Here is a 64,891-nt window from a genome sequence, read left to right as displayed (position 1 = left end):
TATTCGACATAGTATTGGAAGTTCTGGCCAGGGCAGTTAGGCAAAATAAAGTAATAAAATATATTCAAATAGGAAGAGGGGATGTCAAATTGTCTCTGTTTGCAGACAACATGATTCTTTATTTAGAAAACCCATCATCGCAGTTCAAAACTCCTTAAACTGATAAGCAACTTCAGGAGTCTCAGGATACAAAAGCAATGTGAAAAAATCACAAGCATTCCTATACAGCAACAACAGACAAGCAAAGAGCCAAATCATAAATGAACTCCCATTCACAATTTCTGCAGAGAATAAAACACCTAGCAACACAGCTAACAAGGGATGTGAAGGACTTCTTCAGTGAGAACTACAAACCACTGCTCAAGGAAATAAGAGAGGACACAAATGAATGGAAAAACATTCCATCCTCATGGATAGGAAAAAACAATATCATAAAAATGGCCATACTGCCCTAAGTAATTTATAGATTCAATGCTATTCCCATCAAACTACCACTGACATTCTTCACAGAAGTAGAAAAACTACTTTAAATTTCATATGGAACCAAAGAAGAGCCTGTATAGCCAAGACAATCCTAAGCCAAAAGAACAAAGCCAGAGGCATTACATGACCTGACTTCAAAATAAACTACAAGGCTACAGTAACAAAAACAGCATGGTCCTTGTAAGGAAACAGATATATAGACCAATGCAACAGAACAGAGACCTCAGAAATAACACCACACATCTACAAGCATCTAATCTTCAACAAGCCTGACAAAAACAAGCAGTGTTGAAAGGATTTCCTATTCACTAAATGGTGCTGGGAAAACTGGCTAGCCATATGCAGAAAACAGAAACTGGATTCCTTCCTTATACCTTATTCAAAAATTAACTCAAGATCAATTAAAGACTTAAAGGGAAAAACCAGAATCATAAAAACTCTAGAAGAAAACCTAGGCAATACCATTTAGGACATAGGCATGGGCAAAGACTTCATGATGAAAATGCCAAAAGCAATTGCAACAAAAGCCAGAATTGACAAATGGGATCTAATTAAAGAGCTTCTGCACAGCAAAAGAAACTATCATCAGAGTGAACAGGCAACCTACAGAATGGGAGAGGATTTTTGTAATCTACCCATCTGACAAAGGTCTAATGTCCAGAATCTGCAAGGACTTAAACAAATTTACAAGAAAAAAACAACTCCATTGAAAACTTAGCAAAGGATATCAAAAGACGCTTTTCAAAAGAAGATATTTATGCAGCCAACAAACATATGAAAAAAAGCTCAACATCACTGGTCATTAGAGAAAAGCAAATCAAAACCACAATGAGATACCATCTCATGCTAGTCAGAATGGCGACTGTGGAGATAATTAAAAAGTCAGGAAAACAATAGATGCTGGAGAGGCTGTGGAGAAATAGGAACACTTTTATACTGTTTGTGGGAATGTAGATTAGTTCAACCATTGTGAAAGACAGTGTGACAATTCTTCAAGGATCTACAACCAGAAATACCATTTGACCCAGCAATACCGCTACTGAGTATATTTCCAAAAGAATATAAATCGTTCTACCAAAAAAGATACATGCACATATGTGATTATTGCAGCACTGTTCACAATAGCAAAGACATGAAACCAACCCAAATGCCCATCAATGATAGACTGAACAAAGAAAATGTGGTACATATACACCATGAATTACTATGCAGCCATAAAAAGGAATGAGATCATGTCCTTTGCAGGGACATGGATGAAGCTGGAAGCCATCATCCTCAGCAAACTAACACTGGAACAGAAAGCCAAACACCATATGTCCTTAGAGATTAAGTCCCCCTTTGTCTTTGTATTCTACTTTTTTATTTATGCCATATCAATTCAGCACCAGGCTTTATTTCCTTCAGAGAATCAAGCATTACTCTCACAGATTGGCAATCAAGATAAAGAATTAAGTTAGCATTTTTGTAGAAAATACCACAGAATCTATTGTTCACTATAACCTAGGCAATCTGCTAGTACAAACCCCAAAATTGCCTGCATACTCTGAATTGAGAGAATAGAAAGAGGAGTTGCAAAGAGAAGTTTTCACAGACAGCAGAGAACTTGGTGGGTTTCTAAAGTTTGTTAAGTTTTAAACTTTTTTTAAAAATGTTTATTGAGATGTAATTCAAGTATCATGTAATTTATCAATTGAAAGTATACAATTAAATGATTTTCTGTGTATTCAAAGACATATGCAACCATCAGCACAGTAAGGCATAAAAAATTTTCATTACTTCCAAAAAAAAAAAAAACCTCTTTGATCTTGCAGAAATCACCCCCTAATCCTCCCATCCTTCCATATGCTCAGCCTTAAGTAACCATGGTTAGTAAAACACCAACCATGTTTTAGTGCTTTACCTTCTTATTGCTGAATAATATTCCAATGTATGGACATACCACATTCATTTATCCTTTCATTTGTTGATGAACATGTGCATTATTTTCACTTTTTGGCTCTTAAGAATGATGCTTACATAAACATCAATGTCCAGGTTTTTGTGTGGACACATGCTTTTATCTCTCTTGAGTATATATCTACAAGTGAAATTCTGGGTTATGAGGTAATTCTGTTTAACTACTTGGGGAACTTTCATTAACTACTTGGGGAACTTTCAAACTGTTTTTCAAAGTGGTTGTACCAATTTATGTTCCCACATTCTCATACATGTATGAAGGTTTTTATTTCTCCACATCTTTGCCAACACTTGCTTTTAACCAGACTTGGTCATTCTAGCCATCCTGGTAGGTGTAAAGTGGTAACTCATTGTGATTTTGATTTATATTTCTATGATAACCAATGATATTGATAATTTTTCATGTGCTTATTGGCCATTTATATAACGTTTTTGCTAAAGTACCTATTCATAGCCTATGCCCATTTTAAAATTGGATAATTTGCCTTTTATTCTCAAGTTGTAAGAATTCTTTATATATTATAGATATAAATCTCTTATATGTAATTTTTGAAATTTTTTTCCCATTCTGTGGGTTATCTTTTTACTTTCTTGATAGTGTCCTGATCTTGCTCCTGATCTTAGGGGAAAAGCATCCAGTCTTTCACCATTAAGTATGATGCTAGCTGTGGGTTTCTCTAGACACCCTTTATTTGGTTGAGGAAGTTCCTTTATTTGCCTAGTTTGTTTTTTATCATTAGAGGGTATTAGATTTTGTCATATACTTTTATGCATCTATTGGAAAAAATCTTGCAGTTTTAATTTTTTATTCCATTTATATTTTATTGATATGCCATATTACATTACTTGATTTTCAGATGTTAATTAAACCTTGAATTCCTGGAATAAATTCCACTAGGTCATGATATACTTTTTATTATATACTGCTGGATTTAGTTTACAATAGTGTTGAGAATTTTTATGCAAAATTTCTCAACAAAATTGTAAACTAAATTTTTGCATATAGACCAATAAGAAATAGTGGTCTATAGTTTTCTTTTCTTGCCTGGCTTTGGCATCAGGGTTATACTTTCCTTAACAAAAAAAGTTATGAAGCGTTTTCTTTTCATCTATTTTTTGAAGAGTTTGTAAAGAATTGTTATTAATGCATGGTTAAATGTTTGGCAGAACTTACCGGTAAAGCCCTCTGGGCCTGGAGTTCTGTTGTGTGAATAGCTTTTTATTATAAATTCAATCTCTTTACTTGTTATAGATGTATTCAGAATGCGTAATTCTTCTTGAGTTCATTTTGGTAGTCTGTGCTTTTCTAGGAACTTGTCCATTTTATCTAAGTTATCTAATTTATTGTTATACAATTATTCACAGTATTCATTATTTTTATTTCTGCAAATTTACTTTTAATTTCTCTTTTTTCCATTTCTGATTCTAGTAATTTGAAAGATTATTATTGTATAATTTTTAGTTGGTCAATCTAGTTAAAGGTTTGTCAATTTTTGTGGATTTTCCTTGTTTGTTTTATTACTTTTCTCTATTTTTAATTCTCTATGTTATTTATTTTCATGCTAATCTTTAGTTTTCCCTTCCTTCTTCTTGCTTTAGATTTAATTTTCTCTTATTTTTCTAATATCTTAGGGTTGTTTGAAGATTAGGTTATTATATTAAAATATATATTTTAATATAGATATTTATATCTGTAGGTGTTTCTCTAAGAACGTATTCAGCTAAATTCTATGTGGTTGGTATGTTGTATTTTCATTGTTACTCATCTTAAAATATTTTCTAATTTCTCTTTGATTTTTTTCTTTAACCCATTGTTTGTTGAGAAGCATATTGTTTAATTTCTACATATTTGTTAGAAATTAAATTTCCAAAATTTCTGTTATTGATTCCTAAATTCATTCCATTGTGGTCAGAGACTATACCTTGATTTCAGCCCTTTAAAATGTAGCAAGATTTGCTTTATGGCCTAGTGTATGTTTTCTTCTGAAGAATGTTTCATTTGTATGTTAGAGGAATACATACCCTGCCTGATGGTGGAGTGTTTTATAGAGAGATGTCTGTTATGTCTTGTTAGTTTGTAGTGTTATTGAAGTTTTCCATTCCCTTGTTGATCCCCTACCTATGTGTTCTATCTATTATTGAAAGTGGAATATGGAAATCTCCAACTATTCTTGCTGTGGTATTTAATTTTTAATTTGGAAGAAAAGTTCAAGCTTTCATTTAGGCTACTTTTCGCTTTCAAAGCATATTTGTAACTCTAACCATCATGATAAAGTAAACAATACAAGGCTTATTGTAACCATTTGGATAGAATTCATGCATATAAGCAGGAGTTCTTTCTCATAGAAAGATCATTTTCATTAGAAATATAAGAAGCATCTTTACCAAGAAAAATAGTTAAGTGGATCAGAAAATGATCCTCACTGAGGGTGACAATAGATATATCATCTCTTTGATATTGAAATAATGATCACCCAAAAAGAAAACTTCAGTCAATGAAATTTATAAAATTTGAAAATACTGATTACCCTATTTCTCTCCTGCCTCTTATTAGCAGGAGCAAAGTATAACAGAAGCCAATGTCTATATTGTGTTTTGAGTTAGAGCATTTTTTTCCCCTTCTGTTATTTTTTTAACAGGGACAAGTCAGAGTATTTTAGTTCCTCTCTTTTAATTAGTAAGATTAGTTTGTACCTAAGTGTGTGTCTAGGGACACTCATATTCCTAATCCTTTGAAGACATTTTCCCTGTTTCTTAAGAAAGAGACGTTTGGAGTTAGAGAATGGGAGTTAAATATGAAATGAATCTATCACCTTTTGACTTCATGTAAGGAAGCTCGTTGTTGTTTTAGGCCATAGAATTAATAGAATTGATTATCTTCTTGAGTTTTAAAAATGTAGATGTTTAAAAACTTAAGAAATTCTTATAGTAGATGAGATGTGAATATAAAAAATAAACATAAAAGTATAACCAGATTTCTGGATTCAAATGAACATCATGTTTCCTAAACAGTAACCTTGACACATGGTGCAATGCTACAGTTGCTAAGTTCTGGAATTCCTGTTTTAGTAGTGTTTTCTGAACTAAATTGCTGGAGAAATCACTCATATTCTGAAGATTACGCCTTGCTCTTGAACCCAAACCAAATCACTCAGGTTAATTCATTCATTAGACCTAAGTCTGAAGAATTTTGGATATTTCCAAAACAAAATACATGTCCTATGTCCGCATCAGATTAAAGATGTATTAATTATCCTTTATCATAGTTTATACTGAATTAATATACTAAGCCTGAATGAATGAAGGTTCATTTCAATATCCAAGGAGCAATTGCAAGCAGGGGCATATGCAGAGTTGAATCATTACACAGAATATTTAAAACAATACTCTTTCCAACTACATTTATTATGAAAGTTTGGTATGGAAGCTACACTGGACATCATAGACTGGCACTGAAACCTAACCACCATTCACAGTACTGTTTCTGTTGCAATTTGTATCCAAGTTCAAAATACCAGTCTACATAGTTTTAAAACACAATTAGCTCAAATGCTTGAGGCTGCTTGGACTTTGAGTTCCTGCCAGATTAAATGTTTAACTTTTCTGGCCCCAAATATCATAAAACAACAAGGCTTTCTTGAAGCCCTTTCATACTTGCTATTACCATGTATACAATGTATTTTCAAAACAGTTCAGTTGTTAGAGATGAAGTGAATAGCACCACAGAGAAGGAGAATTCATGTTATGATAGCAAACAAATATTAGTATATTTTAATCATGTGATGCCGTGGGCTTCTCAGACTGCAGCTAGTATTTGATGTCCTATTACTTTATGCTGTTCCTTGGGGATACCAAAGATTGGGGCAGAGTTTCTCTCCCAAGGATTAAAGCTGGGCGAACTATTTTGGGAGCTAATACTTTGATAAAAAAGTAGACGTCATACTGACTGGTAAGTGATTATTGCATTCAGCATAGGCTATAGATTTAGATTATGACAGTTAACATTTTATCAACAATAAAACTCATTTATATTTTATGTCCAATTTATGGGGCTTTTATAATCATAGCAACCCTTAGACAGACAGGGTTGGGCATAAAGTACCTGAAAGGGGTTGTGGGAGAAGGCAGCAGTGACATGTACAGTGTATTCTACTAGCATAGACTTCCTTGTCTGGCTCTGCCTCCCAGTCTGTTCTTGTTATATTATCTTTATGTTTCCAGGATCTCCTTGGTGATAGCAAGCATGGCTGGATGTGAATTGAGGGGGAAGTAGGATTTTTTTTTTTTTTTTTTTGCTCTAACCTTTGTAAGGTATAGCTGAGTGACAGAGGCAGAGGAAATTTGTTCTCTGGAAGGAGGTAGGTGGTTGGAAATATGTGGGATGGGTGTTAACAACATCTAGTTTCTTTCCTGCCAGCTGCCCCACCTCTTTCTCATAAGCTTTTCTAAGACATTGCTGTGCTTCTATTAATAAATTTTCCATTTTTGAGCATTAAGGGAACTTAAAAATCAGCTAAACTGTGCAAACAAAAGTTAGCTCTATGATCAAGTCCTAAAGACAGAGCTGTAAGGAGAACCCAGGTATCCACCATCCAACCTGTCCTTCCAGTAGCCCCTGGTAGCCCAATTCGTCCCACTTTTCTGGCATCTACACTCTGTTTTGTAAGGCTAGGAGGTTCCATGATGATTAAAAATATGTTCTGAGAGATTCTCCTTTTTTTATTTTAAACGCACACACAATTTTGTTAGCCACTGAAATGCTTTTTTTTTCTCTGAGACTCATATTTTCTGGCCTCCTTCTGACTTTTTGAATGTCTTCCCTCAAATTCTCCTTTTCTTGATGCCATGGCCTTTCTCCCTTTCAGCTGGATTCCAACCTCTCATCCGTAATACATATTAGACAGTGCTGTGTAAGTGGGACGATGAATTCAGGTGACATGGAACCTAATTTTGTAGATTTCATATTTTTGCTTGGGAGCTACTTTAGTTACACTCTGTGGTTTGTCCACAGAAAAAGTCAGTGCCAAGAGACATGTGATGTATAGTCCTGTTGCACATTGAATAGCTTCCTGGAGTCCTCACACCTGTCTGCATTGAAGCTGACAGCCCCAGGAATATGGTTTCTCCTGGAAAGTCAGAGAAAAAGTAGTGTGTTTCCCAGATCTTGTCCACTCACCCCTTAACTTTCAGTGGACATCTAGGCTTGTTGTAATCTTACCCACTTGAAATATTGATCACTGGAAATTCCTAACTTGATGTCGTGCATTACTCTGTTTAACGATCCAAGTAAACATCATTTTAAGACACATTATTGTTGAGAATGAACCTTATCTTGACAAAGTTAGAGCAACTGTTAAGAGGGTTGATAATCACAATGACGTTTTCAGTTCTCCCCGTAAGGCCAACAGCTGATAAAAAAACAAAAAGTAGCTAGTTTCTGTGACTAATTTTTGTCTGGAATGCTTTCAGATAAGGCAGAAAAAGAAAATTTAGGAATTAAACATAATTTACAAGCAATAAGAAAATTCCTACTGATAATCTCCCTAGACATACTCAGGGAGCCCAGGTAAACAGAAAAAAGGTTTTTAAAAGTTAATTTCAAAAGGATTTAATCAGAGTGAAGTCCCAGAATGGCATAGCAAGGGAGAAGGATGTTATATAAAAGAATAATATTCTTTTTAAAAGGGTCTTAGAGAATATAAGAATAGGTAGCAATAAGGCTCTGATAGGCTTAAAGAAGTTATGTGGCTTTTAGTTTTATCCTGTTAGTTTACGCTGACCTCTGCTAGGAGACTGAATCACTGAAGTCAGGTGAGGCCTATGTTGCCCAATATGGTAGCCACTTGTCACAAGTGGCTATTAGAGTACTTGCTGTGTCGCTAGTCTAAATTGAGATGTACTGTAAGTATGAAACGGTCATTGTATTTTAATATGAAAATTTAATGTGAAAAAAGATTTAATATAAGAAAGAGTGCAACAAACATAATTTAAAAAAATGGACTACATTTTGGAACAATAATATTTTGAACATATTAGGTGAATTAAAATATATTATTGAAGTTAATTTCACTTATTTCTTTCTCACTTTTTTAACTAGAAAATTAAAAATTATACACATGGTTTGCACTGTGGCCCCATTATTTTTTTATTGATTGGTGCTGATTTGGGCACTGCAGTGCTGGGTCTTTTTGGGAAGATTAGTTAGCTGTCTGGGCTTCAGCCTGCATGCCTCTCAAAGGTAGGAGATAAAGGTGATGACCTGCACCTGCTTTTTGTAGATTTGGATTTTGTTTTCTTAATTTCCGAATCTAAGTCTTTTTATTATTATGAACAGCTATTTAGGTTTCCACAATAATAGCCAATTTGCAAATAATCTCTAAGTATAGCTCCTTCCTTATGACGAGTAAATAGAAAAATGTACCTGAATATTTTGGGAAACCTACTGGTGGAGAGTACAGGACAGCAGTCAAAGAGTGAGTGAGGGCCAGGGCTGGCATTAGCGTCTCTGTGACTCATGGTTGCATTCTAACCACTAGTTGATTTTCGTCTTGAGAAATACTGAGGGTGGTGGCCCTTTCACACCAGGAAATACGGAAAATTGCTGAATCAGTGTTTGGCAAGCTGACAATTTGACTGTTAAAAGCTAGGTGGGTGCAGGGAAATGGATGGGTTCTAGCCTGTAGCATTGTGCTATCTGTGTGTGAGCTACCATAGGGCTACATCACGGGTTTGACTCAAGAAAGAGCATAAGGGGAACCTGCTGATATTCCTTTTTTAGTGAAACTTGAAGGAAATCCCACTGCAGAAGTGAAAATGTTACTTCTTGCTTTTACCAATAATTTCAAATATAAACATTTAATTTAGAGAAATACTAAGAACAAGCCTATGATAACTTCTACAAGGCTGAAGCCTAGGACAATTGGGTGAAAGTTAGTAGAATTTGCATAGATTCACTGGCATGCCAGAGGGTATTTGTGCAGGTGTGTTGTCACCTGACCAAGGTGTCCACACCTGTGCTGTAGGCATATTTAAGATTTTGAAGATTGTATTTGACAGGATTTAGCTTGTTCTCATAATTCTTTATACATGATTTTCTTGTGGTGATGACCACAGGATTTTACAGTTGTGTTTCAACATTTGTGTCTCCACAGATGTTGACTCTGAACTTCTCAAGATAAAGGACTGCATGTTTTTCCTTCTGTTTCTCCGATACTGAGCAGCATCTGCTACATAGACAGTGGTTAATAAAGGTTTGATGAATTGAGTAGGTCCCTTTCATTTAGGCATATGAGACAGAAAGAGGAAAAGAGAACTCGTGATGCACAGGAGCTTCTCCTTAAAGGGACTAGTGAATAGGGAATCTAACTTCACAATCTGTCATTTCAAAATATCTGCCTATTCTTTGAGCTCAAAAAAGTGGAAAGGAGGAGGCCTTTAAACTTTTGGATATAGAAACCTCAGTGTGGAATAAAGCTTGAGGTGGATGGCTGAGAACTAAAATGCTATGGATAAGACATTAACAGGATTGAAGTGTGACAGGCTGCGGCTAGGAACCAGAAGAAAGCAACCAGAGAGGCGGAAGAGGTGTTATGTGGCTGAGGAGCGGGGAACAAACCAGCGAGAAGTTATTCATGGCAGGAAATGGCTAGTACTTTTTCAAACAGTGAGTCTAAGGTTTTAAGTTTTTGTATTGCTTCTATTATAATCTTAAAAAAAATTCCTTCAAAGTGCTTGAATTTCCAGTTGAGAAAGGAGCCTGTGTGTGTGTGTGCACGCGCGTGTGTGTGCGTGCACGTGTGTGTGCATTGTGCGCGTGAGCACGTGTGCGTGTATGTGTGTGTGCACTTGTGCGTGTGTGTGTGTGCATGCATATGTGCCTGTTGTGGGGTAGCAGGTAAGGGTGGAAAACAAGAAGTGATTTTTATCCCACAAATTACTCTTTTTTATTAGGAAAAAGGAATAAAGAATGAGTTTTCCTTTGGGTTATATCTAAGAACTGGATAAAGCTCTGAGGCTTTTCTAAGGAATCATTTCTTGTGTAATTTTTCAAAAAAAGCTAGCTTTTCATTTTAACTGGTGTGCTGATTTTTTGGGGGAACAACAGTACAGTTCACAATTTGATGCCTGTGTATCTATAGGGGAGTCCTGTGCTCTTGATCTCGAGGTTTAACCCATATTCACATCGTGCTCCACATAAGCTGGCTCTCCATTCAGGGCCGCCACCCCACTGACCAGTCATGGAGGACAGAGGTTCTGCTGGTATCAGAAACTCTTATCTCCAGAGAATGACCTACTGGAGATTAAGGATGTTGACCTAATTGGAATGAACAAAAGCAAACTAGTTGTCATTGAAATAAGAAGTGGTGCTAGACAATACATAATTATGCACAGGTTTCAAAAGTTAGGGTTCTTCAAAAATGTCTCACTCTGCAACTGCATGTTTCTTTATAGATAATTGTGGGATTTAAAAAAATTCTTGTTTTCTTATTTAATCTCTTTCCAAAGAAAACTAAGTTATTTCAGACAAAGATAATTATGTTTTATTTTAAATATAATGATGACAATTATATGGATGTGTTTCTATCTTCCTTCACTCTCTGTTTATTTAGAATTAGGTTTACATTAGGAATTACATAAAACTCAACTACCAGTGGCTTACATAATAGGAATTTATTTGCGTTATAAACACACACACACACACACACACACACACACACACACACACACACACACACACAGAGAAATCTTGGGGCAGGTAATTCAGGGATGCCATTAGAGACTCAGGGTGATTCTGTCTTTCTATTCCCATCTTCAAAATGTAAGATTTGGACCTCTTGTTTGCCACCTCATGGTCACAGCTAGCTGCTGCACCCCCAGACTCCTGTACATGATTGGGGCATTTGAAAATGGATAAAGTATAAAGGGCCAAAGAGGAATGCCACTTAAATCTCTATCCTAAAAGACTTCTCCTAAATCTCCTCTTAGCAACGTCTGTTAATAATTCATTATTAGGTCTTAAATGCCAATCTTTAGCACATGCATATTGTTGACTCAAATAAAACTAGGCCTCTCTTACCAAGGAATAAGGAGACTTTTCGTTGGTCACCAGCAGCGTTTGCTATTATTCCATGCTTCCTCCTCAAACATCAAATATTTATAGATCAGTAGGATATTTATAGTTATAAAAACCTTAGAGATAACACTGACTAACACCGCCTTCTCATTTTACAAATAAAGGCAGTGAAGACCAGAAATATTAGTTGAATTTTCCACTTAAAGAAGAGAGGAATGGAAAGCTCAATTCTTACATCACTCATCATGGGTATTAAATTTACTGGTTTATTGTATATGCTAGAGTGTAAATTACTTGAATTACTTAAATGTATATTGCATTTATTTCTTGAATGTATTACATTTTGCATTTTTAAATTTTGTGTCTTGTATTTCTCACTTGAATTTATTGTATATTGTATTTGTGTATTTACTTATTTATTATGCTTATTGTTTTGTATTTCTTTATTATAAATTTTATAGCTTGTATTTCTTACTTGAATTTATTGTGTATTGTGTTTGTGTATTCACTCATTTATTATGCTTATTGTTTTGTATTTCTTTATTATATATGTATTGTATTATTTATTACAATTGTATTTACTGCTTAAGTTGGTTGCATTTTATACAAATAGTATGTACTTTTCATTTATTGTATATTAATAAATACTTTTTACTTGAATTTACTGTATAATGTTTTATTTTATATGTTAGAGTGTAAAGAACCGCCAAATTTATATTTGTTTCTCCCTCAGTAAATACCAAAAAAATCCACTGTAAAGAGCTCTGTAAATATTATTTGAATTTGTTATATCATAAATATTATCAAATAAAGAAGGAAGAAAACTTAAAGATAAAAGGAATCAATTTGAAATGTAGAAAAAGCACTGTAATGCCCAAAACAGTAAGAAATCAGAAAACACATTTTGATGTATAGGAGTGTATCAATGATGGAAACAAACTTTAACTTATATCACACAGTGCTTCATAAAAACTGTGATGAATGGAGGGCAGAATGAAGAGGAGTGATGTGACATGTGAATTCTTCTGCGATGTCTTTGTTGCTGGAGACTGCTGGTTGGGTGGCACCATGGTGGTAGATGTGTATGTTGAACCAACTTCTTCAAGGCTTTATATGCTGTTTATTCTCCAAATGTTCTTAATCCTATTAGTGGGCCATTGCTGTAGGGAGTCCCAGAGTTTTGTTTCTTTTCTCTATAACTTTCACAGTAAGGGGGATGACTAGAAATTCCCCACACAGCAAGAGTTGTTCTAGCTTTCCTTTCAGAAAATAAGTTTGAAAAGGTCTGATTAGGCGGAGTTTGCCCTACTCTTTACTCTCTGTGTCTATTTTCCTAGGAGTACTTCTGACATGCATCATGGGAACTAAGGTTCATAGCTTAGACCCCCTAAAAAGATCTCTTTCTTTGACTTTCCAATTTTTCTACAACTCATTTTGCACAGGCTCAGGGGTCACACATTCTAAATATTTCTTAGAACACAGTTTTTGAATACGTATTTTAGATTTTTAGCATTCATTTCATGCTACCTGCACCTAAGGCTTCCTATCTAGACCAAGGTGTGCCTTTTAATCGTTTAATTATGTCACATTGAAAGGCATCTTCCAATGAAATAATGAAATTTCCTTCTTCCTTTAGGGGAAGAGAATATGTCTCTCTTAACACATTACCAAATATTTTACTATCTCAACATTACAGAAATAAGAGTTTGGTAAACTACTTCCTTGAAAATTGCTAAAAGCTGAGTTACCTAAAGAGAACCTGGGGAAATTGACAGTTACCACCCTGGCTCAAGCTGGGCTTAATTAACTTGGTTTAGGTGATGTCGATTGCCTCTAATTCTTGAGTGAGCTGCATTGGAAATCACCAGTAGTGGAAAAAAGAGACAGCCTAAAAGAGAAGGTAGTCTTCAAAACAGGAAGAGACTTGGTGAGTAGACAGATTTTGGGCAGGGTGGCATCTGCTACTAAGGGTAAATGGCAGTAGGCAAAATAACTTTCCCAGTCAACATCTGCTCTGGTACTTGTCTCAGGAAATAAGCATGACAAGGTACTCCAGGGGTCCAGCAATAGTGATCTTCAAGGGAGAGAAAAGGGGTAATTCTATGGTATTCACAGTTCAGAAACAGGATTTGCAGAGGGCAAAGTAGTTCAGAGTTAGTAATGATGGTCTTGGTGGTTAAATTAGGAAACAGAATTAAGGAGGCATTGAGGCCCCAACTGGACCCTGAAAAATGACTTTCTTCAGTTTACAGACCAATTAGATTTCATACTGGGTCTCTTATTGTATCCCTGTACTTTATTCTCTCCCTCCTCTTCTGCTACACACTTCATTTATTATGAAGATTTCCTTTAGAATCTTAATTCAGAAGAAATCAAGATGTATATATATTGGGGATGATAACTGGAGAAGGTTGCATGGGCTTATGTTTATGAATTTAAGTTTGGAAATGGAGGTGGAGAACTGTCAGTGGACGAGAAAGAAAAGTAATGCAAGAGCATAAAGCAACTGGAAATACAGGAAAAAGAGATAATTATGAGTTTCAAAAAATTACATTCCATTGTTAAACAACTCTGATGGTGAGAATGATTCTCAGGTTGTCTTCACTCATTAAGTTTTGCCTCCAGGAGTAATAAAAATCAATCAAATTATCTCCAGCAGAACAACTTCAGAAACTCAAAGCTAAGATTCTATTTGTCAGAATTCTAAGGGAACAAATAATGTGTTCCCAATACAAATAAATACATAGTAAAAATTATTGATGATAGTAAGCATACACTTAATAGTTTTGTTAATCAAATCACATACTGTAAACATTTCCAAGCAATGCCTTTTAAATAATTTTAGCATTAAGTAATTAGCAACAGTACATTCACAAACAGTTGTTAGTCCTGCTGAATGTCTTTTTTTCTGGTTTTGAAACTCAAAGGATGAAGCAGGTTGAAACGGAAGCCTCTGCAATTCTAAGTGCTAGAGTCTCTTGGACCTGTATCTAACTTCAAGAATTTAGCCTTATTTCAGGCATCCTCTTCTAAGAAGATCTCTTCTACTGTAGAGTGGAGTGGAGGTTGGAAGTTAAACTCAACCAATACGGGAACAAATCAACAAACCACAATAAACCTCAAAAGAAAATATTTACCTCTGAGTAGTGAGAACACACACACAGCATGCACACATGTACACACCCACGATTGCTCTGACTTCACTCCCTAGTAGCAAGAAGACCTTACATATGTACTTCTGTAGGCTCTGCTCCTTGGGCTAAGGCAGAAATCTCTGAGCTTTCACCTTACCTTCCTTCATGTCTGCCAAATGAATGAAGAGGAAAGTTAAGTTACTTTGAAAATAATTCTTGTTAAAAACTGATTATTAAAATTGTATTCTTCCAGATCTAGCTATGATGCAGGTAGTTTGATTTTAAATATTGCATCCTGGAACAATGTGACATTATATAATTTCTAGTTAGCTTGTGCTTTGACTCTTAAAACTGTCAGGTGCCCTAATGGAGAATTTACACCCCCGAGGTGGACTGCAGGCATTATATCAGAAAAGCCATCTTCCCCAGTTGGCTACCACGAGCATTTCAGCTATCCGTACCTGGATCAATACCAGACAGATGGTTGGTTAGCATAATGAATGTAGGTATATTTCTTTAATTTGTGACATTTGTGGCTTGTTAGCATGATGAATACTAGAAACTGGCTCACATTGATAACATCAAAGTTATTCAAGACATGTACATTGCCTAATTTTTTAAAAGACATTTCCCCCTTTTGCATAAATTCTAACAAATAATAAATTCTATAACCTGTTCTTTAAGAATGTTGCTTGAAGCTTAATTCCTAAATAATACTGTGTCTATCCATTAAGTAGGAAGATTTCAAGTAGGTTAACATTAATGTCAGGGTACCCGCATCCTACTTTCTGGAAATGGTGTTCACCTCACAGAAACCTTTCATGGAAGGTGATGGTTTGACACCAAAAAGGAGAGCTAGGACTTCATGGAGTTCACAGAAAGAGATCACATTGACTGTTTTGTTCTTCCTTGCTAATGAAGCTAGTCAGTCAACATGTATGGCAGAATAGGGCATGGGACTTGTTTTCACTATAATCTTGTACACAGACTGTGAAAGAGTAGCTAATAGATGTGGACTCCAAACCTTCAAAGCATTTAATGTCATCCACGAAATAGAAACTTAAAGTTGTGTGTGATCAGAATGGCTTGGGTCAATGTGCCATCCATCCCAGAGGATTTTGTTTTCAACTCCCTATTCACTGTAGCACCTTATTTTAAACATCTTCAGCTGATTGAGATAGCCACAGACAGCTTGTCATCATCACTTTGAAATTCTCTGAAAACTCAGGTTGCCATGAACAACCAAAGGAAGAAGGGTTGAGAGGCTAAAGAGAAAGTACATTGGGTCAACTGGGGCTGTTCTCTGCCTGGCTGATGTGATGATCTTTCCCAAAGGGAAAGTGGGGACATGGGAGACCAGTGTTCCTGCCTATCTTCAGGGAGGGTTGCACAATGTCATACAAGTCTGAAATGAGGGATTTTTATGTCCCTTTGAATTAGCTGCAGGGGTCAAGGGCAACAGTAAAGCCTGCATCATTTCCCTGCCCCTTTCCCTAGGCACGGCAATGTGTGTGGTCCTCTGGGCAGAGCAGAGATGGCAGAATAATTTGTCCCAGCTGGAGATGTTCTGGGACAAATCAGTGACTGTGGGTGACTATGCTTTTTGTTACCTCTTTGTGCCAGGCTGCTTTGTTAGGAGAACTTTGAGATAATCATATTGCTGATATAAACTGAATAAATACAAAAGGTTTTGTCCTCATTTAAGTCTGCTTTATGTTCAGTTATTGGTGATTTCATCTGACAAGTCATTTCCCATTTGCCTTTTGGGCCTTTGGCTCAGAAAGAAGAATTAGTAGCTTGGAGTGACGAGATGAGAAGCTGTAGCTTTAGGAGAATCCAGGTGAAAGATGATGGTAACAGCTCTTCGTGTGTCCTGGTTTTACCTCTCATCCTCCATCGGTTGGAGTTTTCTTGGCAGCCACAACTGGAGCCACTGGGTGGAAGTAGGAAGAGAGTCATAGCCGATGCCTCCAGGAAGCAGATACATCACTCTGGGCATGGGAAGTGCTAGTCATGTAATTGTCTACACCAGGGGACCTGCAAAGAGAGAGAGGCACTAAGTTTTCTAGAAAAAGCCCATGTTGCCTGGGAAACTGGAACTGAGACACTTTAAGAATTTTATCTTTACAATAATCTTTATTTTATAATTTCCAGTTCAGTTTATGTGGGTAATACAAGTTTCTTTGAAGATAAAATCAGGGTTTGGTGTATACAGTTATCAGTGACTATTATAGCATGTTCAGGCAAGGCGTGGGTCTGTAGGTTCTTGAAACTACCACAATCTCTTTACCTGCCAGTCTAGTCATGGGTGGTTCTATTGATTGCATCTGTGACTTTTTCTGAAGTTGCACGAGATTTGAAGACAAATAGGTGCAGCTCGGTAAAAATTATTTCTCTAATGGCAGTGACCTTTTCATTTTATCTGTTGTGGAATCACAGTTCTTTTATTTCAGTTGTAAAATAACATATGGGATTGTGATATATTTTCTGATGTCTCCTTCTACTTAACCCCGGTGCCCTGGGCAGGTGCTCTTTAACAGGTTTTCACTGCATGTGTAACTGTGTGTGTGTTTGGTAACTGTATGTGACTGCAGTGTAGCTCTTTCAGCATTTCAACACTGTAGTGCTTTGGCTGTGAAAAAGATGTCGAGATTTGAGGTTATTTATTATCACCTGGATAGGCCTGAAGGAAGAACGTCATTTTCCAAGTGCTGACAGTAACAGAAAACGGAAGGAGCCAAATAACCAAGAGTAGAAGAGAACGGTTTGATTTTTGCCTTCTTGTCATTTGGCGTGGAGTTAGATAACCGACCACTGGTGTATTGAGATGCGCAAGGGGATACAAGGGCAAAGTGCATTTTTTCTCCAGATGATCCGCTAAGATGTATTCTATACATTTCTGGGTCTTTAATGAGTCAAACATTCCATAGATATTTATTTTGTGTCAACAGATATTTATTAGGGCCTAGGGTAACTGTAGTAAAAGGATCCAGGGCTAGACCTCATGGAGTATGCTGGAGGGAGAGAAAAACCAGGAAACAGGTGAACATAAAATGCAACTTCAGATAAAGTGAGAGATATGAGAAAAGCGATTAAGTAGAAACCTGTATTAAGTTAGAGTGGTAACCTGAGCAAGACCTGGGACAGGAGGAGAGCGTGGAGGAAATGAAACAAGGGAGTATCTGGGGCTGGATGGTGTTAGGGTGTTCAATCTCTGCTGGCTGGGAAGCCTTGTGAAGATTCCAACATGCAACTGATGCTACCTGATTTATGGCTTTACAAGCTCACTCTGGTGCATCAACTGTTTTGTACTTTACTGGCTATGTATCAGTGCTAGCAAAAATCAATGTATTCTCAAAACAATTATTGAATGGCCTCATAATACTTTTCATAGGATCCCAGAACTAGAGGTTTGTAATACTTTTTGATTGAGGCCTGGAAAAGAAACAATTGGGGCTTTCTGTGAAGTTGTATATTAATTCATTAGTTAATAACTCAAAGGGAAAAAAGGTATAATTTAAAGAAAATGCCAGGAAAATAATTATTTTTAATTGATTTGCTTACTACATACCTGCTTTCTGTGGTCAGGCCTTGCACTAGCGTCAGGAATTTGTTGGTTATTCAGCTGTTTATCAGTTATCCAAGACAGTCTAATGTGGTGTGTTAAAGGAGGGTCCCAGAGGACAACTGACTGCATTTGAAATTCATCTTTGACAGTCCTAAGAGCTGCTTAACTACTCTAGGTTTGTCAATAATTGCAAAGTAGTGCATAATATGAATGCCGCCCTTATGGAGTTTTGTGAGGATAAAATGAGATATCATTATACACAGGAACTGCTCCTGATGTAACTTAAGTAGTCAGTGAAAGTTAGCTAGCTACCTTTACCATTTTTGCTAAGGAAATTCCAACCATAGAAGATTTTAAAATTTCACACATGATAAATCAGACACTAAGTTAATTTTACATAATTTGGAAGCCTGAATGGACAGAATTATGAGTCTGGAATATAGTATTTTCAGAGGTAACACTCAATATTGGGGTAATATTATGTAAGTGGTAGACAATAGGCTTGATGGGGCTGGCATTGTTGAAGGAAAGGCCCAAGCCTGGACAGCTTTTATGGTTTGAGGTTGCCAACAAGGATTGATAGCAACAGATGCAGGTTAGAGGCGTGAGGATTGCAAAAATGAGCTGAAGTGAGAAACGTTGCCCATGAAATAAATAGGTTGAGATGGGTTAGGGGAAAGCTATGGTGACCAGTAGGTATCTTTCAGTTTTGGACTTTGATTTTTAGATGCTATCACCTCAATCTCTCTTTAGCATTATTTTCAGCTGAATTCTCTGAAGGACACTTTTAAATATGAAATTTTACATGTGAGCTTTAAAAATATGGCTAGGTGAGGTGGCTTACACCTATAATCCCAGCACTTTGGGAGGCTGAGAGGGAGGGTCACTTGAGTCTAGGAGTTTGAGACCAGACTAGACACCATAGTGGGATCCTGTATTTACAAAAAAAAAATTTAAAAACTGAAAAAAAAATAGCCAGGTATAGTGGCACACACCTGTAGTCCTAGCTACTTGGGAGGATGAGGTGGGAGGATCACTTGAACCCAGAAGTTCAAGACTACAGTGAGCCATGATGGCACTACTGCACTCCAGCTTGGGTGACAGAGTGAGACCTTGTCTCTAACATATATATATATATATATCCCTGGGAAAATAAAATTGCCCTACAATATTTTGTTTTATGGTCAAATTTGCTTTATTTGTTTCATGAACACATACATACATACCTGTGGGGGGATCAGAATCTATGGATTTAATCAACTGTGGATTCAACCGAGGATTGAAAATATTAGAAATGAAAATTTTATTTGTACTTAACATGTACAGACTATTTTTGTCACGATGTCCTAAAAAATGCAGTATAACAACTATTTACATAGCATTTACATTGTTTTAGATGTTATAAGTAATCTAGAGATGATTTAAAGTGGGAGGATATACACAGGTTATATGCAAATACTACACCATTTTATATCAGGGACTTGAGCATTCTCAGATTTTGGTATTTGTTGAATTGGGTGGGAGTGACGGTGTCCTAAAACCAATCCCTTGCAGAAACCGTTGGACAAGTGTATATGTATTTTAATATAGTGCTTGCCTTTGAAAATGGTTGTGATTTAAATAGCTGTTTTAAAATAGATTTTAGTTTACATTCACCATTGGTCTCAGCCAGTAGCAAAATACTATCATAGAATGACAGTGGCTGTCATTTCTATTCTTTATCCAAGTTATTTAATATTTGAAATAATCCAATTTATGAATAGAAACAATAACCCTGAATGCATCCCTCATGGAAAGTAATAAAACCGTTTTTGTGGGTTCCTGCTTGATTTTCCCAGCATGTGCCATCTCTCTGAAGTCATGGTTAGATCAGAAAAATCAAATCTGTTTATTATTGTAAATCTCTTAATCCTTTTATCATGGGTCAGGGAAAAGCATCATTTGGGGACAGAATTCGAAATCTCATTTTCTTTTCTTATATTTCCCTTTTCATTTACTCTTCTTAAAAAAAAATTTTTTTTTACTGCATTTTAGGTTTGGGGTACATGTGAAGAACAGGCAAGATTGTTGCATAGGTACACACATGGCAGTTTGATTTGCTGCCTTCCTCCCCATCACCTATATCTGGCATTTCTCCCCAAGCTATCTCTCCACAAATCCCCACCCCCTGCTGTCCCTCCCTATTTCCCCCAACAGACCCCAGTGTGTGATGCTCCCCTCCCTGTGTCCATGTTTTCTCAGTGTTCAACATTTGCCTATGAGTGAGAACATGCAGTGTTTGATTTTCTGTTCTTGTGTCAGTTTGCTGAGAATGATGGTTTCCAGGTTCATCCATGTCCCTACAAAGGACACGAACTCATCATTTTTGATGGCTGCATAATATTCCATGGTGTATGTGTGCCACATTTTCCCTGTCCAGCCTATCAGGGATGGGCATTTGGATTGGATACAGGTCTTTGCTATTGGAAACTGTGCTGCAATGAACATTCATGTGCATGTGTCCTTATAGTAGAATGATTTATAATTCTTTGGATATATACCCAGGAATGGGATTGCTGGGTCAAATGGAGTTTCTATTTCTAGGTCCTTGAGGAATTGCCACACTGTCTTCTGCAATGGTTGAACTAATTTACAGTCCCACCAACAGTGTAAAAGTGTTCCTATTACTTCACATCCTCTCTAGCATCTGTTGTCTCCAGATTTTTTAATGATTGCCATTCTAACTGGCGTGAGATGATATCTCAATGTAGTTTTGATTTGCATTTCTCTAATGACCAGTGATGTTGAGCATTTTTTCATGTTTGTTAGCCTCATGTATGTCTTCTTTTGTAAAGTGTCTGTTCATATCCTTCGCCCACTTTTGAATGGGTTTCTTTTTTTTTTCTTGTAAATCTGTTTTAGTTCTTTGTAGATTCTGGATATCAGCCCTTTGTCAGATGGGTAGATTGCAAAAATATTTTCCCATTCTGTTGGTTGCTGATTCACTCTAATGATTGTTTCTTTTGCTGTGCAGAAACTGCGGAGTTTGATTAGGTGCCATTTGTGTATTTTGGCTTTTGTTGCCAATGCTTTTGGTGTTTTGGTCATGAAGTCCTTGCCTACGCCTATGTTCTGAATGGTTTTGATTAGATTTTCTTCTAGGGTTTTTATGGTGTTAGGTCTTATGTTTAAATATTTAATCCATCTGGAGTTAATTTTAGTGTAAGTCATCAGGATGGGGTCCAGTTTTTGCTTTCTGCACATGGCTAGCCAGTTTTCCCAACACCATTTATTAAACAGGGAATCCTTTCCCCATTGCTTGTTTTGGTCAGGTTTGTCAAAGATCAGATCGTTGTAGATGTGTTGTGTTGCCTCTGAGGCCTCTGTTCTGTTCCATTGGTCTATATCTCTGTTTTGGTACCAGTACCATGCTATTTTGATTACTGTAGCCTTTTAGTATAGTTTGAAGTCCGGTAGTGTGATGCCTCCTGCTTTGTTCTTTTTGCTTAGAATTGACTTGGCTATGTGGGCTCTCTTTTGGTTCCATAGGAAGTTTAAGGTGGTTTTTTCCAGTTCTGTGAAGAAGGTCATTGGTAGCTTGATAGGGATAGCATTGAATCTGTAAATTACTTTGGGCAGAATGGCCATTTTCACAATATTGATTCTTCCTAATAATGAACATGGAATGTTTCTCCACCTGTTTGTGTCCTCTCTTATGTCATTGAGCAGTGGTTTGTAGTTCTCCTTGAAGAAGTCCTTTATGCTCTTTTTTATTTGTATTCCTAGGTATTTTATTCTCTTTGTAGGAATTGTGAATGGCAGTCGTTCTTGATTTGGCTCTCTTTAAGTCTGCTATTAGTGTATAGGAATGCTTCTGATTTCTGCACATTGATTTTGTATCCTGCGACTTTGCTGAATTTGCTTATCAGTTTCAGAAGATTTTGGGGTGACATGATGGGGTCTTCTAGATATGGAATCATGTCATCTGCAATAGAGACAATTTGACTTTCTCCTTTCCTATTTGAATACCCTCTATTTCTTTTTCTTGCCTGATTGCTCTGGCTTGAATTTCTAGTACTATATTGAATAGGAGTGGTGAGAGAGGGCATCTTTGTCTAGTGCCAGATTTCAAAGGGAGTGCTTCCAGTTTTTGTCCATTCAGTATGATATTGGCTGTGGGTTTGTCATAAATAGCTTTTAATATTTTGATATATGTTCTGTCAATACCCAGTTTATTGAGGGTTTTTAGCATAAAGGGCTGTTGAATTTTGTCAAACGCCTTCTCTGCATCAATTGAGATAATCATGTGGTTTTTGTCTTTGGTTCTGTTTATGTGGTGAATTACATTTATAGACTTGTGTATGTTGAACCAGCCTTGCATCCCCGGGATGAAGCCTACTTGATCATGACGGATAAGCTTTTGGATGTGCTGTTGCAATCAGTTTGCCAGTATTTTTTGAAGATTTTTGCATCTATGTTCATCATGGATATTGGCCTGAAGTTTTCTTTTCTTGTTGAGTCTCTGCCGGGTTTTGGTATCAGGATGATGTTTGTCTCATAAAATGATTTGGGAAGGATTCCCTCTTTTTGGATTATTTGGAATAGTTTCAGAAGGAATGGTACCAGCTCCTCTTTGTATGCCAGGTAGAATTCAGGTGTGAACCCATCTGGAGCTGGGCTTTTTCTGGGTGGTGAGCTCTTAATTGCTGCCTCAACTTCAGACCTTGTTATTGGTCTATTCAGAATTTCAACTTCTTCCTGGTTTAGGCTTGGGAGGAGGCAAGTGTCCAGGAATTTATCCATTTCTTCCAGGTTTACTAGTTTATGTGCATAGAATTGTTTGTAATAATCTCTGATGATGGGTTGATTTTCTGTGGAATCTGTAGTGATATCCCCTTCATCATTTTTTATTGCATCTCTTTGATTATTCTCTCTTTTCTTTTTTATTAATCTGTCTAGTGGTCTATTTTGTTGATCTTTTTGAAATACCAGCTCCTGGATTTATTGATTTTTTGAAGGGTTTTTTGTGTCTCTATCTCCTTCAGTTTTGCTCTGATCTTAGCTATTTCTTGTCTTCTGCTAGGTTTTGAGTTTTTTTGATCTTGCTCCTCTAGCTCTTTAATTTTCAATGATAGGTTGTGGATTTTAGATCTCTCCTTGCTTCTCATGTGGGCATTTATTGCTTTATATTTTCCTCTAGAGACTGCTTTAAATGTGTCCCAGAAATTCTGGTATGTTGTGTCTTAATTCTCATCTTTTCATAGTTTCAAAGAACATCTTTATTTCTGCCTTCATTTCATTGTTTATCCAGTCAACATTCAAGAGCCAGTTGTTCAGTCCATGAAGCTGTGCGGTTCTGAGTTAGTTTCTGAATTCTGAGTTCTAACTTGATTGCACTGTGGTCTGAGAGACTGTTTGTTATGATTTCCGTTTTTTGCATCTGCTGAAGAGTGATTTATTTCCAATTATGTGGTCAGTTTTAGAGCAGGTGCGATGTGGTGCTGAGAATAATGCATATTCTGTGGATTTGGGGTGGAGAATTCTGTAGATGTCTATTAGGTTTGCTTGGTCCAGGTCTGACATCAAGTCCTGGATATCCTTGTTAATTTTCTGTCTCATTGATCTGTCTATTGTTAACAATGGAGTGGTAAAGTCTCCCAGCATTATCATGTCAGAGTCTAGTCTCTTTGTAAGTCATTAAGAACTTGCATTATGTACCTGGATGCTCCTGTATTGGGTGCGTATATATTTAGGATCGTTAGCTCTTCTTGTTGCATTGATCCTTTTACCATTATATAATGTCCTTCTTTGTCTCTTTTGATCTTTGTTGCTTTAAAGTCTATTTTATCAGAGACGAGAATTGCAACTCCTGCTTTTTTTTTTTGCTCTACATTTGCTTGGTAAATCTTCATCCATCCCTTTATTTTGAGCCTTTGTGTATCCTTACATGTGAGATAGGTTTCCTGGATACAGCACACTGATGGGTTTTGGCTTTTTATCCAATTTGCTAGTCTGTGTCTTTTGATTGGGGCATTTAGCCCATTTACATTTAGGGTTAATATTCTTATGTGTGAATTTGATCCTGCCATTTTGATGCTAGCTGGCTGTTTTGCCCATTAGTTGATGCAGTTTCTTCATTGTGTCGATGCTCTTTACCATTTGGTATGTTTTTGGAGTGGGTGGTACTGGTTGTTCTTTTCTATGTGTAGAGCCTCTTTCAGGAGCTCTTGTAAAGCAGGCCTGGTGGTGATGAAATTTCTGAGTACTTGCTTGTTGGCAAAGGATTTTATTTTTTCTTCACTTATGAAGCTTTTTTTGGCTGGATATGAAATTCTGGGTTAAAAGTTCTTTTCTTTAAGGGTGCTGAATATTGGCCCCCACTCTCTTCTGGCTTGTAGGGTTTCTGTTGAGAGATCTGCTGTGAGTCTGATGGGCTTCCCTTTGTGGGTAACCTGACCATTCTCTCTGGCTGCCCTTAGTATTTTCTCCTTCATTTTGACCCTGGTCAATCTGACGATTATGTGCCTTGGGGTTGCTCTTCTTGAGGAATATCTTTGTGGTGTTCTCTGTATTTCCTGGTCTTGAAAATTGGCCTGCCTTGCTAGGTTGGGGAAGTTTTCCTGGATAATATCCTGAGGAGTATTTTCCAGCTTGGATTCATTCTCTTTGTCACATTCAGGTACACCTATCAAACGTAGATTATGTCTTTTCACATAGTCCCATATTTCTTGGAGACTTTATTCATTCAGTTTTACCCTTTTTTCTCTAATCTTGCCTTCTTGTTTTTTTTTTCATTGAGTTGATCTTCCACCTCTGATTTCCTTTCTTCTGCTTGGTCAATTTGGCTGTTGAAACTTGTGTATTCTTTGTGAAGTTCTCATGTTGTGTTTTTCAGCTCCATCCATTCACTTATATTCCTCTCTAAGTTGTTTATTCTTGTTAGCATTTCGTCAAACCTTTTTTCAAGGTTCTTAGTTTCTTTGCATTTGGTTAGAATATATTCTTTTAGCTTACAAAAGTTTCTTATTACCCACTTTTTGAAGCCTGATTCTGTCAATTCATCACACTCCTTCTCCATCCAGCCTTGTTCCCTTGCTGGTGAGGAGTTGTGATCTCTTGTAGGAGGAGAGGTGTTCTGGTTTTGTGTGTTTTCATCATTTTTGCGCTGGTTTCTTCCCATATTTGTGGATTTATCCACCTGTCATCTTTGTAGTTGTTGACTTTCGGATTTGGTCTCTGAGTGGACATCCCATTTATTGATGATGAAGTTATTTCTTTCTGTTTCTTAGTTTTCCTTCTAACAGTCTTGTCCCTCTGCTGTAGGACTGCTGAGGACCACTCCAGGCCCTGCTTGCCTGCAGATCATCTCCAGTGGCTGCAGAACAGTAAGGGTTTCTGCCAGTTTCTTTTTCTGCTATCTTTGTCCCAGAAGGATATCCACCAAATGTCAGTCTGAGCCCTCCTTTATGAGGTGATTCTTTGGATATACGGGGGTCAGGGCGCTGCTTGAAGAGACAGTCTGTCCTTTATAGGAGCTCAGGTGCTGAGCTGGCAGCTCTGTTTTTCATTCAGAGCTGCTGGACAGGTACATTTAAGTCTGCTGCAGCAGAACTCATAAGTGCCTCCTTTTTTTTTTCCCAGGTGCTCTGTCCCCAGGAGTTAGGGCTTTATTTATAAGTTTCTGTTGTGCTACTGCCTTTTTTAGGGCTGCCCTGTGCAGTGAGGAGGCAGCCTAGTCACTGTCCTCCTGCAGAGGCTTTGCTGAGCTGCTGTGGGCTCCACTCAGCTGTGGTGTGAACTTTCCTGCAGTCCTGTTTATATGGGTGTAGTTAGAACTGCCTCGGCAATGGTGGCCCACCTCTATAATGGTGGACTCTCTTTGTAATGGCGGGCTGCCTTGGCAATTGCGGGCTGCCTCAGCATGGCAAACTACCTCCATAGTGGTGGACTGTCTCAGTAATGGTGGACACCCTTCCCCACAGAACTGGACCATCCTGGGTTCAATTGTGCTTGCTGTGAAACTCTCAATCCAGAGCATTTCAGATTGCTCTTTTTGTGGGGGTGGGACCAGCTGAGCCTGATCACCTGGCTCCTTGCCTCAGAGCCTTTTGTTTTCCTTTTTACTTGAACCATTGACTGTCTCCCAGGTGTTCCAGCTGCCTGTTGAAAAGTCACCAGGATCTGTGTCATTTCCCTTGCGGCAACCCACTGCGCTCGCTGAAACAGCAGCGCTGAGATTTGTGGCACTTTTTTGCCCGGGAATCTCCTGGCCTGGCTCCCTGTTTCAGTCCCCTTTTTAATCAGATGAATGGGCGAATCTGCCTTCCCAGAACTCCAATCACCAGCTAAAACGGCACCCAGATCCATGTATTTTTTATGGAGAACTGCTGTGCCGGGGTGCTGGCAAAACAGCAGCACTGGCCAAAACAGCCAACCCAGCCAAAACAGCTGTGCCAGCCAAACCAGCCACGCTGGTGACCTTTGGGGCTCCTCCACCTGGGAATCTCCTGGGTATGTGGACAATAAAAATCCATCTGGAAATGCGGCATTCACTCACACTCGGTGCTTTCACTGGGAGCTGCAATCCTGAGCTGCTCCTAATCGGCCATCTTGGATTGCTCCTCTACTCTTCTTTTAAATAACCTTTTATTTTCTCCCTCCCTTCCTCCCTCCTACCTTCTCTCCCTTTCTCTCTTCCTCCCTCCCTCCCTCTTTCCCTCCCTCCTTTCCTCCCTCCTTCCCTCCCTCCTTCCTTCTTTCCACCCTTCTGTTTTTTTTGTTTTTTTTTTCATTTTTTTTTGACTGATTATTACTCTGTCACCCAGGCTGGAGTGCAGTGGTATGATCTTAGCTCACTGCATCCTCTGCCTCCTGGGTTCAAGAGATTTTCCTGCCTCAGCTTCCTGAGTAGCTGGGACTACAGATGCATGCCACCATGCTGGCTAATTTTTGTATTTTTAGTAGAGACAGGATTTTCACTCTGTTGACCAGGCTGGTCTTGAACTCCTGACCTCATGATCCGCCCGCCTCGGCCTCACAAAGTGCTGGGATTACAGGCATGAGCCACTGCTGCGCCGGCCCCTTCCTTCCTTCCTTTTTTTTTTTTTTTTTTTTTTTTTTTTTTTTGTGACTGCAGAAGGAGGAACTCATTGTACAGAGGGAGTCATGCTGTGGTGTGATGATGTAAGCTCCAACCACTTTGTGATGCTCTAAATCACATGGGCCCTTCTTAGACTCCTGCATTGTTTCTTATTTTTGAGGAACAAATGACCCTAACTGATACTAACTTTCAATGGCAAATAATATTTTACACAGAAACTGAAATGAATGTGGAAAGACATTTCAGAAGGAGGACAGAGAAACAATACAGTCCAAAATGGACTCAACTTCCTGTCTATGCTTTAATTGCTTTTAAAAACAGCAATCTAAGCAGTCAAGAATTCCACTCTGCATCAAGTCTAGGAAGGAGGTAGAGGGTAGGAAAAATATCAGAAAGGTAAAGCAGGGAATTTGGGATAATTTTCCATTGAATAGCTTTAAGATTAAGAGTTAATCATTGCATAGCTTATATGGGAAAATAATTATTCTGTATCATTTTTGAGACTTAGCAAAAGATCCCATATGCCTAATTACAACAATAAATTAATCTTCTGCTCAGTTTTTTCCATTATTCACTCTGTGCTTAGTACTATAACAAGGACTGTCAGGAATATAGACATAGTCATCATAATCTCTGACTCAATTCTAAGACAGGATACTAAAAACATTAATAAAGTTAGAAAAATCAAAATATATCTAAAAGTCCCCTTAAGACTATTGCAGTAGGACTAGAAAGCAAATCAAACATAGGTGGACTATATCAAAACTCACATCCTATGAGTTAGCATTTGAGAAAGACAGATTTGGAAAGATTAGACTCTCAATAAGTATATCTTTTGCAAGTGAAGGAATTAGAGAAGGAGAAAGAGTTTGGCATTTCCTTTTGAACCTTCTTTTTGCCAGCTGTAGTCTTAGCCTAGTTAGGATAGTATAGTTATCACTAAGGAATATGTATTATATTTCAAGTAAGTGACAGGGCAGGTAAAATATAATTTGTGTGATGAATATTTTAGAAGCATTTAATTGCATCTGAAGCACTTTTTTTATGAGGCCAGGATGTCAGATAAATTGCTCACCACCTCCACATTTTCTTTGATATGAAGATCTGTGGGTGGAGAAGGGAAGGAGAGAGGGCCATCAGCAGCCTTGGGTGAGCCCATAAATGGCAAATCTTTCAGACTGCATTGTTGACACTTTCCTCTGAAGTCTATAACTTAATTTCAATAAAGGTAAATAAATGTAAGCAGACCTTCAGGGAAATGAATATATTGCCATTGACAGTATGGGGTGGGGCAGATAAAATGGAATTTGGAATGCTGACAGCTTTAGGTTTGAATCTGACCTCATCACTGATGAGCTCTATGAGACCAAGTAAGTTACAGTTCTTGATAAGTCGGCTTCTTCATTATATTGCAAGTCCCTTGAAGGTGAAGATGTTGCCGTGTAAAAAATAATTTTCTTTTATGATTACAAAGGTAATCAATATTCATGTAAAAAATGGAAGAACAAGAGAGAAGATAAAAGTCATCCACAGCTCATAACATTTTGTGACACATCTTTCCAGATTTTTCGCTTTGCAGATACTATTTAATCAAAATTATTATTATTTAGTGACCATGGCTTTCTTGTTCTTTTTATCTGCGCAGTACCTGGTACATAGAAATATTTAATATATGTATGTTGAATGAATAAGTAACTTTGAACTTCTTGGTCCTCAAATAGCTTCCAGAAAAAAAACGAGAATGATAACAACAACTATAGTGCCCAGAGTTCTGAAGGTTGAATGAGATTAGTATGTGTAATGCTTATTTATTGCCTGGTACATGACAAACACTCTGTAATTGGAAGCTATTATTGCCATTATTTTATTTCTCATTGAAAATACAGAGATTCATGATTTATTCAGATGAAGTGAAATTATTCATTCTGGCCCTTACTTACAATTTAGAAAGTCATAGTAAGTCTAGTATGAGGTGTTTATAATCACCAGAGCACGAAGACATACTGTGAATCTCGGTATAGGAATGGCATTATATTGGTAAAACCAGTTACCACAGTCAGGTATAGAGAAAAAAGTTGGTTTCAGGGTTTTCCACTCTGAGCATGGTGACTTTTATCTTATTTATTTAATAAGATATTACTTGGCCTCAGTAACAGCAGATTTAGACACCATGATGTTAAGGATCTCAAACCTTTCTTTCTTCTACGTCTTTTTCCACAGACCTGTTGTGGACCTGAATTATGTAGGTGGAGGTAAGGCATTGAAAATACCTTGAATGGAGCTACCAGAAAGATTCTCCAGGGTTCTTGAACCTCCCTCCTTAGGAGTGCTCCCAAGATTGCCTGTAGAATGTTGTAGAGGAAGATGGACCTCAGAAATCACCCAATCAAGTAATTTTGTTTTACACACAGGGAACTAAGGCCAAAGAGTGCATGAACTTCTCAAGGTCACACAGATAACTGGTGGCAAAATCAGACTTAGAACTAAAGCTGAAACCATCTTCAGAGTTAACAAGAATTCCAGACAGAAATATAGTAATAAATAAAGATTAATCAGACTGCACTTTGGTCCACTTCCTTGTAACTAAAAGTCGCATATTCACCATTTTATCTCCCTTCTTCCTATAGGAAGGATTTTTGAGGTTAGAATTATAAGGGATTTGTTTAAAAATTAAGATGTTTTTCTGGTCACAGATTCCAGCAGCACAGTAAGTAAGTGCCTGCCAACCAGTGAAGACCCCCCACAGAGGAACTGATCCTGCTGATCTCCATCAGCAGGAGAATGCAGCTTCTTCATCTGTCTGTCTCTTGACTTTACCCTGCATTCTGATCAATTAATGATCACCGCCCTTTGGTTCACTTCAAACCTTTAAAATCCTTGGCCCTAAACTCCCTGCGGAGTAAGATTTGAAGTTTCCTCCTCTGTCCTTATTTGGTGGCCTTGTGATTAAACCTCTTTCTCTGCTGCAACCTGGTGTCTCAGTGTATTGACTTGCTGTGCACATCGGGCAACAAATGCTTTATGGCTACAAAGGCTTTGATGAAATAGCAAAATATGAAAGACAGAACACAGTTGGAGTCAGGCTGCTTTAGTTTGAATCCTGGTTCTGCCACTTACAGATCCTTAGAGGTTACTGAATCTCTCTGAACTATATTTCCATTTGAAGATGGTGGCTACTTAGTTGTATTAGTTTCGTAAGGATGTCATCACACATTATCACCAACTGGGTGGCTTAAAATGACAGAAATTTATTCTTTCATAGTTCTAGAGGTTAGAAGTCTAAAATCAAACAGTCAGCAGGACCATGCTCCCTTTGAAGGCTCTAGGGAAGGATCCTTCCTTGCCTTTTTCTGGTTTCTGGTAGTTGCCAGCAGTTCTTGAGGTTCCTAGGTTTATAGCTGCACCACTCCACTCTCTAACTCTGTTATCACATGATCTTCCTTGTGTGTGTCTTCACATGGCCTTTTATAGGGACATTAGTCATTGGATTTATGATCCACTCTAATCTAATGTGGCCACATCTTAACTAATTACAACCACAAAGACACTATTTCCAAATAAGGTCACATTCTGAGGTTCTGGATAGACGTGTAATGTTAAGAGGATACTGCTTAACCCAGTATACTAGCTTAGAGGACTATTGCAAGGAGTAAATAATATAATGTGAATTATCTAGCATAGTTGCTGGCACACAGTAGATGCTTAATAAATGTGAGTTCTCATTCTTATTCTCCAGTCCCAGCCCTGTGGCCTCCTCTGTGGAGCAATTCCCTGCCCTGAACCTGTTCTGTTTTCACTCAGTTGGCTTTTTCCATTTTCTGCATTATGTGCTTGTCTCAGGCGTTCTTACCTGGCTGGTTGCAATTGTTTTGTGCATCAGTCCTTCCAAACTACCAAGCAGTTTCTGCTTGGTTCCACTTCCCTGGTTCCAGCTTTCAAGAAGCATTACAATAAACTTGCTGTGTGAACAAAATAACAAAGTAATGAAGATTATGGTTAACAGCAAAGGGACTTCACTTAATTAGCAAAAACAAGAAAGTATATCCAATTTTGATAAGGAAGATGAAAAAAAGTGAATTTTATTACCTTTGTTGGAGTTCTGTAAACTGGCATAATCTTTTCCAAAAATCAATAAAAATGTTATGCTTTTGCCTTATTAATCCTGGAACTAGGAATCTGTGCTAAGGCAATAACCCCAAATATAGAAAACACCACAAATACTCATCAAAACATAATTATTAATTATCAAAACATAATTTATAATAGTAATAAATTGGAAGCAACATAAATGCTTAACAATAGGGGTAGTTTAGATGAACTACAGTTTGCATATTTGAAGGAACATTATACTGTTATTAAAAAAAATGTAGCTGTAGAAAATAGCTACATATATTGTTAGGTGAAAAAGAAGAATAATAACTAAAAATGGATTTGTAATTGTAAAAAGCACATGAAGTAATGTCAAAATGTTTAAAAAAATTTTTCCATGTTATAAATTTCCTACCATTTAAAAATATTTCTTTATAGTTTTGAATGGGAAACTGATAATGTAAAAGAGTTGATTCACAGACTCAGGCATCTTAATAGGAATGAGAAGTGCTATAGTCCTGCTCACCTGTTTGGTGTTGGATAGAGGCTGAGAGGCTTGCAGCACTGCTGTTGGCATTGAGGGGAAGGAAGCGTCATTTCTCAAACAGACTTGGACAAACACATGTTGTGGGAGGAGTAGCAAGTCAGATGATTCCTACCTGCATTGCCAGTAAACTAGACTCTTGAGTTATGGGCCAAAACCAAACCTGTGAGCATACACAGACCATGCCCTCCATGAAGAAGAACTCATGCAGATGAAAACTAATTCTTGAGTGATACTACTTGTGTCAGAAAAAATCTGTAAAGTCAAAACAAAGATAACACAACAGCAACAACAAGTAATTGAAAATTTTATTGATTTACTTTATATTCTATTTCTGTTTTTGGTGAATAAATAATATGCTTCCCCCCCCACCAATCTAGACAATAGGATATATGGGTTTTAAGATAATTCTGTGTTGCTTAAGCCTATGAGTACAAGTTTAATAGAGATGATGTAGCCTTAATGATTTATTTTTTTCTGATACTTATCAAGTCAAAGAATTCATAGCTCATTATCTGAATTTATTTCCTCCTGTGTTAATTAATTAGATTACTTATTTGGCAAATATTAATTTATTCTTATTACAGTTTAGTCTTGGTTTTTTGTGAATGAATTTTCTAGATTTCCATTTATTAGATTAAATAAAGAGAAATTTTTATTGAGTTTAGGTAAACCATTAAGGTAATTTAAAAATATTTCAAAAATAAGAAAAAAATACACCATTTAGTTTAAATTTCATTACATATTCTCAAAGAAGTGATTCTCAAAATTAAATGTGATCAAGGATCACCTGAAAAACTTGCTAAAAATGCAGGTTTCTAGGCCCTAACATCAGAGTCTTGGGGTAAGGTTGGAGATACTTGCTTAAAAGAAATAGAAAAGAAGATTCTGATGTAGATATACTATAATTCACACTTTGGGGGAAAATAGATGCATGCACACATATGTGCCATAAAGTATTTTCATTAAATATTTGGAGTTGAGCACTAATTTATCACTGTGAAAATAAAACAACCAATAAAATGAAAAAATTACTAAAAAAGATTTGGCGTTGCCTCCCGAAACATAGTTTTGCTTTTCCTTTTTTGGAGATCTGTAGGGAAAACTCATCACCATGATGTGGATGATGTCAGTTCTTCTATTCCTAGCACACTTTGGACACGTAATCCCTTTATTTCACAATATACATGCTGAGGCAATGCTCTTTTTGTTTTATGAGCTGATAATTGTGTGTCAATGATATCACAAGTGAAAGGAAAGTTAATAAGAACTGCATTTAGTTACAAGTAGCATTTTCAATATTATTATCACATGTGGGTACTTTTCAAACACTCCAATATTAGAATCTAGATTTTGATAATGGAAGTTCCATTGTGAAAACCACAAATAAATGTGTTACAAAGACTGCTTTATAAAACTCATTTATTCTATATTCATATGTGTATATAATATGTGTATACACACACACAGTTGTGTCTGTGCTATGAGGAGATAATAAATGCATTTCTCTGTTAATGAATCATTTTTTTTTAGTATGCCATGCCTTCTTATTTCTCTTTCTTGAGAAAGTAAATGGCCGATTTTCTTTAAACACCATACAAGAGAGTGATGTACAAATCAGCTAAACCTGGCCTTTTTTTTTGTAGTTGTTTTACCTGCGAAATTATCTAGCATAATAAAAGAAGGGTAGGCTTTAAACTAAAGATATGTTAAGGCAATGATTCCTAACCTTTGTATGCATAAGAATCACATGCTATATGTAATATATTTATTAATATTCAGATTCGTGGGCCTCCACTAAATCTTAAGTAATGCCCAATAATTTACATTTTAATGAATACTCCAGGTACTTTTGAAGCTAATATTATGCCTTTTCTATTTTGAGAAATTACTTCTTAACAGGAAGTTTGTAAAATAGCTTACGGGAGTTAATTTTAAGTGACCTATGCTTTAAAACCATTGGAGAAACTTATTTTAGTTTTAATTAAGGGGCACTTAGTAGTATAAAAGAAGCATCGCAAAGTTTTCCAAGCATGGATTTTACATTTGGATGGCCACTGGGAACAAGTACATCATTTTGTTTCCTTTTGGAAAGCATGTGTTGGAAAGTCAGACCTTTGGCAAGAACAGATGCTATCAGGATATACGAAACCATGATGATGTGAGAACCGAAGACACGGCAAAGTATGGCAGTGATCAATGGGACTTGCTCTGTGCCAGGTACTGCTCTAAGCTCCTTATATGTACTAACTTATTTTACCTTACAACTACTCTATGAGGTAGATATTATTACTTTGCCCATTTTACAAATGGGGAAATAGAGAAGTAAGATGTTAAGTAACTTGTCCCCTCCTGCAGCTTGTGAGGGATACCCAGGATTGTCTGGACCCAAGCAGTCTGATCTGCTCAGAGCAGAAGGCCCTGGGGTCTAGACCTTCGTCCTGTACTATACCACTAGTAGAGGGCTGGTTTTCTGGAAAACTCATTTATGCTTTTGCAAAACAAAGTGGTTTTGCCATTAAGGCAAGTTCCTATGGAGGCAAAGCCATGAATTTCATGCCACCTAGAGCTTTTTTTCATTTTTTTTTTTAATAATGATTTTTTAAGAGATCAGATCTTGCTATGTTGCCTAGGCTGGACTCAAATTCTTAGGCCCAAGCAATCCTGCCACCTCAGCATCCCAAGTAGCTGGAGCTGCAGGTGTGCAACACTGCACACAGCTCTTTTTGATCTGGAATTCTTTAAATTTCTAGAGAAGACCAACATGAGAGAAAAATGAAAGCAATCGCAGTGCAGATGTGGTCTGGTGTCAATCTTCAGGAGGGTTCAAAGAGGAGACTTAGAACCACATACCTAGATAGAATGAACTGTGCACCTGGGCCTCAACCGAAAGTCTTTGATAAATAGAGGGTGGCTACCCAAGCAGTATGGACTTGCCTTGAACCAATGGTTTTTGTATTAGTTTTTAATTGCTGCTGTAACAGTTACCACAAACTTAATAGCTAAAGCAACACAGATTTATAGTCTTACAGTTCTGTAGGTAAGAAGTCTGATGCAGGTCTCACTGGGCTAAACTCAAAGTGTCAGCAGGGTTGCATATCTTTCTGGAAGCTCTAGAGGAGAATCCTCTTCCTTGCTTTTTCCAACTTTTAGAGGCTGCCCACATTCCTTTACTCATAGCCCCCTTTCTCCATCTTCAGAGCCAGCAATGGCTGGTTGAGTTCTGTTCACATAGTGTCCCTTTGATCATCTCTTCTGTCTCCCCCTTCCACTTTTAAGAACCCTTGTGATTATATTGGGCCCACTCAGATAATGGAGGATGATCTCTCTATTTTAAGGTCAGCTTATTAGAAACTCAATTCCATCTTGGTTCTCATTTTCTATGTAACTCAACATATTCACAGGTTCCAGGGAGTGGAATATGAATATGAATATTTTGGAGGGTGTCTTTACTTGCCTACCACAGCTTTCTAAAGAGTAAGGTGATTGTGAGAGAGGGGGCTGTTTCAGCATGCAGGGCTTATTCATTGAAGACTGGATGTTTGCTTTGGAAGGAAAGCTTCCTTCCTCTTGGCCAGTGAGGTGCCTTTGGCAGCCACACATGCTGGCAGAGCACTAGTGGTGAAAGACCTGTTGGCTGGCTAGCAGATAGGAAGGGAAGAGGCTATGTCATACCTGGAAAGGCTGAAGTATCCTTGTTGGCTAAGGACTTTTCATCCTCTATACATCAACTTGATTGAGTTGTTTCTAATGTTTGCAGAGAAGGAAGGTACTAAGGGTTTTTCCTTTAGCAGGAGAAAAACCAAGCTGCTCCCCAGATCAGGCATGGAGGGATGAGTGGAGAGGAGCTCCTGTAGAGTTGGAATCTCAGTTAACAGAGGTGGAAATATGAGCCAAATATGTTTTTGGTTGAAGCTGAGTCTCTCTTTCTTTCCTTTTGCCTTCCCCACCCCCGCTTCCTTCCTTCTGGCTGTCAAATTTGTGCTGTTGATGTGGTTTGGGAAGCTAGGATTACATAAGCACTGCTCTTGCCTAAACAGGCTGTGTCTGTAGTGTCAAAGCTGGCTCATTCATGTAGAAAACAACACTAAAAGTAACAGCCAAACTTAACATGCACATTCAAAATTTTAAACTTATGCTCTTCTGATGAGCACTAAAGCAGTAATTTATAAAGGCATGATTAGAAAGCGGGGGAGGTGTACAAAATTGAACAATTGTACTGTTGACTGCTGGAGGCTTTTGATTTTTTTAAGTTAAGCAAAGTGGAAATAGTTGATTGAGATCCTAAAGAAGAATCATGTGACCTGAGTGAAAAGAAACCCACAAGCCATTGGTCTTAGAGTTGATGTCAAATAAATCACGCAGAATGCTGCCCGTATATCATGAAAGGACTTTCTGTTTTTCCCCAGAGCAGACTAGACCTATCGTAGATACATGCTTACCTTATTTCTGTTGTTTGGTGTCTGTGTGGACAGATGATTGAAACAGCTGTAGACTTGCCTGACACTATGTCATCAGCTATTGGAAAGAGTGCTTTGAACAAAGACATCGTGGGCCCCCTGAAGGGAAGAGGAAGCCACAAACAGCATCAGAACGTGAAGAAAATGTAGGTCACAGCTGCTACCCTTGGGACAGGGAGCACACTTTTATACCTCATGACGCTGAAAGCATGAGAAGGATGCAGGGGGAATATACGCATCATCTCAGAGTACAAAGGGTAGAAATATGGGTGTCTCAGACTTTCTTTTTCTTCTAAAAGAGTTAGCTCATTTAAGCAATAGTATAATTGTACTTGGCGGATGTGTGGGGCAGAATGCGTGTGTGTCCACTCTTGTTGTGGAGATCTATTCCATAAATTTTTAATTTTTACGATAGTTTTTGAAGGCTCTTTATATAAAAACAAAGCAAATACAAAACACTAATATGCAAAACATCAACTCTTTAGCAAGTCTTTTCCCAAAATGAGCTTATTTCAGCATAAAGTGGAATGGTAAAATTTAAAGGAAGGGTAGGTGGTGATGTGATGAACTAGCCTTTCCATAACAAGGACGTCCTAAGTTTTCTTCTTTATTCACTTCTGTGCTTCCAATTTACTTGGCTCTAGGTGTCTTAAATATGCTTATAAATAGCTTTACCCAAAGGCACTGGGAGTTTACAAAGAGTGGAAATTTTAAAAAAATATTGTCACACTGTTCTTTCCCCACGAAGCCCCAATTTTGCCCTTTGAGTGCTTCTTGCTGAATGCTTGCACAACATCCGGCTGCCTTTGCAGACGTGCCCTCCCACTCGCCTCTATGGTTCCTTCTCTCCTTTCTTCCTTGGGCTGATTCCTCCCCTCTTCTGGGGTCTTGATGCTTCCCAGAGCTACTCCCTAGTAAAACTCTAAGCTACTCTTGTAGGCTATAAGTTCATGCCTTTCCTTATGCGTGGAGAATACCAGAAATAGGAGGCAGATTATTATTTGTATCCATGACCATCCAGAGCATTAAATTGGTCTGGTAATGCCCTTTAACTTTTTGCAAGTTCTATCTGATTTAGGCCCATCTGATAAAAATTTTAAAAAGAGGTTGGCAAACTATGCCTGAGGATCAAATCCAGCACACTGCCTGTTGTACAGCCTGTGTGTTAAAGACCAATTTTACATTTTCAAATTGTTGAAAACAATTAAAAGAAGAATAATATTTCAAGACACACAATTTTGGTATCCATAAATAAAGTTCTTTTGGGATTCCATTGCTCTCATTTGTTTATATATTGTCTAAAATGCTGTTTTTGCATCACACTGGCAGAGTTGGACTGCAAAGCTGAAACATTCACTATCTGGCTCTTTTCAGAAAAAGTTTGTCAACCTCTGATTTAACGAATTTGTAAATTTACATATTAATTTGCTAGTGACCCACAAGAGAGCAAAATTTCCGGGGCAGAAATGATATTTTTGTCATTATTAAAACCTTAGTAGTTAACTCAGTGACTGACTTGTAGCAGTTACTCAGTAGATAGTTGTTGGAAAGATTTACAATGATCCAGCTTATATACAGCTTTTAGAAGAATATCTGTTTGGGGAAGTTTTGCCAGCAGGCAAGAGATTCATGTCTTTTCTCCTTAGCTTTTCTCTTCCCTGTATACATATTACGGAACACACACACTTAGAATGTAATCTTCTTTTTAACGTATCACTAAAATTTGGAATTTATCAAGTTTTCCACAATTAGAGATTTTATTCTTAAAATTATATACCCTTCTTAGAGGCTGTGTGCTGATTATCTATGACTGCATGCAAATTACCCCAAAACCCAGTGATTTAAAATAACAAGCATTTTAATTAATTAATTAATTGTGGGACATTCTTTCGTGGGTTAGGAATTCAGTCAGGGCTTAGCTGGGGATTCTTCTGCTCCATGCAATCTCTCTGGCATCAATAGAGAGGTATTCAGTTGGCACCCAGGCTACTCTGGAGGGTTCTGTGCCTGTTGCCTTTGTGGGGATGGTGGGAAACGGGGTTCAGCTGGCCCCTTCTCTATATAGTCTCAGGGCCTCTCTGTATGACCTCTGCAGCAGGGAAGTCAGAGCTGTGGTGACTCAGAGCTCCCAGAAACCAACATGGAGATTGCCAGTTCTCTTAGAATGAAGGACCAGAGGGCAGAGTGTCATTTTGACCACACTGTATGCATCAAAGCAGTTACCAGCAAGCTCAGATTCAAAAAGAGGGTAAATAGATCTCACTTCTCAAAAGGAAGACTGTTAAAGAATTTCTGGCCATCTTTAATATACCATAGGCGGCTTCTAGTTTGATTTTTAACTTCACTATTTCAGCCATGTGGGACAGCCTCCCTTGTTCTCCTAACATATTATCTTTCTTAAACTGTCTTCCACATTCTCATTTCTGAGCCCTGGAATTGTCAGGTGTCTAGACAAAGACCAGCTCAGGCTGGGCAGAGTTATGAGGGAATGGCCAAAGGACACTGGGTGCCATTTTCAGAGTGATTCTTCCCCCACACAGTCCACCTCACCTCCTAAAATACATAAAGAGGAGCTAGGAGGTCTGCAGGCCCACTCTGAACCCCAGCTCTCTGGGAGGGAAGTTCTAAACTATATTTCTGTACATTATACTTAAGGACATCTTACATAATATAATTTGGAAGGTATACTTTTTTTTTTTTTTGTCACCCAGGCCAGGGTATAGTGGTGTGATCATGGCTCACTGCAGCCTCAGCCTCTTGGGCTCAAGTGATCCTCCCATCTCAGCTTCCCAAGTAGTTGGGACTATAAGCACATGCCACCATGCTGAGTTAATTTTTCTATTTTTTGTAGAGTGGGGTTTCACCCTATTGCCCAGACTGGTTTTGAATTCCTGAGCTCAAGCAATCTGCCCTCCTCAGCCTCCCAAAGTGCTGGGATTACAGAGTTGAGCTACCACATCTTGTCTAATTTCTTTTTCATTCATTGAAAAGAGGAATCAGCCTTGTCTCTCACTGCGGAGAAATAGCTAAAGAAACACAAGCCAAGATAATGTCAGTTCAGGGCCTGATTTATAGAATTTTTTGGAGAAAATCTCATCACTTGTAACACACGAGAAGATCACAAGTGATAAGCACACAGGAGATATATGTGTGTATATATATATATATTTAAATACATCAAAATCTTGTGGACAAGTAAGGTATTCCAAATACTATAATATTTCTTCATCAGCTGGGGTACTCCTTCTCCTATGGTCTGATGACCAGAGATGTCAGCAAGGTTATAGCCATATGTAGATTCACCAGCTGAAAGAGAAATCCAGGCCCTTCTGCTGCTTTGCATCTGGTTTTGTAATTGTAGTTTCTTTTCTTGCAGCTCTAGGCCCTGTCCTGCTGTAACAATTGCTTTCTTTCTGTGCTCCGTGGGAAACTTGTTTTCTTCTTCCATAGCTGATATCTGGTAGCCTCCTTGCACATTTCCCCTGGTGGTCAGAGTTCTTAGTAACTGAAGCTGTTGTGGCCAACACTGAGTGACCACAGTACATTGTCACTGTTGCAGATAAGCCCCAGTACTTCCTTGTTCTATAAAAAGTCACATGAGGTTGTAGGGCTGGAATGTAAATTTTCTGCAGGCAATCAGAAACTCTTGATATTTCACACGGAGAAAGGAAAGGGCGTGTCCCGGTCATGAAAATAGGATTGTACATTTTTCTTTTCTTCCTTTTCTCTCTGATGCAGAGATGGATCAGAGCAAGGTCTCTAACTGGTGAAGCAGTTACTCAAAAAATTGAGACTGGTACTGGAAAACTGGTCCGTGGTTCCCGTCTTTGTTGTTGGTATTACGTGTGTGTGTTTCGAGAACTTTGAACATGCAGAAGAGTTTGTACTTTCTGTGGCTTGTCTGGGTTCAAACAAATGTGCAACCTTTTGAAGAGTCATTTTCATTGGCTAAAAATGAACTCTGCTTTATTATTATCAGATACTGTAAACAGAGATAGCATAAACCTTTGAAAAATGCTTTATAATGTAGTGGAGAGCTAAACCATTAATAATCCGTCTTTAAAGATCTGAAAAACATCTGTGGTAAGATCTTGCCAGGAGGAGAGTTTTTCTTTGAAACAGTTTTTCCTTCATTTGGCAGAATTGATATTTAAGGGGGACCTTCTTGACATATGTTTTCATAGTCCTTAAACTCTCTTTTTCTTCAAAAATATTATATAGTTTTTGAAATTGGTGGATCCTCTTCGTTAACTCACTCTGAATTATTCATAATCACTACCATCGTCCCTCAGGTAGGAGACTTTGGAAATCCCCCTGACATCCTTTCTCGACAAATTTGTCTCTGGTTGCCTGCCTACAATATTTTTTTCCTAATCTGACTAGCCATCTCTGACTTATTTTAGCACATACAGCATTTCATAGCCTGATATAGTAGCACGCTACATAATTTGAAAAGAAGATTTCCACTGGGACAGTGGCCACAGATTGCCTCAAAGAACAATTCAAGTTCTTTTGATATGGAAAGAGAGCTCTGAAGAGCTATTATTTCTTACCTGGTATGAGCAGTTGGGGGACTAATCACTAGGAGTTTTATCCAAACTTCTCTTGGTTCTTCAGGAGTCGTTGACGGGGTGGTTTTAAAATCTCAGCCCTCTGAAGAGACAAATTTTTCTCTTTATTCTATTGAAATTCCAAAGAGGTAATATTGCCCTGAATCCCCTTTCAGCTTCTTTTGACGTCTACTTGTCATCATCCCAACCTACCACCTTGGTACTAAATGTGGGCCCCTGTCCCTCAGAACTTTGCTGTCTGCTGGTGGCCAAGAAAGTCCTGGTAAGGCCTAAGATAATAGAGCAAACAAGGGTGTTTGTAGCCTAATCAGTGTCTCCTGAAAACTCGAAGCACAGAATTCAAAGGTTGACTTTCTCCCAATTTACTTTCCTGTCATATTTTAGGATGGTATCTTCTTGAATCACAGGTGGGTAACCTGGACAGGATCTGAACTCAGAGCTGTTTAGAAAGATGAAAAAAAAAAAATACGGTTTTTTATTTGCTTGTGGAAACACTTGTCCCTGATCTGACCAGTGGCCACATGTGACAGGTTATGATAAAATGCAGGGACTAACTTATGATAACCCTGATTTAAAAATGTAAACATCCTCCAGCATGCTTAAGTCCAGCCTACTGGGTTCTTTTTGGAGTTTAAGGTCCATTACAGCTTTTTGGCCTTTAGAACTTGATGTCCATTTCTAGGGAAGGACAATATGGTTTAGAAATTGAACTTAAATGGCTAGAATGGTTACTGTTCTTTTTCAAGTCCAAGTATAAAGCCAGAATTAAACACTTTTCCTTAACATTATGCCATACTTAACTTTCATGGTTCCATATTATTAAAAATAAATTGTGATTTATGCTCTTACAACTTCCAAAAAGAATTAGAAGCAGAATGCAAAAGTATTATCAATGCAATGTCTCATGTTGACATCACTGTCCTAAAATCTTCCTTGCAAAGAAACGATGAATTTTTTTTTTTCTCAGCAAATTTCTTCTTCTAGTGATACCTTACACAAGAAATACTGGATACTTTATTTTTTAAAAGTGGAATTGTGCCAAAGTCTACCAGTTCTATCCAGTAGGAAAAATAGATTTCCTTATTTTACATGGCCTCATGAACTATATGCATATATACATGTGTTTCCTAGTCTTCATAGATGTGAAGTTTTCTATTTTGCTTTCTCTTTCACATAATGGAGCCATGTAGATCAGTGGAGCCTTCTGTGGCATTTCCCATCCCTCTGATTCTTTCTAGCTCTTTGCATCTGAACAGATAGAATGAGTATTCATGGTTTAATATCTTGTGCCAGTATTTTCTGTGTATATTCTGTAGCTGAGCATAGTTCATTGTATTTATTAATTTTTGTTGGCTAATTTCAAACTGGTAATTTTAAGCCTGAAAGGCCTACATGCCTTGCCTCTGATTGAAAGACACTCTGATGGCTTCAGAAATGCTAAATGAGTTACCCTCGATGTATTGTTAAAAGCAGCTGTCTTCAGGGGCTTCCTATTCAGGGGCCTTTGAAACACTGGGTCCTGTATTAGTCCATTCTCACACTGCTGTTTAGTTTGGTGCAAAAGTAATTGTGGTCTTTGCTTTTAAAAGTAATTGCCATTAAAAGTAATCACAATAGCTTTTGCACCAACCTAATATAAAGAACTACCTGAAACTGGGTAATTTATAAAGAAAAGAGGTTTAATTGAAGCATGGCTGGGGAGGCCTCAGTAAACTTACAGTCATGGTGGAAGGTGAAGGGGAAGGAGGTATGTCTTATATGGTCAGGGTAGGAGGAAGAGAGCGAAGCGGGAGGCGCCATACGTCTTTAAACAAGCAGATTTTGTGAGAACTCTCTCTCAAGAGAACAGCAAGGGGAAGTCTGTCCCCATGATCCAATCACATCCCACATGGCCCTTCTTCCAACACTGGAGATTACAATTCAGCATGAGATTTGGGCAAGGACAGAGATCCAAACCATATGAGGTTGTTACTGTTAATTTTTTCTTAATGCATGACAAGACTTGGATTATAAATCCAAGCTAAGATTTTCACTCAGGAAATTTGTGCATACTCAGAAATGCCAACTATACTTTTTCTTATTGTACCAGTCTATCAAGGGGGATCTTAACCCTCTCACTTTGTATAAGTCCTAGTTTTGGGTATTTACAATATCTTGTCAGCTTAGCAATATATTCTTTTTTCCTAATATGGATTCTCCTTTGCCTACAAAATCCTCAGCTGCTCTAAGGCAATTGAAACCTGTCTTAGTCTGGTAGGAATGAAAAGCCATTGCTTACCTTTATACACTCAGAAAATTAAAAAAAACCCACATTTTTCTTTTGTTTAGCTAAATCTCCTTCTCATTAAAAAAAAAACTATTACCCATTAAATCCTATTTCTTAACACTTTCTCACCACTCACTTTAAAGATCTCCACATATACCTTAACGCAGGGATTTAGGCTGAATTTCAAACTCCTAATATCTTACTTATCAAAACAGAGGCAATATTACACATGTGAGTTGCCTTTCCCTAGCCTTACTGTTCATTGACGCACAGAAGTGGTCTCCTATGCCTGATACTTTTTTGACCATCAGCCGTAAACCAGACAATCACCCTTGGGATTCATCAATTGCCTAAAGCTGCGGAACTTGACTTTAGGTCCAGGGTCTTTGCTGTCTCTGGGGAAGTATACTGAAAAAGGCATTTTACATCATGGGTCTACTAAAATTGTCAGCTTTCTAAACCTAAATTCATCTCTTCAAGTTTGTAATTCAGTTGCTCTAACAGGCGGCAACACAAAAACCAAAGCAAGACAAAAAAAGAAACTAGTTTCCTGCCTTCTTACAAATGGACACACTTGTGAAATCTGGTCTGGTCTCTGTCCAGGCAGCACTATGCTTGTGAGCCATTATCTCTTATTGTTCTTTCAATCTCAATATGACTAATTTTATTCTCAAGAATAGAAAACTACAGCTATATGTATATGTGTGCATGTATAATATGTGTATTATATATGTATATTATATATGCATGTATATTTTTCCTGCAATACAATTTTAAAAATTGATTCTTCTATGGTGTATATGTGCCACGCTTTCTTTATCCAGTCTATCATTGGTGGGCATTTGGGTTGGTTCCAAGTCTGCTATTGTGAACAGTGCTGCCATAAATATACATTTGCATGTGTCTTTATAATAGAATGATTTATAATTCTTTGGGTATATACTCAGAAATGGGATCACTGGGTCAAATGGTATTTCTATTTCTAGATCCTTGAGGAATTGCCACGCTGTCTTCCGCGTGGAATACTATGCAGCCGTAAAAAGGATGAGTTTATATCCTTTGCAGGGACGTGGATGAAGCTGGAAACCATTATTCTAAGCAAACTGACACAAGAACAGAAAACCAAACACTGCATGTTTTCACTCATAAGTGGGTGTTGAATAATGAGAACACATGGACACAGGGAGGAGAACATACACCAGGGCCTGTTGGGGGTTGGGGGGTAGGAAAGGGATAGCAGGGAGTAGGAGGTTAGGGGAGGGATAGCATTAGGAGAAATACCTAATGTAGATGACGAGGTGATGGATGCAGCAAACCACCATGGCACATGTATACCTACGTAACAAACCTGCAAGTTCTGCACATGTACCCCAGAACTTAAAGTATAATTTAAAAAAAAAGAAAATGATTCTTTCCATGACATTGTAATCATTTTCATCCTCATTAAATGCTTGTGGAATATCTACCATTTGCATTATGATAGGCATTTAGGCATGATGGCAAGTGTGAGGAATTATATAAATACATATGCACTCAGGGGCCTTGAATTTAGGTTGTTCCAGTAGATGCACTATTCACAAAGAGGTGAATGACTATCCAGGTAGGGCACTGTGAGTACCAAGTACCTGGAGAAGACTGGCGTTCATGCCATGCCTGTGGACATGCTGATGCTCCGCATGGGGTCTTAGCTTCTCTGAAGTGAAGTGACTGAGGGTAGGGTAGACTCATGGCAAAGAACAATCCTGAAGGTCAGGGGTTTGAGACAGGTTGGGGGATGGGGAGGCGACTGCTTGACATATTATCTTTTTTCAAAGAAGCAAAGAGAAGACGGAATGACCCTGACTAAACACAAGTAGCCTAGGGGGAGGAGTTCTGTCTATGGCCATGAGTTGTGTAGCCTCAGGCAAGTCATTTAGTGTCCTGGAATCGTAGTTGCTATCTTTGTAAAATGAGGGTTGGTTTACTCTTTGAAATAGAGTAGGGACAAGTTCTGAGGTGGAAGATTAGCAGGAAAAGTCTAAGCAATTAATTTGCGAGACAGAAACTATACAGACTGCTTCCTTCTCAGTAATAAAACTATCATCAAAAGATCATCATTCTAAGGTACTGCCAGTTTGCAATCATGATTGGAGGATAGACTTGGTAAGAGGCTATAACATATGTGCTGAGAAGCACAGTGAAATGGAATTAATAAAATTAGGTAAGATTAATAATGACAGGTCTTAGGTAGTTGGGGAAATGTCTGAGAGCTTAATCAATGAAGTGATAGAATCTGAAGTTTAAATTTATGATTCAGTTACCTTCTGAATGTTCTCATTATGATACAGTGAGTCTCCCAGACTGTGGCTTTTAGGCTAAGCAATGTTATGCGTATTATGGGTCACAAGGGATTTGACTGTGTCAGGTTTCCGCAATAATGATTCTGAGAGCTCCATTAAACATTTCTGCTTTCCCCACTAGTGAGCTAGAAGGCAAATTAGGCAGCAGTGAGTGAGGCTTGAAGGAAATAGAAATGAGCAGCAATGGTCACAGCGAAAGTGAGATGAGGCTGTGCACACTCACAGTAGTTTACAGGCTTACGGGGAATGAGAAGTCATTTGAAAATGTGACTGGAAGGAAATGCATTGTGAGAAGAGCCTTGGAGGAGAGATATGTGTGAATCATGGCCAAAAATCAGCTCAGTGGGAACCTAAAAAACATGATGTTCAAAACTCAAGGAGCTCAATTCTGCCTCAGCACTGTAGGGTGACTATAGTAACAATAATTTATTGTATATCTCAAAATACCTGGAGGAGAAGACTTGAAAGTTTCCCAATGCAAAGAAATGATAAGTGTTTGAGGTGATGGATATCACACTAAATGCCCTGACTTGATCATTATACATTGTACCCCATACATATGTACAGTTTTAAAAAAATGTACATTTTTTAAAGGTGAGAATTAATGATTTAATTATAGTATTTTTATGGCCACAATCCTTGTTACACTTTTCTTTACCTGTTTTTTAAAAACTATACATATGTATGGGGTACAATATATACATATGTGTCATTATATGTAATGTATCATATACATATCATTATATATTTTACAGTTTTATGTACATTTAAAAAAATTATACATAAAAATGCTACATAAAATATACATTAATTATATCATATACATATTGTACAGTTTTAAAAAAATGTACATAAAACTGTATAATATAATGATATGTATATGATACATACATATGACACATATGCATATACTGTACCCCATACATATATACGGTTTTTAAAAAAAGGTAAAAGAAAGTATAATGAGGATTGCGGCCATGAAAATAGTATAATTAAATCATTAATTATCACCTTCAATTCACCTCGAAGAGTTTACCCTGCTCCCCCATCCCATCCCATCCCATCCCAACACACATATTTTAGGTAAATTGAGTGAAATTTTTTTCTATTATGGAAGTTGGTTATCCCAGGTCAGGAAAACTATCTACCCTAAAACTGTATTTAAATGCTTGAAAACTTGAGTCTGAAAAAAGGATGCAAATATGAAGTTAGGTCCAAAATTCCCACTAATTAGAGAATTTAAATGAAAACAACATTGAGATAGGATCATTTTTCCTGATCAGATTAGGGACAAATAATCAAGTATAGATGGTATTGGCACCACCACCCCCACATCCTTTTGGCTGATCCCAGAGTTTGTCTGTAGATCTTTCTCAGATATGACAACACTTTCCTGCACCTTTCTTCCAGAGGGCTTTGTTTGGACACAGGACCATCTTGTCCCTGTATAGTTCAGATGGGAAGTAACTAAGCGAGAATGCCTTGGAGTGCCTCTCAACCACTAAGGGCTTGTGAATATTTCACTTCTTTGCCTTTTGTTGGAACAATCCTAAGTTGTGTTCCATATGGCCTCTCCAAGGGTCTCTGGAGTAATTGAGCCCAATTGCCCACACAGTAGGGTGATCAACTTATCTCAGGTTTTCTAGAACTGTCCCAGTTTCAGCATTGGAAATTCTGTGTCCTGGGATATTCTACTGATTTCATGCAAACTGGGATAGTTGATCACTAATAGAGGTAACTGGCTAGTTGATGTTCTCGCTATTGGTTCCCCACTTCCTGTTTTGTTTCCTTACAACCTCACAATGATTCCTGGAATTATCTTCAAAATAAACTACAGTTGCTTCCTGATTTACAATGAGGTTATGTCCTGATAAACCTTTGTAAATTGAAAATATGATTACACCGAACCTACCAAACATCATAGCTTAGCTTAGCCCAACTAAAACGTGCTTGGAACACTTACACTGGCCTACAGTTGGGCAAAATCATCTGGCAACACAATATACTATACGGTATTGGTGTTTTTACCCATGTGTGGCTAAGTGAGAGCTACAGCTCATTGCCATGGCCCAGCAACACATTAGAGAATCACACTGTTTTCTACTGAATGTCTATAGTTTGTGCACTGTTGTTGTAAAGTTGAAAAACTATAAATGGAACCATTGAAAGTCAGTGACCATCTGTATTGCATTCATATTTTTGTCTCAGGACCTGCTTTCAGGGGAATCAAAGTGAAGCCAGTTGATGATATCCATGCTTGTAAGGGTATAGATAAATAATGCGACTCATACATTTTGTGGTAGAAGCAGAAATTTTCACAGCCCTTTGGAGGGTAATTGAACAGGTCATGAACGTTTTTTTAAAAGTGCATACACTTTGAATCAGGAATTCTTTGTCTAAGACTTTCTTTGATAGTAATGTCCAAATGAGCACAAGGATATAAACATGAAGATGTTCTCTGTGGATTGTCATACAATAAAAAAATTAAAAATACCTGTCAATGTCTGTCAACATATCACTGATACAAATGATTTAGCAAATTGTAGTATAAGCATTCTATAAAACACTATGAGGCTATTAAAGAATCATGAGGTCAGTCTGCATTTACTGGTAAGAGATGTTTATGATATACAAGTAAGCAAAGAAAATCAAATTAAAAAGATGTGTATCATGCTTTCTATATATCTGTATTTTTTCTCTCTCTTCCTGAAAACACACACACACACACACACACAAACAATTAACATAATACCACTATGGAGAGAGATGGCTTAGGCGTAAAGGTGAAACAGAAGGGGTTATAAAGGAAATTGCCTCTGTTTATTTAATGATGATCATGATGAAGATTTTTTTTTACAATGGCTGCATATTATTTTTAAAATGGAAAAAATAAAAAATGCACTGCGTTTGGAAATGAACACTGAAGCATTCTTCACCATTTAAAATTTTCATAAACTCCATCAATATTGGCAGCAAGAGAACTCGAGATTTGAGCTGCGTGTTCTTTTTCTGTCTCACATATACCAGTGTAAAAGTGTGCTGTAACCAAATTTAAGCATATAGGTGACTTAAAAGGAAATTCATTAGAGAAATTGTCCTATTCACTAGCTGGTAGACATCCAATGGCTGTTGACACCATTGGTTTATAATCAATTGCTTGCTCTTTTAAAGATGAGAAAGACCACATAGACAGAAGATATATTAGGCTGGTGTAAAAGTAATTGCAATTTTTGCAATCGAAAGTAATTGTAATACTTCAAACACTCATTACAGTTTTTACAAACAAAGAAGAAAAACCATAATTACAAGGGCAAACAGGAAATTAAAATCAACTCTAGATGTATACCTAAACCTTTTGCATTTGTTTTGTTTCTTTATTCAGGAAATTAAATGATGTTGAATGACAAAGGTCTGCAATCTCTTAAGTGGTTGAGAGGAAGTATGATATTGACTTAGGAGAAGACTATGGTAAATGGTGCTGTAGTCCGAAGAATGAATAGATTTGAAAAAAATGCAGAGAAAAACTGACCACAGAAAGAGTCAACTCATTGTTGCCTGTGTGTATTTTTGTCTCCGGTTTGTTTTCCATAGACTTCTATGAGTGTGGATGGTTTTGAGAGATTACACACTCCCTAGTTACAGTGAATCTAACAATGAAGTAAGAAAGATATGGAGTTGTTGTTAAGAAACATGGTCTCTGTTTGGTTATGTGATTATGAGCAAAGCATCCTAAGTTTAACTTTCTGTAGACTGGGAATAATTATGTTAACTACAAGTTGCTCTGAAGATTAAATGAGAAAATGTACACCAAATCACTTGGTTTTGATAGCGCTAGTTGTGTTGATTTTTATTATTATTCTATTTCTATTTTTTAAAATTCTTGTGTTGGACAAATAATAGTAAGATAACCAAAAGACGAAAACAAACTTTATTAATACATGATTTTTGTAAAACTACTCCTTATGACCTTTAACCTGATCAGAGTGGCTGGTGGATATCCATGGATACTCAAGAGGAACAATTAAGCTGACATTGACAAGCAGCAGCAAATAGTGTCTATTAAACCTGCTTGATTAATGATGTAGGGCTCATTCATTCAACTGATATTTATTAAGTATGAACTATGATTCATGCAGTGCTTTAGATGCTATAGACAGACAATATTGAGTACAACAGGAATTCCACCCCAACAACTTAGAATCTAGTGCAATTTGAAGACATTAAAAATAACAATCCAAGTAGAATACCAACAGCTGGAATCATTCAGTCCTTTTTTCTATTTAAAAACTATTTAATTGTACCTCCAAAACATGGACTTTAACTATAAAAGTATAGAGAAGATTTTGTCTAGTTCTAAAGTTCTATGAATTAATACCCTCAACTTGGGGTTAGCAGAGAAGGCTTCACAGAAAACTACTTTTGAGTTGATCTTTGAAGAATGGGTAAGATTTCCCCAGGGAGGGAAGAGGAACACGGCTTTTCAGGCTGTGGGAAGTATGCAATTTCTCTGGCAAGTAGTCAAGGGTGGAAGGATGAAAAGGGGATTGAAAGTTGAAGTTTGTAATCATATGTTATTACTAGCCAAATTCACTGTCTCAATTGTCTTTATCCTCTCTCCACTCAGCACTAACTGAAGTTGGAGATACTGGAAGAGTGATTCTGCTTACTCTTAGGGGACATCTTACAAGCTAATGTGAATGGAGGACCACTGAAAGACCCTCCTAAACTCCAAATCCTGGGACTTCAAATCTGCTGCTATGTCAAAAATTTTCATCATAATGATTAGGGCTTTAGTTTAATTCATAGAGGGCATTCTTTTAAAGATATTCATAAAATTGGTGATGATGGCTTTGTTAGTGACCAAGATGATAACACTTTTCTATGAAATCATTCATCCAAATTAGAAGGATGTAGGAATTTCTTAGATAGGAAAGAGAAAAAGAGGAATGAGCTGGGGCAGTGGTCTTTGGCTTGAAATTCCTAAACTCACTGGGAATTGACATGAACGTTCATATCAATTGGTATAATAATAATAATAATGATAACAATGCCTGTGGTTACCACAGCAGCAAAAGCAACAGCAAAAGCAATGAAAAATCAGTTTTCATTGAGTGCTTATGTTATGCTCGTGTTTCTTCATTGTCACCATACCGTATGGGCTTGATTTATTGTTCTCACCTTCTAGATAAAGGAACTGAGACATGAAGAGGTCAAATAACTTATCAAAGATCACAGGACCAATTAGTGGCATAACTAGAATATGAACTTCTGTCAGTGTGACTTGAAAGCCCATGACTTGAGAACACCAAGTCACCGAGGTGACAGTTGAAACAAACATTGTTTACAGCATACCTTTATATACATTCAGAGCTGGGTACATAATAGAATCACTCTAAATAAGGGTAGTGGGTGAGCCATGGCTCCAGTCCCCTTTTTTGGTCACCCCTGGTTCTTGAGAAGTTATGGATACTAGGGAGCACTTTGAATCAATCCCAGTGTATTTTCACTCTGAATTTCTTGTGGTAGATTGTGATTGTAGTGGTCTCTCCTGCTGGTATGTACCGTCTTTATTACAGCTACTAATAGCTTGCCTCTCTTTGTCTGAATATTGCTGTCTCTAACCAATAGTATAGGGAAACCAATATGATACTAATTAGGGCATTCCAGGAACAGGTAAATTTCAGACTATTCTGGGCTACTTTCATCAGTTAAAAGCAGGTTATATGATTGCCAACAAGAACTGTTATTCTAACCAGTGGTCATTTTGCCCCCATGGACAATGTCTGGAGGCATTTCTGATCATCATGATGAGGATGGGGATGCTTTTGTCATACAGTGTGTAAGAGGCTAAAGATGCTGCTAAACATCTGACAATGCACAGAACAGCCCCCAAAGCAATTATCTGGCCTAGAATGTCAGTGGTGTCAAGGTTGAGAAACCCTCTACTAATAAGGCATGTTGGAAGTTAATGTAATTTTTACAAAATTTCTAAATGGCAATTAGAGGAAAACGAGCACATTTTTATTTCCCCTTCCAAAGTTATTGTTATTCTCTCACAACAGTCATGCTATTGTACGTGAAATGGGGTTTACTCACATTGTAGGTATTGCTATGGTTCTTCTTTTTATTTTTTTGGAACATGCTTGGGCTGCATGTGTTTCCTGGAAGCAGAGGCATTCTTAAACACAGGATAAAGAAGATATAGAATCTTATCTATATCTCCCTTATCCTGTGTTTAAGAATATCAAGAATGTATTTAAAAGTCAGCTTTTCCCCACTATGTAGCATCAAGGCAAAAGAAACTCAGTTCCTTCAGAACTAATTTGACATTGCTTCTTTTGTACCTTATCCCGCCGCTCACAGGCATTAATAATGAGTGGCAAGAGCAGGATGAACAGCTGTAAGCAGTGTCGCGGTCACGTATCCAACATGTGAGAGCAGCTTTACAGTAACATCGGAATCCTTGGAAAGATGCCTTTTTCTTTCCTAAAATAATAATAGCAGAGTCAGATGATAACACTGTCCAGGTAAACTCCTTGTCTCCCATTTTCTAGAAAGCCCTGCTCTTAAAAAACATAGAAAGAACTCCTAATGCTTAATTCTTGTCATCTTTTCAGATGAAAATCTGTAACTCCCATTTCCTATTATAATTACCCAAATAACATAATTTTTGTTAGCCTGCCTTATCTAAATTCGAAGTTGTCAAGTTTGGTGGAAATATAGGCTTGTTTATTATCTATATACCTTCATCTGTAATCTATATATATAGTACTTTAAGAAAATGAAATAAAAGGTTTCCTTTAAATAACTCACATTCTTTGGCTTTTGCCTCAAGCCCTATTTCCAACCCTTTAATCTTATATCAATCATATTCCTGGAATATTTGTTATAAATGCACACTTCTGGGCCTTATTCCTCAGGCTCCTAAATCAGAACCTCAAGAAAGTGGGGTCGTGGGGAATTTGGAGTTTTTACAAGATTCCCAGGTGATTTTTATGCCCTGCAGGTTTTTTACAACCACCAGCATGGTGAGATTGGCCCTCCTCTCAGATTATTTTAATTAGCTTTTCCAGCTGCTTTGGAGAGTAGCTTTGCTTTCCACAATACCTGGCTGTCTTACCCAAACAGCTATCTGTTCTCCTTGTTCTTTGGTTATTCATAGACAAGATGCAAATGGTAATATTACCAACATATAACAAGAATGCTTGGAAAATTGAATTCCTAGTGCTGTAAATAAAAAAGCACATAAATGTTTGAAATATGCATTATTTAAAAAAGAGAGAAATGGCTGATGGAAAACACATCTGCCTCCATTTGGAACTGATATACTTCAATCAGTGTTTGCCTCAGAAGAGTATCTTATTATAAAAGCAAATATACACTGGTAATAGTAGTATATGCTTTATTATGTTTTACTAGACACATATGTGCTTTAATTCTTACTGTGACAACTCTTAAAAGATATACATTTGTAAAGTGTTTGCTTCAAGTCAATCCTCTTTTAGGCATGATGTCCTTACAGCAATTTCCAGCATCATTAGGCCTAGAAATATAAAGTACCATTGCTTGGTGTGTGTTGAAGAAATAGGATAGATTCATAAATCATTCAAGGATACTTCAGCTCTCTGCATAAGAGGAACTGAAGAGAGTGCCTCCGGATAGATAGACATCTGGGCCAATTTCACCATGTTTTTATAATGCTACACAGTCTTGATTTAGAGGGCAACAGGTTTTGACAGTTTCTAATTCTACATTCTAAGCATCACTAATTCAAGCTATAATAATGGCTTTGGGATCTGTATCTAAACTTGGTATAAGATTTCAAGATCATGGTAGATTGAGATTCAGGCTGAACAGATGAAAGGTTTTGATAAAAAAGGACCCAAGGATGGGAAAGATGTTTCTGCTTTTTATTAATGTTTTACTTGAAGTACCTTTTTGGTTGCTTTTACTTTTTCAAATTAAATTTTCAAATTATCAAGCTATCTCTGGCTTGATAATTTGAATATTTAATTAATTATTATACACTGAACATATGTACGCACTGTGAGCACACATAAAGGAATATTAAGATGTCTTATAGGAATTTCTCCTCTATCAACTCAAGAATAGTGTGTTGTCTAGGCACTGATATGTACAGAAGGAAACTGACTCAACCATGGCCCCCAGGGTCCCTTGAATCTAGAAGCCATCACTGCTCCTGGAACTTTGCCCCTAGCCTGGCTGAACAGGATAATGCCCTGAGGACACTTGCTGCCCAAATCCCTGCTGAATGATGTTGAAAGTGAGGATTCAGTCATGGCGTCTGCCTTCCTTGGACAGCAAATGAAGTACTGAAATGGGAACTAACTTACTTAGAGCTTGACTCATGGAGAATACAGAGGCAAAATCCTTCTAAATGTTAGTATTAGTTCAAGGGGATAAGGATATATAGAGAGACCCCTAAAGACCACTCGGGCCACCTGGTGTAGATGAGCTAAATAGTACATATTAGTCAATATTTGAATGCATTTAGCAAGGAGACCAGTCAGAATGACAACAAAATATTAAAAATGCCACACTGACTGCATCCTGATGGCCACTGGCACTGTGTTCACCATTGCCGAGGACACTGCATGCTAATCATGACCAAGGTAACTGAACTTTTAACATGTGGTAACTTTTTTCAAGCCTCACAGTAATCCCTGTTATTTTTCTACTAAATTCCCCCTTTAAAACATGGAGAAACTGAGGCTTAGCAATGTTAATTCTTCTAAGATCACACAACTAGTAGGGTTGGGCCTGATTCTGACCCAGGCTGTCCAATTTCAGTCTGTGCTCCTACTGCAATGTTTGATGTTGCCTTAGGGAGAATATCTGTAGAAACTTACAAGCAGATAAATGGGAGTGAGTTGGTCTAATTGTGTTTGTGGAATAAGAAATAGTTGACTGTCATTATTTAGGAACTGGTAACTGGGAGTTCAGGACCCTAAACACCCTCCCCCCCAAAAAAAACTTCTAGAATCTTTTATTTGCAGCTAGAGAAGGTAAGTTGCATTGCCAAACACCCTCAATTCCTTCACTATTCCAGAGCTAAACACAGGTAATATTTATTCGTTTGAGTCTCAAATGGCTAGAATGACCCCACATTTTGTTATTCTATTATTTGGCATTTTGCCATGTGCTGCCTGATCTGTTGAATATTTCTGTGTTGGGCCTGTCTGGGTGCTGACTACTGGAGTAAGAAATGCAATGAGAATAAACCTCTCTTGTATCAGAGATGTCCTGATCCCTATGCAGGAGAGTGCTCCTCTGTGATAATGCCACGGCTGGTTTCCTCAGTGGATGCTCCAATACACTTCAGACGCCGGCTGGCATTTATCCATTTTCTCATATGCTACCTACTTGTCATTTGTTCTAGACAGAAGCTTGCCTTTCCTTGATGAGATATTTCCTGCTTAGCCACAAGGAAATTACTGCTTGTATTTCCTATTCAATCCCTGAAACTTAGATTTAGTCTTTTAAAACAATGTTTACATTTCCTGTTTGTTTATTTCCCTCTTAAATCAGCCCTGTATAATTATGCATTTAGCCTTTGCCTGACAATAAGGGCTGTGGGACATCTGTCCTAGCTAAACATGGATGTTTTTATTTTCATTTTCCAATCTACCCGTCACTTTGAGAACAAACTCTATGTAGACTTTCTTCCCTAAGTTCTAAACTGGGTAATATATAAAAATGTCATTTATCTTTGAATTCCTGATGTTTCAAACCCTACGTAGCAGATGCTTAATAAATATTTATTTTAAAAAGAATGAACTTAAAATGGATTAGAAGATTAGATTCTTCAGGTAAAGAACTTCATAATCAACTATCCATGGGGACTTTCACACTATTGTGTTGTGCTCTGTCTTGGAGGCCTACCACGGTGCTGCATTCCATGTACTGTTTTATGATGCTGATTTGCACAGGCTTGAACTGTGCAGTGGAGTCTAAGTGGTAATGTTTGGCAAATAGGAGGGATCTTTAATTTGCTTTCAGTGATTCAAACATATTTCCATAACAACTGTGTTGTTTTGCTTCCTTATTTTATTTTTAGTAATTTAGGCTTGCTTAATCACAGACTGGTCTGTTATATCTTGCATATTTGAATTTTTACAGCTTCTCTTTTAGTGCATGTTATTTGGTTATTTGCCTGTACAAGTGGAAGAACCAACTTTATAATTACTTACATCATATATCTAAATCCCATAGATTTTACTTTTCTGACACTTTTAAACAACATTCTGGGAAAATAATCAGCCAAAATAGTTGACTACATTGGTTAATTAATTTCAATCCAAATATGCAATTTATAGGTACAGCTTAAGATATCTAAAATTAATATCCTAAGGTTGAAAAAATCTCTGCAGCAGAGCCTTGATGGGCTTATATTTGCTTGATTAGAATCTATGACTGCAGAAAGGACTTTAGTGTTCTTGCAGGGTATAAGCAGAGTTTGTCTAATGTTTATTCTTGTGTAGCTCAATACTTACGAATTATAATGATGATGGGCATGTTTTGGCAGGGGCTACCAAGTGCTAGATAGGCACCCTGGGTCCCTCCCAGATGTGATCTCGATGATCTTCTACTTCTCTATGCTAACCTTGTAAAGGGTGAAAACTTTGAAACTTTTTACCACAGTTTCTATGCCAAATGAAGTGGAAAGAACATTGGCCCTGGAATCTTAAAGCCTGCATTTCATGTTTTACTCTATACTAACGAACGATGTGACTTTTAGAAAATCTCTTTGCCTCAGGCCTTCCTTACCTGTTAAAGTAATATAAAAGTTCAACTAAATGACCTCTCACAATGCTTTCAGCACAGGCATGCTGTGAGGTAAATGTGTTTTATTCATATCCCTGAGTTTGGAACAATATTATCTTCTTGAGCAATGGAAAATTGAGCTAGTCTTTACGTAGCAAAAGAGAACCTGGGGCTGCCTGTTGTCTTTAATCCAATCAGGAAGATGTGGGCACTAACTCCTGGGAGCATAAAAGATAAAGTAGCTAATAATGATGTGAGGACCGTAGTGAACGACCAATTACTAAGTGTCAGGTGATATGCGGTGTTCAGATATTATCTTACTTATTCTCACCACAACCCTGTGAAGCAGATTTTTTTTTTTTTTTTTTTTGAGACGGAGTTTCAGTCATGTTACCCAGGCTGGAGTGCAATGGCGGGATCTCGGCTCACCGCAACCTCCGCCTCCTGGGTTCAGGCAATTCTCCTGCCTCAGCCTCCTGAGTAGCTGGGATTACAGGCACGCGCCACCATTCCCGGCTAATTTTTTGTATTTTTAGTAGAGACGGGGTTTCACCATGTTGACCAGGATGGTCTCGATCTCTTGACCTCGTGATCCACCCGCCTCAGCCTCCCAAAGTGCTGGGATTACAGGCTTGAGCCACCGTGCCCGGCCGAAGCAGATTTTACATGTGAGAAAACTGAGGTCTAGAGAGCTTAATAACTTGCCAAAGATCAGGAACCTGGTAGTTGTTTGAACCAGAATTCAAATTCAAACTCAGCCTGAGTCTAACAGCCAACTTTGATCTCTTAAGTTCCACTGCCTCTATCTGCAAAATTCTCTTCTTCATTTAAAAAATATTTCTTGTGGATGTATGCAATGTTATCAGGTATTGCTCTGGAGTAGATGCTTGGTATAGATCAGAGAATAAATAAAATGCCTTTCCTCATGGAGCTTATATTCTAGCAAGGGGAGAGTATCAGTAGACGTAATAAATAAATGAGTTACAGGTATTGATCAACTTACCACCTATGCAACTTAAGACCATTCGACTTTACGACCACAATCGCTAGCCACGACTGCTCCGTGTCTGGCAGCGCAAGCATTGCCCAGCTGGGCATACGACAGTGCGGACCAGCTTCCGGCAGCACTACCATCTCCGCGTGCACCATTTCAACTGTACATATAGCCTACTCAACTTACGACCAAATCGTGTTATGACCGGTCCGCGGTCCCCACCGTGGTCGTAAGTCGAGCACTAGCTGTATATGGTGAGTTAGCGGGTTGTAAGTAATATGGAAAAAGAAAAGCAAAGTTAGGTGAAGGGAGCTGGGAATGCAGTGTGGTGGATTATAATTTTCAGTTAAGCGTTCAGGTGGGCATCATTGAGAGGGTAAGTCTTGATAAAAGTCTTGAAGGAAGAGAGAGAATTAATTATACAGATACTGGGTGGAAGAGCATTCAAGGCAGAGAGAATAGCAGGACCCTAAGTGGGAGAGTGTGCCTGGTTTTAGCAAGTCACTTACTTATGTATGACAGAGAAAAAGTCACAATGAAGAGAACATTGAGATCCAAATTTAGACCCTGACATTCCTTCTCATGGGTGCGTTTATTTGTTTCAGAAGCAGGTTAATTCTGTTCTTTCTTCTTGTCATTTCTTTTTTCTCATCAGTATGTTCCATCCTGCTTTCCCAAAAGCCTGCTTGGAAAATTTCTTGTTTCCTGCAAGAGGCTTCATTTTACTTGGATCTAATGTAGCAATTCTCAAGCTTTCTGATGCATGGACACTTTTATTCTTTTAGTAAAGGATAGAAGTCACTGCCATAGGCAGTGGGTCAACATGTAGCCCAGACTATGGAAACAAAGAATTTTCTCATCCAACCATTCCCAGTATTGTCCTTACAGAGCTAGAAGTGAGGGGCTCAGTCAATATTCTGTACCTTAGGACAGTGCTGCTTCCTCTTTTATATGCCTCCGAATCACTTGGAGATCTTGTTAAAATGTAGATTCCAGTTTAGTAGTTTCCGGCATGGGGCCTGGGATTCTACATGTCGTATGAACCCACAGACCACACTTTAGTTAGTGAGGATCTAGGGGTGAAATTGAACACCACAAAGATGGTTTGACCCTGCACTTCTAGCTAGGGCTGTACTATCCAGCGCAACCAAGCTTGCTAACTAACTTATGCATCATCAGAGGATGAAAGGGACATTGAATAAAAGGAATGGACAATGTTACCCTCAGAACAATCCAGTGGGCCTTATCAACCATATTCTACAATGGCCAGTGTCTTCATCTACCTCCTGCCTAAAACATCCGGTCGCTTCCTAACTACCTGAAAACATAATTCAGACTCCTTGCCCTGGCTCACAAGACCCTCAGTAGTCTTGCCTCTGTGTTTTTTTTTGAACTTCACTGTAATTATTTCCCCTCACTCACCACAATGAAGCCACAGGGACATCATTTGAGTTCTAGAAGCTGCTTGAATCCTCAGTTTAATTGGCTATGGCTGTCAAATAGGCATTCTAACCACTTGCTCAAGCAAAGATGCTTTAAAAGAATTCCAAAAATGATTTTGCAAAGCATTTATTTAATAAATGCAATAAAATTATGAGAAAAAGGAAAGATTTTTAGATTTTTTAAAAGCACCTATTCAATCAGCAATTTCTTATTACAGACCTACTGAGTGCCAGGTGTCCTGTTAGACATTTGAGAAATGTAAATGAACAAAACGATTGCTAGGATTCCAGCATGAGAGAAAGACAGCAAACAATAAACAGAATAAGTACATTAGGTGGTACTTTAAGAATATAATAAGTACTATGAGAAAAACCAGTGAAGCAGAGAGAAGAGGATTGAGAAAAAGGAACCCAGATGGGAGGGGCAGATAACATTTGGGCAAGGACCAGGAGACAAGAGTGGGGAAGTTATGCATTCAGATGTTGTTGGGGAAAGGGTCTTAGCGCAAAGGGCCTAAGGCTGTCAGCTGGACTGAAGCAAAGTAGGTGATGTGTTCAGGAAGAGAATTGTGTGTGTGTGTGTGTGTGTGTGTGTGTGTGTGTGCGCGCGTGTGATCACGTAGGGCCACCTATTTTAGATTCATGTATATATATATTTTTTCAAAAGTTAATTATGGAGGAGGAGGGACAGTAAAGCTCCAAATTTCTCTAGTTTCTACTTTCTTAGGAGGTTAGTTTTAGGGAGTTGTTTTAATCTGTGTCATTTTATCATCTGTACAAATATATTTTAAAGTGATTTAAGTTATATACTGGTAGAAATTAAATAGTCAAATGAAACAGGTTTCACTAAGATGACACAGTAACAGAAAAATTTCTTTCCTGCTTACAGTGCAAACAGACAGGGCTTAGTGTATGATTCCTTTAACCATCCTCCCATGCCCTTGATAAAAGAGTTACTTCTACCTCAGCTAAATGGGAAGCATTTTGATAGAGTCTGGAAGGGGAATCACTGGTGGTGGGACTTGTCTTCTCCTGAGTGGGAAACAACTGCCTAGGTCTGATGAGGCTCCCTGGGCCCTGTGGAGAGTAGAAATGTGTAGCGTAATGTTGAATGGGATGTAAAATGCTCCAGAGGAAACCAGAGCAGCAGCTTCCGCATCACCTGGACACTTGTTGGAAATGCCAATTCCCAGGTCTGGAGGTGATGAGCACTGGTAGTACAGAGAGGAATGAATGAGGGGTCTCTGCCCTTCCCCCTAAAAAGAGGTTCTTGACCCTGGCAGCACCTTATAATCCACTGGGAACTTAAAACAAAACAAAATGAACAACTGATGCCATGGCTTCTATACCGGAGATTCCAATTTAATTAATCTGGGGATAGGCCAAGGACATCAGTATTTTTAACTATCCTGAAGTGTTTCTAATGAGCAGGATCAGTGTAACAGAAGAGATTTCTTAACTTTGGTGCTGTTGGCACTTTGAACTGGAGAATCTTCTGTTGTAGCAAGCTGCTCTGTGCATTATAGGGTGTTTAGCAGCATCCTGGCCTTTACTCACAGAACCCCTGGCCCCATATGTAAAAACCAAAAATGTCTTCAGATATTGCAAAATGACCCTTAGGGGGCAAAACTGCCTATTTGAAAACGATTGCTCTACACCAATAATTCTCAAGGTTAGTGCAACATTGCCCAGTAGAAATATAATGTTAACCATTATAAGCATGTGAAATTAAAACATTTTTAGTAGCCACATTAAATAAGCAAAATAAAACAGGTGAAACTAATCTTAATAACTTAATTCATATATCCAAGATAGTATTTCAACATGCATTTAATATAAAAAATATTAATAAGGGATTTTTATATATATTTTTCAAGTCCTTGAAATCTAGCATGTAATTTATCCTAACAATATATTTCAGTTCAAACTAGCCACATTTTGAGTGCTCAATAGATATATGTGGCTCGTGACTACTATTGGATGAATGGGGTTTAGCAGGCATCATAATCACCTTGACAGTTTGTTAAAATATAGATTGTTGGCATCCTTGCCACCCTGCCCCCCAGCCCAGCTTTTGATTCAGTGGGTCTGGAGTGATGCTTAAGAATTTTCATTTCTAAGAAGTTTCCCAGTAACACTGTAGCTGCTGGTCTGGTGACCACACTTTGAGACCTGGAACCACAGATGCAGAGAAACCCTAGAGGCTTGTTATTAAAAAATGTGGTTTGTGGTGCAGCAGCAGCATCTGGGAGCCTGTAAAAGATGCATAATCCCAGCCTCTCCCCAAGATGTATCAAATCTGCATTTATTACTGGAATCTATTTTTTTTTAACAGGATCCCCAAGTGATCACATTAAAGTTAGAACATAAGACCACCTTGGGTAAAACTTTCCCTGTTAGTGTCTGTCATAGTCTTTTCTTCTTAGAACTTTTCTCAGTTCTTCCCTATTTTTCCCATGAGAGTCAAGAATGTGGAATCTTGGTTGCTTTTTAATTTTTCTGCTAACCATTCTCTATCAAGGGCCTAGTACAGTGTATTCACACAAAAGGCACATAATTATGGACTTAGTAATACTATAAAAGAAGAGAAGCCTGGGACAATGGTTAGATATCTTCTTTGGCTTTAAATATTTAAATAAAAATGTGTTTGGACATGAGTTGAACACGGGAGTTCAGGAGCTGGTTGTGCGGAGTTTGAATGGTCCTTTCCTTGAGCTTCACCTGTACCCAGGGGGTATGAGTGACTCACTTGGCAAGAATTGCCTTGTGTGCAGGTTGTTCGCAGCCTGCTTGTCAGATTCCTCTTCCTGGCAAGGTAGAGCCCCATTCTCTTCCCTTTTGAGGAGTGGAAATGCTCTAGTGTTTGTGAATCACCAGCACCCAGAATGTGCTCCTGGGACAGCCCTACTTCAGAACTGTGAGTGCTGTTTAAAGTGTTGGTGACCACACAGGTTTCTTCACACTTCTGCAGCCAGCTGGCATTCCAAAGTCATCATGCTCAAACTGACTAATAAGCAAACACTGTGACAGGGAGAAAATTTGGTTTCCAAAGGGAGTTACTGAAGTACAAATCCTGGCTAAAGTATATATTTTCACATGTAAAAATAGTCTCTGGGCTCTTGGATCAGTTTCATTTTTTCCTTATGCTTTTAATCATAGAAAATAGTCTCTCCATACTTCTTTTGGGAAAAATAGTAAGCTCTTTTTTCTCCTCTGTTGAGATTTAGTGCTAAGAGTGAATTTACCAAATGGTTCGTGAATTCTGTCTGTACATCTTAATGTGCGCCAACAACTTCTTTGTAGACTGATGGAAAGATGAAGTAATTCAGAGGTTCAAAAGAAAAAAAAGCAGAAATGGGCAACATTTCATCATCATCTTTGCAATTGACTTCATTGACCTTTCTCTTACTTAGCTTCCTTCCCTTCATGGCAAGCTTTTGAAAAAAATGGGGACAATGTAAGAGTGAAATGACTATTCTATGTTTTGTAGGAAGATTTTAATGAGAAATAATGACATTGACCAAATTAATGAGCTTGATTGCAGTAGAGCGATGGTTGCCTGGAGTGTATACAGGGAAGGACAAGAGGGACTCAGCTGGTTGAAGTGACATCCCTCTTTGTTAACTTCAGAACTGGGGGTGTGCTACAATGTCTTGTAATTGAAGGATGTATCATTTTAAAGGCATATAATTTGCTATTTGTTCTCAGTTTCAAGCTATTTCCCTCTTAAATCTGAAAGAGGATCAACGTGGGGAGATTATGCCAGGTATATACTGAGTGAATTACTGTTTGCTCTATATAAAATTAGATCACAAAGTGAGAAATGCAGATGAGGTTTGCTCCAATTGACTCAACGAATCTGGCAGGTTAGAAATAGGCTATTACACCAGAGGTCCTGATGGTTTAGTGGGAATTCCTTTGCTTATGAAGCATCCAATATTGCCTGATGCATTGCTAGTGTTCAGAAGAGAAGTGTTTCTGCTCCATTGCCTTTTGCTTTGGCAACCATTGTTCAGCCACTCACAGGGGAATCACCTTTGCTCTGGTTTCTTGGGTTAGTGTGAAAGCTCCCTGAGCAGCAGCCTACCTCTTCCTTCTCCTCATATTTAATCAGTGAACACTGATGAAGTAGCTTCATGCATAGGTACTGTACTAAAGCAAGGCTGGTGGTCATGTAGGTAAAATAGAAAATGAGAATAAAGGAAACCCTATACAGTAAGTCCTCAATGTTGTTGATAGATTCTTGGAAACTGTGACTTGAAGCAAAACAACATATAATGAAACCAGTGATATTTTTCTTATCAAGGCCGTTGAAGGAAGTGATATTATTAAAAGACCAGCTGTATGTCGTTTCACTTTAAGTCACAGTTTCCAAGAACCTGTTGATAGCATTAAGTGGACTTACTGTATATCATAAAATGGAAAGTTTGGCACAGTAGTTACAAAGGGCAAGAGATGAGAAATATGAGGCTAAATTAAAATAAGGTCTAAAATTTTAGATGCCATTTAGCAGAAAAAATTATGGTAAAGGAAATATTATTTGGGATTGTGCTGCTTCTGTACATTAACTCATTCATCTCCATGGTAACTCTAAAGACACATTGCACAGACATTCTTCCCATTGAATGCATGAGGAATCTGAAAGCCAGAAATTTTGATTCTGAATTTTCTATGAAAGCTTTTCTAGGATCTCTTCTAGCTGTGTGATTGTTATGTGTAGTTTTAAGCATTTACGAGCATGTTACCACCATTCCCAAGAAAACGATCTATGAAGAAAATTATTTTAATCAGCTCAGGCTGCTACAACAAAATACTCTGCTATTTGAAGGCTGGGAAGCCTAAGATCAAAGCACTGGTAGATCTGGTATCTGGTGAGTGCCCTCTTCCTAGTTTGCAGAGAGCTGATTTTTTCTTATATCTTAACACGGAAGAGAGAGATTATCTCTTGTTCGTTTCCACCGTGAATGAGATTAGAGGTACTAATCTCATTCATGGTGGAAGATGAATGAAATTAGGAGATGACACTACCATCATGACCTAGTAACTTCCCAAAAGTCTGACCTTCCAATACCATCACATTGGGGATATAGGCTTTAATAGGAATTTTGGGAGGACATAAATATTCAGTCTATAGCAGATGTGATGTACAACATCTCTTCCTATCATTTAAAAAAGGAACAATAGATAGGATTTTAAATTTGGGTCTTAACTATCTCTTATCTAAAATTACTAGTTCTCAAGTACTTTCCAAGTTAGCTGGTTTGAGAATTTGTACTCTGTATCTGTTGATGGCATTTTAACATTTTTGGGATCTGGCAACCACAGTAACTTAATTAAAAACATATTTGTTTTATTAATAGTTACATTATTTTTCAATTTTTTAAATATAGTTGATAATGACTCCTCATGGTTTCTTGTTGAAGCAGATAAATTGGGGAAAAGATCATGTCTTTCTGAGTTGAATTTATCTTATAATCAGCCTGAAAGCAAAATGGACAATAAGGTGTTTAAGTGTTTGAAGGATGTGCTATCATTTGCTAAGAAAACATAGAGGTTTTTGAAGACTTTGTAAAACAGTTTGATCTCTGTATTGCATATTTTGTTACACATATTTTTTTCTGCTCTGGTCACTAGTAGTGGGGGAAATGTTTATTAGGCTAAACCTAAGGAACTTCAATCACATTGGAAAAATGAGAAGAACAAATAGCAACAAATCCTCCATAAATACTAATTGGCTTGGACACATACGGTCTTCAGTCTACCTGTGACAGTGTCACCTTGGGTCATCCTGCAGGCATCTGTTTATCCTGCTTTTGTCAACCTTCAAGTAAAGGCTGTATCTTCAATGTCCTACATTTCCCCATTTATGATGTTTCAGCACAGATTTATCTTAAACCAACTGATATTTTCAGCCTGTATAACCTTTAGGGATAATAAGATGTGGAAGTCTGTCACCCTGTAACCAAAGTAGTACTTTACAATAGCATTGATAGATTTGATTGCATCCTCTAAGTGATTCAGGCTGGATTTATCTAGCTACAGAGTCATGAGTCTGTTTCTCTGAAGAAGGTACAAGAGGATCCATCCAGCTGGTTGTGATTCTCAGGT

The 64,891-nt window shown here is 37.7% G+C and overlaps 1 long non-coding RNA gene across 1 annotated transcript; it reads right to left on the bottom strand.

The window, feature by feature from the left end:
* Positions 1-12,383: 12,383 nt before the first annotated feature.
* Positions 12,384-36,629, bottom strand: LOC119467877. The gene is made up of 3 exons (XR_005196518.1): positions 31,909-36,629; positions 31,144-31,252; positions 12,384-16,683 (listed from the first exon to the last, which is right to left on the bottom strand). It is a non-coding gene; the product is annotated as an uncharacterized LOC119467877 (long non-coding RNA).
* Positions 36,630-64,891: the final 28,262 nt, after the last annotated feature.

The sequence above is a fragment of the Cebus imitator genome, unplaced genomic scaffold, assembly GCF_001604975.1.
Source record: "Cebus imitator isolate Cc_AM_T3 unplaced genomic scaffold, Cebus_imitator-1.0 Scaffold344, whole genome shotgun sequence".
NCBI classification, from domain to species: domain Eukaryota; kingdom Metazoa; phylum Chordata; class Mammalia; order Primates; family Cebidae; genus Cebus; species Cebus imitator.
Note: the sequence above shows the minus strand (reverse complement) of the source record. Positions and strands in the feature narration are given on the sequence as shown.